Raw genomic sequence first — 57490 nt, 5'->3', positions numbered from 1 at the left:
CCTTTCCCCAGGCAGCAGCAGGTTAAACCACCTGGTGAAAATCAGAGTTCACAGTGTAGGTACTGAGGAACAGTGAAGCTACAAGAACAGAGCCCTGCAGTGGCAGGAAAACACTGACCCAGCCAGGAGCTCAGTGTTGGAGGGAAGTGCTGTGCCTGCAGCAGGCTCTGGCACATGGCCTTCTAAACCAGCTGTGAACTTTTGTTGGCTTTTTTTTCTTAGTGAATGTTAATGTTTGACTTTATCATCTGATGCTGATTGATGGATGACAGAATCCCAGTTCTTACGAGAATCAAACTGAAGTAGCATTATATAAGAAAAAAATGTAGTGGTTAACAACTTTTTTCAACTTCTCTTTCTCCTTTTTTTTTTTTTTTAAGAAACACTTTTTTGCACGGTTTCTTTGTATTTCCATGCACAAGCAGAAAAGTGACCCATAACGCAGGGGGAAAGAAGGTTTGATTTCCAAATTTTATTATTCATATCAGAGCATACTCTATAGACTTCTTACAAACAAAGATTTGTCTGTATGAATCCAATGCAGTAATAGCTGCCCTTTTAGAATTAACATCTCAACAATGAAATGTCAAATGAAGGGAAATACTTGTATAAAACAAGATTAATATTCACCCCAAATTTGAAACTGGCATTTAAGCAGGAGTTTCTGATAGAAAAGTCTCTGTGGTAGCTGTGGGGGGAGGGATATAGAGAAATGCTTTTGCTATTTCACTTAGCTTGGTCTCTAAAATAGAAAAAAAAAAGTGTCTTTTGTATTAGTACGAGTTCAGCTTCTGTTAATGCCACTTCCATGCATCCTTAATAAATGAAGGGATTTGATTACAGAACTTGTTTTTATTGTCTAATAATTGTGGTACAAAATGGCTGTTGCAAGAAATTATTTCCCCAGGTAAGAAAATGAGCAATCAACGATATATTGGTAATGATGAAGTAAGAAATTTGAGAATTACTTCTTCACCTAAAATTCATGGTTTATTTCATCGTTCCACTGATAAAATTTTTCATTTTCTTCAATGATCAGTCAACTCTCACCCCTCTGGTATGTATATATAGAAGTGTTATGTGCCAGCCTTGACAGGTACAACCACAAACCAAATGAGTGTTTTTACAGAAGACAGTTTGCTTTTATAGCAATCACGCACTGATGTCAACATAGACTAAAAATAACAAATGTTGTTTTAATAAGGATTTTTTACAGTAGGCATAGATATAAAAGTTTTTTTCAAATGATTTTCACAGGTATCACTGAACATTTCATAGCTGTCTGTTACAGAAGCACCACAAAGTGCTTTGAGTCTTTCATTTATTATACAGAGTTAAAATATATTACACTTCTGAAGGTATCTTAAATCACTGAAGTTTTGCTAGCATCTTAATGAGCCAAATGGGAGTAAAAGGCAGTCCACATTTATGATGTGAATATACAGTAAGGTGTTTGACACCCTATGAACTCACTGCTCATGTTCTCAAAATAACCATGGTGATGAGACCTGAAAGACAAGAATTAAGAACTAAACACTTCTATTTCACTCGAAATAAAACATTTAAAATAGTTTACCCTGTCACAGGCCAGAAAATATGGTAAAAGTGCATAAATACATGCAGAATACATTTATATACACACTTAAATATTAGAAGTATTGCTCCAAATTTTGATATAGTAAAAATCAACACCAATGTGTGGTGCATGCAATAACTGAACATCAAAGAAGATAGAAATACTCCAAACAATTACTGATCTCTCTACTGGAAAATCTTAACATTGAACTTTTGACATGGGTAAGTGTAACACTAGCACTCAAACCCCATTTCTCATGGGCAGTTATGGGCAGTGTCATTCAAATGCTGAATCATCAGTAAGGCAGATCTGTTGAAGGCTACAAGGCTTTTTTTTCTGCTCTGTGAATAATAATTGATCAAAAACCAGTTTTAGACATGTTAAGTTTCCTTGTCAGTCTGCAGAGGGAGCTTTCAACAGACTGTTGTGACCTTTAAAGAGGGAGGAAAAAAAGGACTCCTCTGATAGAGGTTAAAAACAATTAAAACCAGATGAAAAGAGGAAATAGGGGCTAACAAACCTACTCATGACACACTGAAAAGTTCATTTTAATTATGTGCTGATACAGGAAGAAGTACAAATCTGCAGTTCTTAGCCATGGGTTATATTGCACAAGGTAAGGGGGGTAGTTGGAAGAACATAGGGGCTCCCTGAATTCCAGCCTTATGTAACATCAAAATAACAATTTATCAGTTCTTGGGCAATCTCACTTTCTTGCAGGCTCAGATGATGTCACTGTAACAGCCTTTCACTGCAGAAAGCTCAGCTAAAGCCTACAGATCTCACTATGGATAAAGACATTTCTGAGACTATTTTATCTTCTGCCACTCCATACTGATGGAACTTGGCCACTTTATGAAGATAATGAAGGCAGAAGCACGACAGAACAGAGCTGCAACACTGCCTTCCATTAGATCAGCAATTTATCCCTTAAAGAGGAACTACAGCTCAGCTATTTATTAAGGTCTGTATTGGTTCAGACAATCAGTGCTCCCACAGCTGCTGGATCCTTAGCTTGGATCAATTCCATCATCGCAGAGGAACAGCAGAGGCTTCTGGAGAACAGCCTGCACCACTTGTACAGGAACTTCCAGACAATGAAGGGTTTAACTCATTTCTGTAAATCAAATACTTCTCAATTATCATACAGTCCTGTTGGTGTGGTATAACAACCCTTTCCATTAAATGCTCCACAATCCAGTTGTACTTCCTTATGGAACAAAGTGGTTTCAACTTCTCAAGAGCAATTGACTTTCTACATGAGTGAGAGTTGCACACAAAAGAATCTGTCCATGAATACTAAAAATGCTGCCAGAAAGGAGGCCAAAACCTGTCAAAACTTCATAGGGAATCTAGAAACAGGTTCAGTTGTTGCAAATGTATAAAGTTAAAAGACTTAGAACTCTAGCTGGCTCTCGGGTTTTATGGTTTTCTCTGCCCGAGATTTCAAGGCTGGTGGTTTGAGTGGGTTCAAGGGAGTGTTTTTCCCTCCTGACCTCTGAAGGTTTTGAGTCTGATTCTGTGTCTCTGTGTTCAGTGTTCGGCGCGAGAATGATGTGGAGTCTCAAGGTCTTGGTTTTCTTGGTTTCTCACGTTGTTTATTAGTTCTTATCTTACAATTCTCTGCGTCCGGCCAAGGTGTTCACAGCAGCTCGGACACGATGTGACTCCCCCCATGATGGGAGGTCACTCTGCTTTTATGCAGATAACTACGTGGTTATTATTTACCATTTCATACCAATGCCTATCACCTATGCTAACAGGGTCATTTCTACTCTGACCCAATCCACTGAAACTACTTTGTGCCCACGTCACTGCAGAAGATGGATGCCAAGGGAGAAGAAGAAGAACCCAGGGTACCACCCTAAAATTTCCATCTTGTCCCTTTGCACTTTCATTCTAAAAACCCAAAACTACAAAATCTTCTACATGGTGATAAACTACACTACTATCTGTTACACATTTGTGACTTGCAATTCTTCTCTGTGTTAGAAGTTTTTCACATGGACTAAAATCAAAGCCTGTGTCTTCCTGGGCTCTGTGCCAGGCAAACCCCCTGCACAAACCCCAGACTCTCTTCTTCGGGTCCCAGGCCTCTCTACCAAGGTCTGTGACTTTCCAGGGCGCCCAGAGGGATGCCCTGGACTCCAACAGCTGGCACCAGCAGAACCTAGAGTAATTTTCAAAAGCAGAATTAAACAAAGTGAGGATTACTGCAAGGTCCTGATCTGAGACTCCATCAGCATCAGCTTGGGCAAAGAGCCACAAGTGAGATTTCAAACCATTTCAGCAGATGGGACCTTTGTGAGTCAGTAGAGTGTGCACGAACCATCAAGAACTTGCACCTTTCCCCATCACTACCTCATCTCTAGCTATCAGTTTGGAGCTGCCTAGCTCTTTTCCTTTAAGTCCTCATTTCTGCCAGGTAGTGGGACAGGAGAATTGAATTTAGTGTGACTGTTCTTCAAATCTGAAATAGTTACAGAGAAATAGTCATAACAAATGAAATGTTGAACTCATCTATGCTAGCTACTGCAGGAGCAAGTTACAAATCAGGAAGAACTGTGGATGGTAGTGGTCTCAGACAGGGTTTACAACAACTTACTGCTACATGTATCAACTGCTTATTAAACAGGTACAGGGAATGAAGGGTTAGAAAACAGCTCATGGGGTTGGAGCGAGAAACACAAGAATACATTCTGCAATAGAGTAACTATTGCAATGCAAGAGTAAGAAACAGCACATTCCGTTCAGGTGTGTTGGCAGATGACTGTTGTTGGCCCATCATCAAATAAAGCTGAAATTAGCATGTAGGGGCCTGTGTGCAATAGGTATCAACTCAAATCTGGTCTAAAACACTTACAATAATTAATTTACCCTGCTATCACCATGGCTACAAATTAAGATCTAAGCTGAAATGCAAAACAAAATGTAACGTGATGCTTTGTCTCCATCCAGTTTCCTGAGGCTGCTGGCAAAGACAGGTGAAGTTTTCCAAACTCATAAATGTTGCAGGAAAATGTTTATAAAATCCAAATACTTACCTAAAACATAAGCAGCTACTAACTTTTGATTCACACTTAAGTGGAGGTAGAGAGGCACCAGGGATTCCATTTCCCCCAATGTAGGTAGCATTAGTGCTGTGACACACACCACCCCAAGGAAGACTGTGAGTAAACTAGGTCCTGACGAGGCAGTTCTGTTTTCTGAAAAAGCAAGACAGCACCAATTGTAAGGAAGATCTAAATAATATAAACATTAAATATTCTGCAAAAATTTCTGCAGTACATGGGAGCTGAAATATCCTCAGATTTTCTTTTTTGCTCTGGAGTTTACAGGGAGTGGAAGACAACTCTTAAACCCACCCTTCTAAACCTTCTGCATTCTACAGTGGAGGAGGCTGCTCCCTGTTCTGATGCTGGAACTTGTTTTCACATGACTTCCCAAAACCCTCCCTTCTGGAGGAACAGAGCCTGCCAGGCCCAGTTGCTATATGTACATACTCAGGACAGCTGAATGTCTCAGCAATGCTTGAAGTTTCCCTGTGCATCCTTACTCCATTCCTTGATGTTCCTTCAGTGATCAATAATCAATCAGTTAAGAGCACCCAAAAGACCTGCACAGGCAGGTAACTGATCACACCTCCTGAACAAAACCTGCCTGCAGCAGGAGCACAGGTTCTTGGGCCAGATGAACTCCCCTTCATTCTTTACAGGATTCAAGGGCTACACCTGAGCCAGTCAGTTTAGATGCCACAAATTAGTAAAATTTGAATCTTACTTTAAAAACTGTGAGAGTGAACCACTCTGACAGTCCAGTACTACCAGAATAAGAAAATGCAAACCACAGACAATAAAGAGTCCTTCATAGTCTTTATTGCCCTGCACTTTAACAGCTGGAACCTACTCAAAGACCCACTGTGTAATCTTTGAAAAGAGCTGTTAACGTTAGCTGAATACCTCTAGCCAAATCCTTAAGATCCATTGGAAAATAGCCAATGTTTTTATCAACTTCTGCTATCCTCAGTGACTAGCAATATGTGCTCTATTTTAATTCCATAAATCTCTTATTTCCAGGTTACAGGCAAAACTGCAGTTTCTTTGTTTACTGCTTTTCTGTAAGTAAGCAATATAACGTAGTCAACAAGGTTTTTAAGCAGAGAAACAGCATTTGGAATAAGACCAGTATCAGACTGTTCAGGATGTCTCAGACCCTCTGTCCTGGAGCAACTATCACAGGAACATTTTGTTCTGCGAGCCCAGAGACCTTTGTAGGTTTGCCTTAACTGTGTATTCTACTAATATCTATTATGAGAGGGTTTTTTAATAAAAAGTGTTTCACCAGCCAACAAACTCAGTATAAATAGCGAAACAGATTAATTTTAACAACATGAACACTCTCAAGGAGGTTAATCTATTTTCTGGAATTGATTTTTGTTGTCCTGAAAAATATAACAGTGGCAAGAACATTTCAGTATAAATCAGTAAAAGTAAGAAGAATGTTGACCATCAAGAATCAGTTTAGATTCATTTCAGGTACAACTTGACACTTTATATCCTACCCCTTCAATTTAACTGTCTGGCCTAGGTTTTCAAGACTGTTGATTCACTTCCTCACTGTGTGTATGAAACACACAGAGTTTTCAGCCACCAACTATGCTCTTCTGTTCTTGTGGGGCAGAGAAAGGACAGGGCACAGAACAAGGAGCACTTTAGAAGATGTTCTGGCAATATTTCCTGCTATCAGGAAATGGGAGATTAATGGTTTGGAACAAACTCAGAAGGGGCATACGTTTTGAAAGAGCACAAGGGAAAAAATAACTACCATCCTTTCACAGATAAATTCCCATTGTCTGTATGAGAACTCCTGGTCCAGAGGAACAGTGGATGCGCTCTCCAAGGTATGACATGCAAACACAGGGCAGCAAAGGGTCTTGTGTGGAGTCTCTTCAGCCACTCAATGTAATACTCAGGGTCTGGCCTTGGCAAGACAGACCCTAGCTACCCCTCCTGCCTGAGGGGATACTTCCAATGTGCTCTGTACACAATGGTTTGGTCAGTTCTGTCCCCTCCATGACCTTGGCCTTGTGGTTCCTTCCCCCTTGGTGTGTCTCCATTGGCTTCAGGTCAATGCCCTTACCTGCCCTTTGCCCTGCCCCCAGACCCTCTACTTAAGGGGAGACAGAGGTGGGGTTCCCTCTCTTTGCCTTGGCTCTCTTTGGCTCCTGCAATAAACCTGGCTGGAATTGACCCGAGGTCAGAGCCTTCTCTTCTCCTAGCTGAGCTAGCCACATGGTGCGTGTAGGTGTGGTAGCTGGTCCCCCTGCCTGAGAATTCCCAAGGGGCTTTTCCATGAGAGAGGCCTTTTGGGCTCAGCTTCAGCTCCACTTCCTTAAAGACACTCAGCTACAGTCTTGATTGATCAAGACAGCATAAACAGAATAGGTACGGTTTGGGTTCTTGTATACTATCATCCTCAAGTGATAAAGACAGCAGTCTTACAAGTTGGAGCATCTGTGGATGGCAAGGAGAAGGAACTCTGCAGACTTGAGATATTTTAGAAACATGTGGTTTTATTGCAAGGGTTGTGGGTAAAAAGGGCCTGCTTTCAGCCACCAGCCTCGGCTGAAGTGAAGCTTCAAAGAGAAAGGAGGAGAGAGAAAGAGTATGAGGTAAGGGAGATAGCAGGGGTAAGGGAAGTAAGGGAGATAAGAGAGCTAGAGCAGGTAAGAGGGCAGGGGTCAGAGCAGTGAGAGGGGTAAGAGAGGTAAGAGAGAAGTAAGAGAGAACAAAGACCTTATTACAATACATTATATTTCCTTTTGTGTTGAATATTTTAATTTACAGTGACCAACTGGCGCGAAATACAAAACTTACAAACTTTGCATGCAGCCTATGAGAACTACTATATTATTATATCATCTTATATTCTAAACTCTAAAGACTACTTTTCTTATCTACCTTTTTTTTGATACCTTGGCAAGGTAGAGAAAGGCTACATTCTTAGGTCCTTTTGTTTTCTATCCTTTAACCTATTTCCAGCTAATCACCATCTTCCTGCCTGCCATGATCACATCTTAAAGCTGGCCTTCATTTCTATTTCACTCACAGGTTTTACATCTCTAGTATTTCTTACTAGGCAATCATATTCGCAAGCCCTTCCTGTCCTATCTTTCCCAACATCAAGTAAAATTAATTATTTTAAAATTTATTTCTGTTTATATTTAAAAAATATTTTAAGTCTAGTCACTTGACCTATTCAAAACTGATTCAGAACATAGGAGGGGTAAAAGATTTCAACTACCTGGTTGACACAAAGTCTGCTCAAAAAAGACACTTTCAGCCAGATGTTCTTTTATTCGTTTTTCCTCCTCTTCCTTTTGTTGTTGTTGTTCCTTTGCAGATGGAAGCAGAGTAGCAATAATCTCCTTTTTCCCTAATGCTTTCCTTTGGCTCTGCTCAGACACTTGGAGACGGAATTTATCTATGACACCATAGTAAGAAGCCCGAACATCTCTGTGACGAATAACACTGCAGAGAAAAACAACATTTTCAAACAGATGAACTACTAAGAAGAATGACTGTTGTGGAATTGCATCCTATATCACAAAGTCTGTCCTCTGTCCCCCCTCCTCCAGATAAACTGGAATAATCCAGACCTCCATTACCTCCTCCATCACTCAATGTTCTTGAAGACTTGATCTTACCTCCTCTCTCCCCTTCTTATGTTTGCTTTAATTCCCAAATATAAATGCTCCTGGCCAAACAAGACAGTTAAGTCTTTATCTCAAGCTCATCTTTGCCTCACTCTGAGGCCCAACCGCCAATTGATGGAACATCAATTATCTGAAAGATCCCTCCTCCTCATGTATCAAAGTTGTTTGATGCTGGCCAATGATTTTAAAAGGTATTGAGGGGACTGGAGTGGACAGGGAAGAAAAGGAGTTGGACAGGTGTTTGGCAAGCAATAGTCCAGCTTCTTGAGGAAACCAGGCTCAAAGCTTTACAATTCTACTTTCTCAGAAGCAAAACTCATTCCCTCTATAGACAAGAGTCAGCTAGGGATTTTCAAAATCAGAAACCCACCATTGAGAGCATGTCTGGAACCTATAAAAAGCACAGCTTTTAAATAGCACAGATCAACAGCAAAACAGACCTCTGAGCAGTGCTGGGCTCAACTCTGCATTTGTGATTCATCATGAGAATACATATCTAGCATTGAAAAGCTACAATATTTAGGTTTTGAAGTGGTATCAGCTCTTAGGGTAAATAAGGATTTCAACTATTTTTCCCAGATGTTTTTTGTGAAAGGCTATTCTAAGTTTCCAAGATAACAGCAGCTAATCTGAAGAATATACAAACAAATAAGAAGGTTGCCATCTCATGAGGGGAAAAGAAATTACTGTACCCTTAGTAACACAGAATAGTAGTCTTAAAATTGCTTCAAGAAACCAATCTTTGTGATACTATATACATTAAAATGCTGCAAGAAATGGATTTTGTTTTTCAGTCTTCATTTAAAAGAACTATATCATATTGAGATATCTACAAGGATTAGCATGTAGCCAATGCTTGCAACTGGTATCTAGTTTGAATAGACTATTCAACACAGAAACAGAGACCAAGTCATCCGCTCAGCAAGAGGCTGCAGTGATGTTTTACATCACTTCAAAGGCAAAGGAGTGTGCCTATGACAGTCTTTCAGCAAGTGAAGTGTTGGCTGGGCAACTGCCTTCACTAAAACAAAAGGCTTTTTCCCTCCACAACCCTAATTCATACAGCTCTCAGCATATCAGCACAGAAGATCAACTCTGATTACTTCCTTTAACACTTTCTTTAAAATTGGTGTCCCTACTCCTAGTACCACGGTACCAACTACCAACCTAAACAGAATCTTTATATAACAGTGCTAGGAGAACATGTATCTGCTGCCAAGCAAGGAGAGATTTTCTGCAGACCCTTATAAACAGACACATTCTCCTGTTTCTTTTTAGAGATCGTTGCATAATTGGAAGCTCTGTAGAATATCTGTTTATCTGCCAAATGGCTACACTTGCATAGTACTGCTCATATCCTAGCAGTAAACACTGTCCTTAGACAGCAACCGCTGGAATGGGATGGGGGGTTTTGCTGCACAAAAAAAAATCCCCTTGGAACATGTGTATGTCTTATTTTCTTTTATTTAATAAAACCCATTTGTTTAACCAAATGTAATCATGCTTGTGTAAATGCCTGCTAAAGAATGGAATAGCTCACTGGTACACTGGTATATTCTGACCTGTTTAGTTCCATTTTTAGCATTGTTGCCCCTGCTTACTGAAACCTTCTAGTTCCATGTTCTAAACTTCCTTTCTATTTGGTGAGTCCTTGGAATTTTCAAATTGCACCTAAGGAAAAGAGTCTATAGGAATAAAGAGCCATTCCCCAAAACCAGTTATTATTTATCTGACAAAAGGTTTCTGTATATGGCCATTTGTTAGCCAGAGATTCCATGTGGTGTTTTACAGTTTGGAAAATGTCTATTCAAAAAGTTCAGTCTGCTCTTTTAGGTACTTCTGATTTTCTTCAGCTGTATCTGTACATTAGCACAGAAATAATGTGGCAAATAGAAGATAAAAAGAGTTGGTCTATTTTAGCCTATACACCTACTCTGCTTCAGCTTTCGGCAGCCTACAGACCCTGTACATTACTGTGGTCACTTAAGCAGCCTCCTCTTGTTCTGAGTTATTTGGTTGACACCTGACAGCAGAGACAAAGGGGAGACACAGAGATCTGAGAATTAGATGGGTGGTCAGGGTGAAAGGTAGGCAAAACTACCATTATTAACATGGGCCAGGAAAATGTGCTAAGTAGAACTGCATATATTTCCATTTTGTCAATCTGCAAACAAATATTTCTCACAAGTAAATCTCAACACTGGGGGTTTTGCTTTTCTTGTTATTTCTAACAAAAAGGTGCTCAGAGGCTCATATTACTCTCTCTTGGTTTACAAACTACATTACAAGATGCATTTACTGGCATTTTATTTATGCCCAAAGGCAAAATTAAAAAAGGATATATCTCCAATATTATAATACCTCTGCTCTAGAGGGAAAGAACAGCAAAAATCAGAGCCACAAGTATATAGGAGATTAGGAATACATATCTTTATCCAACTTGTATATTATAACATGCATACTGTCATTTACAACCTCTTAAATAATAAAAGAAATTAAGGTAATAAAATGTACATTAGGAAAAAACCCAACCCAACTTCTACTTACATATCAACACAGCACTGAGGCTTCACTGCACCAGTAGCATCCACCACCGCATATTTATTTGGAGTTGTACAAAAAACTGCAAGGAAAAGGACAGGAGTGGTAACAAATCATGACCTAATACATCACCAGCTTCATCAACAGATACATGTAGAGACATGAGTTTGGTTTTGTCATAGATACGATTTGTTACATGAATTATAATTGGACTGTTCAAGATCATCAACTAACTCTTAAATAGAACTTAACCTAAGAAACCCACCTTTGAATTTTAAGGCAAACTCATAGGGGTTATATAGAGTCAACACCTGCTTGTGTGTTGACTGGTCATCTGCATAAAATATAAGTTCTGTAGGAAAAACAAAAACAGGAAGATTTCCTTCCACTAACTCTGGCTGTCTTTTTTGTTGCTGCATTGGCACTGAATCCTCCTTGCTGCTTCTTATGTTCTTATGATTTTGTATCCTCAGAGTCTTCAGTTTTTGAATTGTTTAAGAATTCCAAAGCATTTTGGCAATTCTAAAGGAAAAAACAGGGGAAAAAAGAGAAAAGGCAAGAAGATTATTTCCATAAGTATATACTAAACTGAGGCAGTTAACAAAGGTGCAAAAATATAAAACGTGATGCTTGATTATGAATCTACCTCTACTTATGTTCCTTCAAAGATAGTGAAATAGAAAAAATATTTGCACTGGGTTTCCATCTATTTAACAAACTGCTACAAAATAAATGGATAAGCACCTCTCCAGTGTATTATGGCAGCATTTGTGGGCCCAGTCCATGACTAGGGCTGCTTATGCTGGGTCTTTGCAACACAAACCAAACAACAGCAAAAAGAAATCCCATCCTTGCCTCAGGATAGCAACACCTGAGAAACATGAGGGCAGAAATGAGGAAACACAACACTGAGGCAGCAGGAGTCACTGTTTAGGAAGGAACCTTTGTGGGAATGACCTCCCCAGATGAGATATAACAGGTTAGGAATCTCCTTACCTAGGCACCCAGGTATGTAAAATCCCAGGGATTCAGAACAAAGGAATGGGGAACACCTTCATGTCTTGTTTAAATCAAATTCCCTGTTCCAACTGTGTAGTTACAGGCAATGAATGGAAAAATGACTGGAATGAGTAGCAACAAACAGATTTGGGATTTACTATTTTATTGAAATGACAGTTTTTCTACCACTCCTACCTCTAACCAAAGTACAATCATCACAATTCTCCCTCTGCCACCCCCCACAGTTCTATTTTGAGTGACATTCCAGAACTAAAACCAGAACCCATGATCCAACCAAGAAACAATCCCAAATGTAATTCATAAATTAAATTAAGGCCAGACTCCTCAGCACACATACCATTGACTTAACACATGACAGAGAGAACAGTCTTCTCCTCCCTCCCAAGAACATCATATTTTACTGCAGCTTCTACAGATTATTAATCAAACTGAAGGTGTCCTTTGAGGTCTAACTTTATAGCAAAAAATATTAAAACAACAAAAAGTTCCTACTGACTCATTAGATGTCATTTCCACTTCCCATAAAGCTTTTTAAAATAAGGTACATTTTACCTGTTCTTCAGCTCAATACACTGGATAGTTGCACCTTAAAGAATTTAGCTTCTGAAATTTCTAGCAGCAAATAGCCCAAACATTATGAATAATCAAAACCAAATGCTTGTTTCTGCATTCTAAACATCATGATGATCACAGCTCCAAGCACCAGATACGCATTCCATACTTGAAACATGACACACGTTCATGTGTTTACTAAAGATTTAGAGGTTCTGATTCTTATTCACAAACTAAGCTTTTAATTTTATTTATTTAGTTATTAAAATAGCAAATTATACCTGTAGAATTCAAATTCATGGATCTCACTGGAATGTCTTTCCTCATGATCCAGTTCCTTTTCAGAGCACAGGTTTGTTTCCACTTCACTGAAATGCTACTAATAATATTCTGAAAACAAATCCCCAATGACAGTGTTCCAAGCTGATGTTCTGTTACCTTATTAAGAAGAGTCTAGAAAAAGAAATGGCTCTCTAAGTGGCAATTTGGGTTCTGAGTACTTCTTGGAATTATGGTGAATCCCTTTTGTTTCAGAAGAATCAACAAACTCTGGAATGACTTTGTACAGCAAGTGTAAGTATTAATTTTTGAACAAATTCATGCACTATTACAGTGAGTTTCATTGTTCCATTCAAACATATTAAGACTATATGAAAAGCTAATGTGGAAAAACTGCCAGCACGTATGAATACAAAATACCTTTTGATGTTTGTCATAGGCATAAGACTAAGAATTATTTATTTAAATTTCTTTTACCAAAGTTAGCTCAATGCAGTATGCAGTAAGAATATGTTGGAATCTTTGGTTCTCCTATCTATCTACACTCTGCACATCATGTGTAACAGAAATACAGGCAAATTTTGACATTAACAAAAGGGTTTTCTTTCAAATAAATGTTTTAAGCTACCATAAAACAACAGCAAGCTACTGCTACACAATTTGACTATGTTTAATAAAATTTTCAAGTATTATTTATTATAATCAGTATTATTTTGATACTTTCATTTTTAATTTAAATACTGCATGTTTCATTCCAATTCCTGGCTTCATCCCATCTCTCCAGTTTCTTCAGCTCAGTCCATGGCAAGTGTTCAGTGTCCAAAACCCCACAATTCTCAGTATCAGTGGAGGTATGGATCACTATGCCTATCAACAGGCTCATTTTTGTTACACATCTGTAGAAAAGAGTGTGCAAACCTCCCAGGATTCCACAGCCTGCATGCAGAAAGCCACCAATCTTTAAAAAAGTATATCCCATTATTGCTTCCTTTTCCTATTTAACTTGGCTGGATGAGGAGCAACTGCCCAAACTTGCAAAAGTAACGTCTGGCAAGCCTATAGTAGACACATTTGCTGACACAGCAGTGTCATTCAGGGTATAAATTTCTGGATTTCTAAGCAAGTAACCAGCATCCTTTCCGAGATAACAGTTTTAGCTTAGAAGTCACCTTGCTGGGACATCTCACCAAGTGACAGCAGTAAAAGCACTTTTTCCAAAGACTGATTGACAAACCACACACATGCTAGGGAGATGTGATGGTTTAGTATTGATACTCTTGATAACAGCACACCTCTCCCATCAATGAGAAACTGCCAACACTTTTACAGAGAAAGTTTGTATCACCACAACTTCTCTGCCCAGATTAGCCCCATAGCAGATCTAACGGTGAGAATAAGGTCACATACCTCAGACGGTTCATGAACAAAAACTCAGTTGCTGCTCTTCTGCACCTCCACTGCACCACAACCACTAAATTATGTGGTCAACAGTCACCACGATTGCTTGCAGCATGTAAAGGTAAGCACAAGCAAATCTGTCCCAACCCCGGATCTGGGGTCTCAGGCCTGTGATTCGCACTGCACAGATGGGCTTCTCCCAGCAGCGCCAACGAAATTCCCGCAGGAGTGGGGATCTGTCAGAGCTAACATTTGCCAGGGCCAGAGTGTAACACCTGAACAATGCCAGCTCACTTCCCAGTGCCCTTTGAAGTCCTGACAAACAATTGTCACTGGTATTTTTTCAACACAATAGGGATCTTTCCTCCGTGAAGTTACTAAATATATACTGCTGGTGTCACAATAGCACAGATATGCCAGTGTTTCCTTTGAAATCCCTTTCTTCATAAATTTAACTTGACAGAGAAAAACACGAAGTGAAACTTCTCTCCAGGGTCAGAAATAACATCCATTGTGATTTGTTTTTACTTAACAAGTATCTGCTGAATAAATAAATCAACTGACAAACTTTTTTAGTCTGATTTTAACTTCCAACAGCCTCATCACCATGGCTTCCCAGTGCATTTGTTTTTTCTTCATAACAACTGCAAATAACTACAGAATGTCATTGGGTAAACACTTCATTCAGAAGAAAACATCTTTACAGTCATGTCTCCCCACTACTGCTTTAAAAGTTGTCTAATTACAGTGTAATCTACTTTTGTTACATCTCATGATCTACCCCTAAATCTACACAACTCTTTCTACAGTATATACTCAGTAAAACTCATGCTTTTTGAGTGCATATTTACAAAATAAACCACAAAGTCTTCTTCAAAATTCCCTCCTATGCCAAGCTGAGCAATCACTTTAAGCTACATGAAAATGCAGCGTGGGATCTGAAGCACTCCATAAACATTTTGTTTCTCAAAAATGTTTTGAAGGCCTCAACGTGCACTTACGCAAATCAATGTTTAAACTACCTGCAATTATTTGGGAGTGTCACCCAATGATGAGAGAGCACAGAGCCAGCAGCCAGGATGGCTGGATTCCATTATTGCTAGCTCTGTCACTGACACTCCATGACCTTGAGCAAGTTGGTTAACCTCATCTCAATTTGCTGATCTATGAAGGCACACATTCTGCAAAGCATTTCAGTAGGTCCCCTTTGAACTAGCAGAACTGCTCTGATACTTTGCAAAACTGCTACTGTTTACCCCTTCACAGGATGATGAGAAATGTCATCAGTAAGTGTCTCCAGGATGCTGTAAAATGAAAGCGTCTGGGAGCATTAACTATTAGCATGGATGACCACACGTAAATCATGCTGATACTGACAGCAAAATTTATTAGGACCACATTATTTTTTTAAATGCTGAAAAGGTGACTAACAAAAGAAAATATTCAAATGCAACTAAGAGGCATGAAAAGCAGTGAAAAAATAAGTAACAGCTGTGCATTGCTTCTGATCCATTCTGCTACAGGCTCGCAAGGATCCTAGAGAAGACATTCAAGGGCACATGTGCTTTAGTCTCTATTTCCTCACTTTAAGTTTGTGTTTAATGCACTAAAGTAGCTGATTTTTAAACGTGTGTTGTGCTCATTAGCGCTGCGTAGCTCCAAACCGCCTCAGATTAACAGAGAGGAGCACTCTTCCCTGGGAGAGAGACGGGAGGAAAGGAGTTCCGAGCTGTGCCTACTGCTGGCAGAGCACGGCGGTAATTTTGCACACTCTTAATCGATCGTCTTTGTTCTCAACGAGAAGCAGCAGCGATACGGGCTAAGGCAGCTGCGCGATAACGGCGCCTCCCGCCCCCGGCCTGGCCCGGCCCCGCCACACCGCCCGGCCCGAGCCCCGGCCCCACGCCGCCGCCCCTCGGAGTGATCCCCAGCCCCACAGGGAAGCGGCGCCAGGCCGGGCCCACGGAGCGCGGCCGCCGCCCCGCTCCCCATCCCGGCCCCACCGCGCTCCCTCAGGGCCTGCGGAGGGCAGGGGCGGAAGGCCTGGCCCGCGCAGCCCGGGACGGGCCGCAGGTGTCACTTCGCTCGCTCGCTCGCTCGCTCCCCCCCGCCCCGACTCACCCGCCCAGGGCCGCTGGTGCGGGCTGGCGCGACGGCCCTTTATCCGCCCGTCACTGCAGGCAGCGCTGGGGCTGCTGGGACCGACCGGCTGCCGCGTCACCGCCCTGCCCACCGCCCGCCCCCGCCGCCATGTCGGGGCTGCCCCGGCACGCCGAGTTTCGGCAGTCTCGGCACAGCGGCGTTTGTCGCTGCTTCCTCCGCCCGGCAGCCCCGCGGTACTACCGGCTCCCAGGATAGCGGGGCTTGTGCGGCCGGCCCGGCGCCTCTGACCTGCTGTTTTTTTAACAATACTTCACCTCATCTCACGGTTCCCGAGGTCTGACCCCGTCCCGGAGGGCTTCCTGCCCCTCTCCCGGCCTCCGCTGCGCTCGGGGCCGCCGTGCGTTCTGCCTTGCGGGTCCCGGAGCAGCTCGGGTTCACCTCGATGCCGCCCATCGCTGGCAGTCCCCCGCTGGAAGGGTCGGCGAGTGTCAGCCCCGGGCTGACTCAGAATAGAAGTGTTAGCGAGCCAACATCCAGGCGTGACCGTCTGCCCATCCAGCAGCATGACTTAAATGGGACTCACTGTCCCTGTAAACACTTCTATGCTGTTACCTTTGTTCTTTATTCCTCTTATTTACTTAATGTGCTTCCATTCAATTAAACTGTTTGTGGACTTCAGCATGTGCTATGCATTATCCACTATATCATCTTCCCTTTTTCCCCCCAACTTCTCCTCTGTATAATACAAACAAGTCCATGTGTAACCACCACCCAGTATTATCCCAAACGTCAAGATCTTTAATGCAGCAAAATGTTTTTGTTGCAAGTCAGGTGGATAATTAAGGTTTATATTGAGCCACCCAGTACAGGATTGCAAAATCTTTTACCCATTACCAAGCTTTACCACTCAGTGAAATGAACACATCCGTGGTGAAATAAACACAGCAGCCATGAGTGTTTCACAACAACATCATGAAGCAATCCAGAACAGGAAGTAACATATTTAAAATCATGGAAGACATTAAATAAACTCTAAAAAGTATATTTTCCAACTTGGGGAAGGTGTGCGTATTAGCACTCACCTTTTTCTGCAGATCTAATGGTTGATTAAAAAGTTCAGTCTTACAGCCACAACTTACATAATATTGTTAAATTATTATATGGAGAAATTATAATTTTGTCAGAATTTCTGAAAATGTATGCAGTGAAAACTGGCAAAATATTTTCTTTCTTGATGAGTATAAATCAGTTCAGATTTTAATGTTTAAAAATAAACTGGAATTCTTGTTTTTAAAAAGATTATCAGACTTCAGCCTTTCAGGATACGTTCAGAAAATTATTATGATTTTACTGAGTATTAATCCAATGGAGGGTGTTTCTCATTTCGGAAACCTGTCTCAGAAGAAGCAACAGACATAAACATGCTTCAGAGATATTCAAATTAATAACAAACAGAATTATCAAATAAAAACATAATCTCAAATGACTAGACTTAAAAGCACATTAATTAGACAAATTGGTCTTTTCCAGTTCATTTACAAAGAAAGTTCAGACTCTCTAAAAGCAGGTGTTACGTGTGCCTCTGTAAGTTTCCTAGGATGCAACCTTTTTCTGTCACACATTTGATAAGGTTTGCATCCACCGGTTGAAAATCAGAAATCCAGCTGGTGTCCTTCCTCTCCCACCCATTGATCACTACAGCTAGTGATCCCACCATGAAGCCTGAAGGATTGAATTCCATTTCTGGACCGGCACATGAGCCACCTTTTTAATTTCTTGGGCTAGCCCTTTGATCGTTTCCCCGTAGTCATCGATCTCAATGCAACATTCCGATTCATTGAATCTGCCGCAGACCCCTCCTTCCTCTGCCAACAGGTAGTCTAGGGCAAGCCGATTTTGGTACACAAAAGCCCTCATCTGTGAATGCTGTTTTGCCAGGAGTTCCAAGGCATCTGAGGTGTGGTTTGAAACCACCTCTACCACTGCTTGCAGCCGAATCAACCTATTCAAGAGGTAAATGGGCGTTCGATATCCCCAACTACCATCGTTCACCCAGGTGGCCGGCCCATAATACTTAATGATTCTTTCCGCGGGCCACTCCTCCTCTCCCCATTTCTGGTTGCCTCCGGCTACGGGTAGCTCTCGCCTTATCTCCCTTCTTTGTCTGTTCAACGTTTCAAAGAGAGGTGCTCCTAGCAAATTGCTTTCGGCCCTGGGCAAGGTGAAGAAAAAGGGTCTTATCATGCCTAGGGTACAGGACCCCTTCCATTTCCGGGGGAGTTCACTGTAAGCTTTCTTCCCGCAAATCCAATATATCCCGTCTGGAGCTTTCCAGTCTACATTGGTTCTGCCTGGTTCGTCCCAGTACTCTCTCAGTCCCACTAATGCCTGAAACGGATTAGCCCCGGGACTTTTATGCCAACAAAGTCCCATGGTCTCAAGCCATTCACAATCCTTTTCTCGAATTTTACTCCAATATCCGGAGGGTGGTTCGGGTTGCCAGACCCTTGTCTTGTCATTCACCGTTAAGGTGTTTATGCAAGGAGTATAACCTACCCGATCGGTAAACTCCTTCCCTTCCCGGCTAATGCAGATAGTTACGACTATCCTTTTTTCCAAAATCCATCCCTCCGGTCTTTTTACGATTTTTGATATTTTTGAACTTTCCCATTTTAGGATTTGTTCCGGGGCTAATCCTTCTCCTTTCCAGGGCCACCTTTCGGCTGACTTTAATCCCCCACAGATCCAGCAATCCGTCAGTCCCAACTCAGTGGCTATCTCCTGCATTAGTTCTACAAAGAGGTTTTGGTTAGGAGCCGGAAATCCGCCGTCACCATATTATTTCTCCAATTGCTCATATTGTTCACTGAGCGATTTCAATCTTTCTTGCTCAATCCTCCTCTTTCTGGCCTCAGCTTCCTTTCTCCTTAGTTCCAACGTTACCTGTTTCATTTTACTTTCAGGGTCCATCCCTTCCTCGTTCCTTGAAAAACAAAAGGCCTGATCAAACTGTAAACACACACGATTATCACCCGGAGGCAATAAGTCAAAAATGATGGGTTCAGTATCAAAGGAACCTATTTCCTCGTGTTTGAGATTCTTCCCTTCCCAATACAATTTTCCACCCATGTTACATATTTTCAGTTTCGTTTTGTCGTAACACAGGGGATTCACCTTGTAGTAGGCAAGGAAAGTAGATTGCCTTTTTCCTTCCACCCATACAGTTTTGTTACATTGCTGACATGTTTGTACCGGGTAAGGAATTTCGAGTTCGCGCCTTTGTCTAATGAGTGAGAAGGATCCCTGAACAGCCCACCCTTAGGACTTGCCCCTGAGCGTTGGCACCGGACCCTTTCTTCCAATTCACAAAGGTGAAATCGAGTGCCATTAGCCCAACAATCACCCAACTGCCTTTCCAGAGGACAATCCATTATCTGCCCGGTTTCTGGGGCTGTTAAGCACCATTCACACTTCGCGGGAGGATTCTCCCCCAGGAGCGCCCCTGGAAGGGCCCCCTTGGTCCAGCACACAGCTAGACTCAGGACTGTCAGGATTTCCCACCGAAATACCCCTCTGCCTTGCCCTTCGCCCGTATGTGAACATACGGCGGGGTAAACCATCTTCTCGGCAGCAAGGGTGTGCTTCAGGGGCCCGTGTAGTCCTGATGGCAAACCTTTTCTTGTAGGTTGCCCACCGGGATAATTTGATTGTATCCCCTCGGCAAGGTACTTTGATGGTCCTCCGGCACTCAATTGCCAAAGCCTCTGCTTTAGCGTCCAATTTTCCCCTTACTCCATTTCTGTAAATTTGGTACCACTCAGGAGAGTCTAGTTCCAAAAGTCCGGCCCGAGTGGCAAGTATTAAGAAACGGCCTGTGTTCTCCTGCTTCTCATCTAGACAGTTAGTACACAAACCTCTAGGTCGATTCCCTCCACAACAATGGGTGACCCAAACCTGTTTACAGTATACACACTCAAAATGAATGAAAGGAAAACATTCACAATCTGGGGTATTGCAACTTATCTGACTGGTCATTTAGGTTGACGCCTGAGCTTGATTTTGAGTTCTCTGGGAGGAGTGGTGACCTTCCAGTCCGAGGCTTTTGGGTCCTCGATGTTTTCACCCTTGACGAATGAGTCCAACCCTTCTCAGCGGTTCGAACTGCAGTGTCAGTGGTGAGTAGCACCAGGAACGGTCCTTCCCACTGCGGGGCGAGAGGAATTTCTTTCCAAGTTCTGATCAACACTTTGTCTCCCGGCTGAATCTGATGGATTGCAAATCCGAGAGGGGCACTTTGGGGAATGAGTCCACACCTTTGAAGCTCCTGTAAATTTTTGTTTGTAGTGATGAGATAAGGTTGCAATTGCACATCCTCGACTCGGGGATGTCCCACCGGCATTCCGTGTTTGTATGGCATCCCATACAACATTTCAAAGGGGGACAGCCCCGTATCGGAGTGTGGCATGGTTCTCACATTCAACAAAGCAAGGGGAAGGCATTTCACCCAACACATTTTCGTTTCCAGCATGAGTTTTGCCAAATGTGATTTTAGGGTTTGATTCATTCTCTCCACTTGTCCCAAACTTTGAGGGTGCCAGGGGGTGTGATATTGCCGTCTGATTCCTAAAGCCTCGGTTAATTGTTTTATGATTTTTGAGGTGAAATGAGTCCCTTGGTCTGAATCTATGCAATCCACGATTCCATACCTGGGGACTATTTCTTCCAGTAACACTTTGGAAACTGTTTGAGCAGTGGCTTTTGCCCTTGGGTATGCCTCTACCCAATGCGTCAATTTGTCCACTATGACCAATAAATACCTATATCTTCCGACCTTTGGTAAATCAGTGAAATCCACCTGGATCCTTTCAAACGGCCTGTATGAAAGAGGACGACCTCCCCAGGCCGTTTGTCTGGATCTGGACCGGTTCACCTTCTGGCAGGTCACGCACCCCTGTACCTCTTGTTTTGCCAATTCAAAGACTCCCTTGCATCCGAAGAACTTCAGAAACTGGTCAGCCAATGCCCGTGTTCCCCAGTGGGTCTGTTCATGCAGATGTCTCAGGATCCCTCTGGCCGCACTTTTTGGGACCAATTCCCTCCCATCTGGCAATTTCCATTTTCCCATCTCCAATGCCCCTCCCATCTCCTTGAATCCTTCAATGTCCTTTTCTGAGGGACATATTTGGATTTCGGAGTCCTCCTCCCCGACCACCTCGGGGACGCTCACCGTGAGCAACGCTGCCCTTTTTGCCTCCTGATCAGCCAGGTTATTACCGCGGGTTTGAAATTGCAGTCCGGTCTGATGCCTTTTCACATGCACCACCGCAATCTCTCTTGGTTCTCTGATTGCCTCCAAGATTTGTCGAATCATTTCCCCATGGACCAAGCCTTTCCCCTTCGTGTTTATCAAACCTCTCTCTTCCCAAATTCTCCCGAAAGTGTGAACCACCCCAAACGCATATCGGGAATCAGTGAATATGGTCCCCCTTTTTCCCTTCAACCTTTTGAGAACCCTTAGGAGAGCATAAAGCTCACAAGCCTGGGCCGACCATTCGAGTCTCAGGGGGCCAGATTCCACTTTTCCCGATCTGCCGTCCACCACTGCGTACCCCGATTTTCTTTTCCCTTCCACTACTCTCGCCGACCCATCCACAAACCATTTTTCTCCCCCTTCCAATTCCTGGTCCTCCAAATCGGGTCTTACTTTTGTCTGGAGTTCCACGATCTCAGCACAATCATGCAGCAGTTCCTCGGAGGGGTCTCCAAACATGAACTGTGCAGGGTTCTGTGCCGAGGTGGTTTTTAACTCCAATCCCGGGGAGCTGATCAGAATGGCTTCATATTTCAGAAGCCTGGAGTTGGTCAACCACTTTTCTGCCTTTTGTTGTAGAATGTTTCTCACATTGTGAAGGGTGTAAACTATCAGAGAGGCTCCAAGGTGATTTTCCTCACCTCTTCCACCAGGAGTGCCACCGTGACTATGGCCTGCAAGCACGTAGGCCATCCCCGACTCACAGGATCCAGGATTTTGGATAAAAATCCTATGGGTTTCCTTTTGCTGGCCCATTCCTGAGTCAGGACTCCCTGTGCAGTTTGCTCACTGACATCTACAAACAATTGGAACTCTTTATTCACATCTGGAAGGGTCAGTACTGGGGCCGTCATGAGGACCTCTTTCAATTTTCGGAAATCCAATTCATCCTGCTCAGTCCATTTCACCCTGTCGGTGTTTAACCTTTCATACAGAAATTTCACCTTTTCGCTGAAACCTTCAATCCATTGTCTGCAGTATCCCAGGAGCCCTAACACTTGGCGTATTTGCCTTTTAGTTTTTGGAACGGGCAATGCTATGATTCCCGCGACCCTCTCAGGGTCCAATTTCTTTTTCCCTTGGGACAGCCAATGACCCAAGTATTTCACTTCGGGCTCCGTGAACTGCAGTTTGGATTTTGAAACTTTCAGACCCTTATCTCCAATAAAATTCAGCAATTCCACAGTACATTCCCTCACACCTTCCTCAGACGATCCAGCTATTAGCAGATCATCCACATACTGCAACAGTTTTGTCCCTGCCTTCGCGGTGAACTGAGTCAAGAGGTGCTCCAGAGCCTGCCCGAACAGATTAGGGGATTCCACAAATCCTTGGGGAAGCACTGTCCATCTCAACTGCTGTTTTCTGTTGGTATCGGGGTCCTCCCACTGAAAAGCAAAGTAATCTCTGCTTTTCTCATCCAAGGGGCATGTCCAGAATGCATCCTTCAGGTCAATCACACTATACCACACATCCTCGGGCGTGAGCCGATTCAATAAAGTATATGGATTGGCCACTACCGGAAATCTAGTCCTGGTTCGAGCGTTCACTGCCCTCAAATCCTGAACTAGCCGATAACTTCCATCTGCCTTTTTCACAGCCAGTATAGGGGTGTTATGGGGGGACATGCATGGCTCTATTGTTCCTCCCTTCAAAAGGTCATCGATTACCCGTTTCAATCCCTTTCTTCCTTCCAGGGGAATGGGATACTGTTTGACCCGTATAGGGTCCTCAGGGTTCTCGATTATGATGTGAATGGGGTCTATTTCTAGCTTCCCCACCTCCCCTTTAGAGTGCCATACCTCTGGATTGATGTCTGCCTCGTCCTTCTCGGTGAACTTAAACATTTTCACCACTAGATCGGAACTTTTTACAACTATGCTATTTCCAAGGGCGATAATCATATCTCTTCCTAGCAAGTTGTAATCGGCTTCCTCCACCAACAACAAATTCCCCAAGCAGACTTTGTTTTCTGATTCAATTTCCACATTTTCTATCACTGGCACTCTAAAAGGATCCCCTTTTGCACCCACCACCATAACTCTATCCTCACTGGCCGTGCACCCCTTTGGTAGATGCTGTAAAGTGCTCCTTTCTGCCCCGGTATCCACCAGAAAAACGGTCTCTTGACGCTGGGGACCTACTTTCAGTTTTACCAGGGGCTCGTTAGATGTCCTGGTCCCCAAGGTGAAGAGCCCCTGACACCCCTAATCCTCCTGAAAAATCTTTTCATCTTTCATCCTTTTCTTGCAATCTCTCCGAAGGTGTCCTGCCTTCTTGCAATAGTAGCACTCATGCAGTTCCCTTCTCATGTCTGGGGTCGCCTTGCGGGGGCCTTGAGGCTTTCGGGGTAAGGTTTTATACTTACCCGAAGCCTGCTCCTGTCTCTGGACCTCCTTCACTGCTGCTACCAAAACCTTAGCCTGAACTTTCTGTTTTTCATCCTCCCTCCTCATGTACACTTTCTGGGCTTCCCTCAGCAATTCTTGCAAGCTCTTATCTTGCCAGCCATCTATCTTTTCCAACTTTCTCCGAATGTCCTCCCAAGATTTCGCTACAAACTGTGTTTTGAGCAGCACTTCCCCCACAGGGGAATTAGGGTCCGTCCCAGAATATATCTGCAGACTTTGCCTCAATCGCTCAATCCATTCAGTGGGGGACTCCTCTTTCCCTTGACATTCATTGAAGGCTTTACTGATATTCTGACCCCTTGGGACGGCTTCCCGAATGCCCTGGATTATGATATTTCTCAGGTCTATCATGCTCCTTCTTCTGTCCTCTGTCTGTGCATTCCAACTCATGCTAGAGCTGGGCCACTTTTGATCCCCGGGTGTCCCTTGTGGGTTTCTCCTGTCCCAGTCTCTGATACCCGCCTGCTTTATCATTTCTCTTTCCTCATTGTTGAACAGAGACCTCAGGATTGCCATCAGGTCTTCATAGGTATAAATGCTGCTCCCTAAGAACTCATCCAACCTATCTGCCACACCAAAAGGATCATTCAACAATCGCCCCATTTCCTTTTTGAACGCTCTTACATCCCCTGTGTTGACAGGTACATTCACAAACCCAATGACCCCGGGGGCCGTTGGTACCTCCCTCAGTGGAAGTAAATTGCGTCCCTCATTCTCACTCTCTCCTCATTCATCACCCATCATCCTTGCTTTCAAGCGGGTTCTGCTAGCAGGGGGAGAACTGGTAGCTGTGGGTTGTCTCCCTTTCCCGGACTGCGGGGGCGGAATTGCCGCCTGTGCGGCAGAGGGGAGTCTCTCCTCCGCTCGGACCAACCCTGGTTGCGGCGGAAAGAGTAAACGGGAGTGCTCCCATGCTTGCGCAGACGGGATCTCAGAGGGGGCTCCCGCGGTCATGGCATCTATCGACGGGGGCGCCGCAGAGGGACCCAGGCCGGACGGAAGAGGCAAGAGAGAGGGTGGCAGCAAGGGAACTGCCAGTGGGGACAATGGATGGGAGGCATGGCTCCCCACCTGGGATGCCTGTGCCCCCAAAAGCTGGTTTGGAGGGTCCAAAGGAGCCATGGGCACCACTTGCTCTGGAGAGGGTGGGGAATTCAACCCATTGTAGGGAGGTGGGAGGTGGTCCAGGGGGTCCCAGGGCTCGGTCCCAGTTCCGGGCCGCCCTTTCTGTTTCATCGGGAACAAACCCGCTCGGGTGTTCAGCCAGAGCCGAGCGTATTCCCTCTCCTTGGGGTCCGAGGGGCTCTTGTTTTCCACATAGCGATTCAACTCACTACATGTCCAACTTTCAAATGATCCCATTACTGGCCACGTAAGGTGGTTCCTCAATTCTTCACCACCCCACACATCCATGCAATAGTAAATCATTTTTTTTTCTTGGATTTCTCTTTTCTCTGTGGGCAATCTCCCTAATGTTCCAACATCCACCCCAAAGGACTGTTTCGAGGGATTTTCATGGCTCCCTTTCCCTTACCAGAGGGGGGTTTTTCTGAGGTCTTTTTCTGGGGCTTACTCTTTCTCTGTCCCATGTTTCGCGAATTTCCTTACCAAATCTTCAAAATTCCCTGCAAGTCGACTTTTCTGCCTGTGCGTTGTGTCTCTGGTTCTTTCTCAGGGGATGGGGGCTTTTCCAATCACTCACCCCTCCAGCGAGCTGTGCCGGGGGTTCCTGATCGGTTCTCAATCCTTTTCGAATTCTCTTTGGACCCTTACCTTGGTCCGCTGGCAAAAAGGGTTTACCAATTCCCGAGCTCAACAGGACGTACCCTTCCCCTTTTTGCCCACTCCGTGATCGGTCCCCGAGACTTCCCTAGTCCCAGTTTTGACGAGCGATATGAGAGAGTTTCACACGAAATCGCTTCCTTCGCGGCCGACCGTTCCCCTCGCGGGAAAGACGGAAATGCGACCTTGAAGTCCACACTCGCTTCGTGATCAGATCACGTCTCACACACTCGCCCGATCACCCGCTCAACCAGCAGTACTTACAGCTCCTTTTCCTGCGTGGATGTCTTCGTGCACTTAGACGTTTTACGAGCAATTGCAAGCCGCGGCTTTTCCGAAGGCCCTTTCCCTTCCCGAGCTCTCTTTGCCCCCGGATCCATTCTCTCCCATGTCCTAATTTGTGGTTTTCTCATTTCTTAATTTGGTTCGGAGGTTCGGGTGGAGCCGCGGGGTCTCCTCACTCACCAGGCCGCTGAAATCGGCAGGGGTACCCTCCTGGATCGCAGGTCCCCGCAGCTTCCTCCGAATCCGAGTCACGGCACCAAATCTGTTTTAAATGCAACGGCAAATATCGGATTAATAAAAGACAATTTATTAATAACACAATATCGAACACCAGAAAAATGAGAAAACCACATAGTAGGAGAATATCAGCGCCGCGCTGGGTGGACAGGGGTCAGCACACCAAGGTGCTAGACGCACAAATCCACACCGGTGCAGCTTTCAGTCCACCCTTTTATAGGATTTTTCTGCCCTTAGGCAGTCCAGGTGTCCAGGGCGGGCTGAATAGTCCGAATTTCTTTTCAATGGTCTTCCCGGATCTTGTCAAGTCCTGTTGTTCCATTCCGGGAAGTTTCTTTTCTTATGTCAATTTCACAGGTCAGTCTTATGTTGATTTCAGTTTGCATGTCGCGCCAGGGAGTTGATGAAATCTGCATCGTCGTCAAGAAGGAATTTCTCCTTGCATTGGCGAGGAAGTGATTCTTATCAAGGTTGGCCAGAGTCTTTGTCTAGTCTGATGATTCTTGTCCTGTCTTCGCAAATGAAACTGGCAGGCTGGGGGGGGGGAAACGATTTGCCTCCTACTGGATTTTACATTTTATTAACATTGTTCTTATTACACATCGGATTATTATTTCATACACGAATTTTTACCCTAAATTTATCACACTAATCAATATTCATAATGTGATTTGTTTTTCTTGACAGTTCCCTTCTCCATGGTGCTGTGAAAAATGAGTTTCACTCTATTTTAAAATTTTATAAGTTTAATAAAAAAATAAATATAGTCAATAAGGCGACAGAACAAGCAGAAGTTTCTCGGCTGCGGGTGCCTGGCATAAAGTCAGCCAGCAGCACATTTCACTCTTTCGGATTTTTATCTTTAAGGATCCCTGTGTCGAATATTCAATAGATGTTAAAACATTCTTTTCAGTTTCAAGTATCCCCAATCATCTTATTCGATAGATTTATTTGTGAGTGGCTCCACTCTGTCTGCTAACATGGGTCTTGGCTGTTTTTATTTTGATTAAAAATCCCAGAAATCTAGCAGCCTTCCTGCAGGGCTATAAGGTGATGATCTCTCCCCCATAATTCTTGGCTTTGGTCAGTCTAGACGTCACAAAGAAAAATCCCTGTCCTCTTACCATTTACATTATGTCACAATCAGAAAATATACTCATCGCTTTTCTAAATTCCATTGACAAAACATAATACAGTACAATTATACATATAGTATTCATTCTAATATTTGCAAAAAAGCCAACTATATAATATGCATTTATAACAGTGCAATGTGGCAGATCCTCTTTGGCTTTAAAGTAATTCAGGAAAGGGAGTGACGTATCTGCCTTTCCATTTGGACTCGTTGTCTTTCTGTAGAAAATGATTGGAGTTTTCTTCCCAATTAATACCAATTTATTAAAACGTCTCCATAACAAATATTTTTTTCACTTTTAAAGACTAGCAGAAGAAACAATACTGCATTTAAACTACCACCTTAAAGCAGCATACATGTTCTGACTTACAACAGAAGCAAGAATTGTTTAACCTAAATTGTCCAAGCTGTTCTTGTAACTTTATGTCCTGGGTTGCAGTGTAGGATGTACACAAAGTATTTATTCTATCACCATCTTCATGAACTGTTGAAACCAGGTGGGCTAGTGTTTTCCCAAGCCCCCTGCCTTTTCTGCTAATGGCCCATTAACGCCTTTGGGATGTTTTCTGCTAATGACTTTTGGGGTGTCTTCTGCTAATCACCCATGAGTCACAGGTAACTCCCTCCAGGGGTTATCTCTGTTAATGGGCCATCAAGGACCCATTTCACACTTCTCATGCTATTGTGAGATGCTCTGCCCAGGGGGAGGAGCCAAGCATTCTCACCTGGATATAAGCTGGGATTTAGGACAGTGCAAGTAGCACTTATCCACTGGATTCCCAGAGGACCAGAGCTCCCAGACCTTTCTACAGGATCACTGCTTCAGGTAGAGCACCTCACCTGGACTGCTTCCACCATCCTGCTCAGGTTGTATTCTGACTCTGTCAGTGATCCTTTGTGTTATTGTATTTATTTTATTTTACCTTTACCTTTTTACCTTTCTTCTTATTAAATTATATCTCTGACTTGGAGCCTCTCATTCATTTTGCTTTCAAACCACAACACTTTAATTCACCAGCAAATGTGTTTGGTTTTTTGGGTTTTTTTACTTGCTTATGTGGCAGGTTTTCAAATTTCCCCCCTCCAGTGGCAGCAAGCTGTATTCCCATTCCCTGTCACTGGGGACTTACATGAATTTATGTGTATTTTTTGTGTCAGAGGTTAGACTGTTTTTATGACTAATGATGTGGACCTTGGGAGCCACATATCTCAGCACCGTTGAGGAAATATCTAGACATCTGTTAAAGTGTAATCCCTTTCAGGACATGCCTGTACAAGAGAGTTAAAGACAGCTCAAAGCTCTCTCTGCCAATGCATGCTCCCCACTGGCTGGAGCCAAGCCAGTCCCATCTTAGGAATCTTTTAGCTAAGCTCTCTGCCTGTGCTGCTGGGTCCCTGGTGTGTGCCTATGGACACATGGTGATCACAGCATGCCAGAGAGCCACATTTGCTGAAGAACAGATAAAATTATTTGAGGAAAATACATCCTAAAGTGTCACTGTCTTTAAAATACTAAATGTAAACAAGGGCAGGTTTCATGCATGCTCAGTGAATAAGGCTAAGTATAAGATCTAAGGGATCAAGTCCCTTTCAGGTCTTGTACTGAGTGAATTTTGCCCAAAATGTGTTTGCATTACACTTCAGACAGGTGTCAGGGCTCACTTCCTTGTACTTGGTGTCTTATGGTTCTTCGTGTGGGAGCTCCTGACATGCTGTGCTCCTAAGCTGTATGAAAGAAGCCATTATTGAATCTTAGACACTGTGGTATTTATAATCATTTTGAAACCTCAGAGAGAACAAACATTAAGAGGTTTATAGACAGCTGTCATATTTATGAAGTGTAGGATCTATTTCTGCATTGTCTGCAGGACCCTGCTGAGAATCTCCATGTCCTGCTCATTGGAAAGCTGCAAACCCAGCACGACCTCTACTTTTTTCCAAGGATGTGCGCATACATCTCTTATAAATAAGCAGTTATGGTTGTTTCAGTAGACCTCTAATAACATCTCTATTTTATTTTCCTTTCAAAGATGTTTATTCAGTGTTGACACATATTTATAATATCATCTCAACAGTAAGTGTCTATCCTGTCAGATTTACAGCTATTATAAAATATGATGCTATCTGCATACAAATGGATGGTAGGAGCCCTACAGACACTTCCCCTATTATTACTGCCTAAGGAAGCAATAAAAATTTAACATTTACCACCGGGAAACACCTGCAGAGATTAAATTAAAACTAGATTATATGCTTATCAGTTATATGTTACAAAAGCCAACTCTTTAGAGATTAACATAAAAATAATTGTTATCAAAATCTTATTAAAAGCTTCAGTTAATGCGCTCCATTTTGCACCTCCACTGCTCAAGCATTCTCTGTGTGTGACTTAATGAGTCGTTGTGCAGCTGTAGGGAGGGGAGGCAGGGCAGCCTCACTGAGAGCTCTGCTATCACCTCAGCAAACGCCTGCCCTGATATTTGGATTTGTTAAAAGCTGACCACAGGTACCATTTGTCCTTCCCTCTCTGATCCCAGCCGCTCTCTGAAGGGCCCTCCGCACTGCATGCTCTGTTTCTTGAGCATGGCGCCAAGGCAGGCTCCAGGCTTCCTCGTGGAGTTCTACTGGGAATTACTCTGGAGAGCACTTGTCCTACCTGCTGAACTCGTTCTTTAGTATGGCCAGCAGGACCAAGACAAGGGATTTTCAAAGGCTAGAAGTTGAGGACAAGGAGCGGCTGTTGCTGCTAAGTAGATGGTCTTGTGTTTGGTTTATGCAGCTTTTGACACATTCCAAACATGCTGCAGAAAAGAGAGACTGGGAGGCAACTGGGCTGGAGTTGATCTCTGACCTGGAGATTCAAAATGCTTCTGGATTTGGGATTTGCTGCCACCAACGATTGAGAAGCTTAGAGTGCAGATAATCTACCTGCTCTGGCTCAAAGAAGACATGCAGATCCTACCTGTGCCTGATTTGCACACACAGTGGTTAGGGTTTATTTCTCCATCTGGTATTACAGTGACCCCTTTGCCTCCAGGTATTAGAAGCAACCTGCCTTGGGCATATTCAAAACTGTGTATGGGAGGGTATCACTCATGAACAGCCTGAATTGCTTAGGTGAAGGCCCAGGCCAAAACCCCCTTTGACTGTGGAGATTCTGCCAAGTATGGTAGATCTGGAGGAGGTCACACTAAGAAGAGGTTAAGAACATTGTTTCTGTGATTTTAAAATAACCAGAGTAATGTAGTTTACCAAAGGCCAAACCCAGAAGAGCATTAGGGAGTGTCAGAGCATGGTTTCCTCAAGACATTTATTCTGAAGACAAATATGACGTAGGGAACCTTCTGGTGATTTTTTTTCCAACCCCTCACCATCTCTTCTTATGTGTTGGCACAGATCGTGACATTTAGTTAAGTGAATGAGGAGTGTTGGGAGAATCCAACTTAAAAAAACCCCCAACAACAACTTAGGTTTATAGAAATAGACAAAATAGTGCATATACCTGTGGGGTGTGGAATGCAGAGCCAAAGCAGACCCAAAGAAAGGGAGCAAAAATGGCTGGAGCTTGCTTTGCAGGGAAGAAAAAATGTCTGTGCAACCATGGTCTAACATTTTAAGTAATAAGGATTTGCTGGCCCAGCTGATTTTCTCTGAAATAGGTTAAGGAGTGTTCAAACAAGTATATCCAGATCAGAGGGGTGGTAAGCTCTTGCTGGGCAATGATCACCAGCCTCTGGAAAGACTGGAGGAGGACTGTGCTGTCAACAGAGCTGGATTTGGGAGGACACATGTCCACAGCCTGACTCGCAGCACTGTTGCAGCCTAACCCAGGACTGCTGTGTGCCTCCCTCTTGGAAGAGCTGGGGTGTGCACTTTGCCTTCCTTCATGCCTGCAGGGACAGGCTGTACATTAGCATTTTTATAGCAAGTTCTCCTTTGAGGGGAGGTAATGGCCAGACCTGGCCACTTCAGCACCAGCCACAGGTGCACCCCAATTCTGCATGGAAGTCTGAGTTCTGTCATTTTACTTGGACAAATTACCGTATTTAACTTGGAAAGGCCTGCTCATCCTCTCTTGCTCTGCTTTCAGGCTCTGAACAGTGTGAATTATTGACAGGGGGATTTAAGGTTTCATTTTTCAAAAATGATGCACATTTTTGTATGTTCATACCTATATCCCAGATGTAGAAGCTCCTTAACTGTAGTCTGAATTTTCCATCATCATGCTAAATAATTCACTTCTACTGCCACTAGAGGTATAATATTCACTTGAACAAATACCAAAAGAAACATTTAGTTGGAAACCTTGACCATATTAATATTTCATTTTTCAAATAATGTTTTTGATCTGGGTCCTTTTGGAGTCCTCAGCCTACTTTGCCTATTCCTGTTAGGCACCCTTTCTTTTATTGAACTACAGCTGTCTACTCCTGAGATGAAATGCCACTTTGTGATGAAAGGGTACAGAATTGAGTGCTCATTTAAACTGCATAAAAAGCTAAATTATAGTATCAGTCATTGCATCAATCATCTGTGACTACCTCATGTGCAGCCTTGAACCAACACATTTGTAAGTCTCATTCCACATCAATTCTGGTGCAAATTTACACTTATTCTGAAATGAAAACATAACAAAATTTATTTTAAATTACTTTGCTTTTTTTTCCCTATGTAATAACCAGCTCTCATATATAATCTTCCTCTTGAAAGTAATAAAAATGTCAGTGGGGACAAGGGTAGCAATGAAGTTCCCAGATTTCCTTTGGCACTGGTAGGAGAATTGCTGCATAATCTGCAACACCTACGTGGTCTGAGCGCAGCCCAAGGGACCTAAATTACACCTGGCTACAACCTGGTGAGAATTTAATCTTTGTCTGTTTGAAGTTTGTAACCTTTCTTTCAAAATGTTCTGCCACACTCAGAGCCAGGCTCTGCTCAGCAGGTGCTGGGAGCCTCAGGGAGGTTTCTGTGGGCATTGCCTGCTGTGCCACCACCACCAGCTCTCCTGCTGCCTTCCACATAGCCCGTTTCACCTTCCCACTGCAGTTTCACGTGCTGCTTCCCACCTCCCTCTCAGCTGTGCCCAAGCAGCCAAGGCAGATGCCAGCACCAGCTCGGGAAGGAGCGTGAGGACAGAGAGTGACACCAGCTGGAGCTACAAACCTGCGTGGAGAGCAAGCCCTAAAACAGCCTTCCTGCCACGTTCTCTATCACCGTTCCCAGAGAGCCTTCAGGCTTGCTGGGCTCTGTCGTGATATCGTGAAGTTTTAGGCAGGTCTGGACCCTGGGCAGAAGCGTTCTTATTTCAGAGAAGGAGCAACTTACAATCAGTGGTAAAAAGGTGTTTATTCAGGACAGAAGCCCAGGTGGTCGAGGCTTGAGTGTGTGTCCAAAAGTGAGGGGCCAGAGAGAGCTTTTTGGGTCTCTCTTGCCCTTATCAACAGGGGTGTTACAGATGGAAATGAAGGGGGAGTGATTTAGGTACAGGGGGACTGGACTTTACCAAACAGGGGAAAAAGGGGTTTGGATGATACCCGAGGCCTCTCTGGCCATCTGGCCTTGGTAGAGCCATCAAGATGCTTGGGTGTACACCCAGATAAGATATAATAGATTCTTAACGACTGAAGCCAAGGCTATCAGAGACATACAATGGGCTGGCTCGGGCCTATTATGTGACTTAACGACTGTAATCAAGAGGAGTGGGGATGTGGGGGGTAGGAAAAAATCTTACAGAAACTTATTAACAAAAAGTATAAAAAAATTTAAAAACTTAATTCCACACCACTACAGTTCTCCTTGCAGGGCTGCACCCACCTCGCCCCAGGGAGAAGTGGAAGAAAGCAGGAAACAGCATCATGAATGCTGGAGGGAGGGATCTCTTTCACCTGTTTTGTGAAGTTTAATTTGTTAGTTTGGGTAAAATTGCAGCATTCAGAAGATAATGGTGTGATGGTTAGACTGAAGCATGGGCTTTATTTTAAAATTCCCCGCACTGCAGCATGGTGTGCCTCCTCTTTATAGGCACTGTGCTACTTGTCACAGGAAAGGAGAGAAAATAGTGAAACAAGACACAAGATGATCTCAGAAGTTTTCCTCTAAAATGAAATTTTGAGAAAATTATTCTTTGCTTGAAGCATTTCATTACAGTAAAAGTAGGCTTTAGCTGGGAAAGGTGTTCCCATCATAAGTGAAGCACAGATCCTCATAAAACTCCTGGAACAGTGCAGTTTTTCCCCAGTATAACACTAATAGCACAGTTCAGTATAGAGCACATACATATTGTAGTTGATATATTCTTATTTTTAGTTTCTTTGTATTTTTGGTAGTAATACTGATAAATTCACCAAAGTCTTATAAGAAATATTTTACTAAGAGAAACAATAAACAGTTGGGATACCTTGGATTATATTAGGATAAAACTCGATAAAGTAATACTACTGAAATTATAGCAATGGGAGATAAAAATTAGATCCATGGAATTTAGTGAAAACAACAGCACTGCTGTCTGACCTTATTTCTGCCCACTACACAGTCATTAGCAAGACCATGCCACTTATTTACAGCTTCCTCCTATTGCAGGCCCAATCTTAGGCAGTAAATTCAATTGCAGAAGTATTTTCACTGAAGCAGTTGCATTTAGAATAAAGTTACCAACATACATTCTCCCAAAAGTCAAGAAAATATGTGGCAACCTTGTATGCTCTGTCCGCAATTTTGGTAACTCATCCTGCTGCCCGATCCCCAGAGAAAACACAAACCAACAGAGTGTCAGTTTATGCGGTGCTTTATTTAGGGGCCCCGAGGACCTGAGGACTCGCGTCTCAAAGTCAGGGTCCCAACTTGGTTACAAAAGATGCTCATCTTTTATACCTTTGTTACAAGTCTTACTTCATCAGCCTACGTGCAATCTCCTACGTATTTTACTTTAAACATTCACATTCATCTTACAGGTAACCTTTCTAAAGGCTATAAATTTTGCACGCTTGCTCTAGCTAAAATAAAGGTTAATTCTCTAAGCTTAACTCCCACCATAGAAACATTTTATTGGTAACCATGTAATCATATTTCACAAGTAATTTGTATACCTATGTACTACATGCTCTACTAAGTCCTTTAAACGTTGTTCCTTGCATCAGCAGATTCTCAGGCCTCATTTCTCAGGTTTCATTCTCATGGGCCTGCACAGGAACCAACTCCTTAGCCTAACTACTGCTAACGGAGGCCTTATGGCAACAACTCCCCCCTTTTGAGCATTCTTCAACCAGTTGCAAGGATGCTCAATTCTCTTCTTCATGCAGCAGTCTCTATATAAGATGATGGTGGAGTAATTGTCATAACTTCATTTCGGGTCATGGCCTTCATGACTCTTCTCGTATGCATCCTTTCCCTAAAGATCATTCCTAAGAAACAACGATATGCTACAAAAATAATCACAACCAAGATTATAATCATTATTACATATTGAATGACAGAGGATATCCAACCAGAAACCTGGATCCCTAAAGAGCTAAATATTGCTCTAATCCAATTGTGTTCAGCATCTTCTTTGGTTTCCTGTATCTTAGACTCTATATTATCCAATTGACTTATGTCTTTTTCTACTTTCTTTGTAACGTTTGGGATATGGATACAGCAATGATCTGTTCTATCATGTAGGTACCCGCAGACACCATGTTCCTTTAATAACAACATATCCAATGCCATTCGATTCTGTATAGCCATCCTACTAGTTGCTTGTAGCTGCAAATTCAAATCCTTAAACCCCTTTTTAGTGGCTGATGCTAATCTCTCAGTTTGTCCCAAAAGCCGGTAGAGCATTTCCCTATTTCTATAGGTCGATATGGGAGCAAATAATGATTCTAACATCCAACCCAATTTGACCCCTCCTGATGGTTCATGCCACTCATCTTCTGGATCTATTCCCTCTATGACCTCTCTTTTATTCCTCCTTCCTATGTCCAAATCTGTCAATCTTGATTGTTTCCAGAATGGGCATAATGTGGGCACTCCCAATGTTATTTGGGTTACCAATCCATCTATAGGTATATGTGTGGTCCACATTCCATGTCCCATGACCCATACTAAATTCCCTGGACTCCTTATAGTAGTAGTTTTGCAATTCACCTGCTTTTGTCCTTTTAATTCTCCTTTTATAGAGTGGTTGTATCCTCTACATTCACATCCCCATTTCAGCAAAATCTTCACTGGTACCAGCCCTACCTGCTCTCCTGGTGTATCACACGTAATTACCCTTGTGCAATTCCATGACTCTACTTTCTCTGTCATTTTCCTATGACTTGTTTCTGCTGTCAGGATATGGGCATGTGTCTGGTTCTTTCTACCAGTCCATTGTATACACCATCCAATTTTCCCCAGATAACTATATGTTTCTAGCAAGCTTGGCCCCCAGATTGCTTGCCATGTAGTCCACTCTTCCTTGCCATCCTGGCAAACCACTTCATAGTAATATTTTGTAATGGGCATTTTATGTGATTGTACTTCATCATATTCACACCATCCTACATTTTTGAATCGTCTAATCGTGATGAATTTGGAATTGGGTAAGGCTTCACAATCCCCTCTACTTCCAGGTGATGACCACTGTTTGCGGAGAGTTGTTGTTTTAACTGTCCACTCAGTACGGTTATGCAACTCTTTCCTACATTTCTTTGTCCCATTTCTGGTGATCGGAGGCATTTCAGTGATAGGAATAATTCCCCAGGGTATGGGATCCCCTGCTGCATGGGGTAAAGGTAGACAAGCAGTTATGGATGACACATTCTGGGTTTTTCCAAAGTCTCGTATCAGTCCTACTACCAGATTTTCCTGTTTAGAGTTTCTTGGTAACCCTACCTCATTATCTACCTGCCGAGTCACTCTCATCTCATCTAGGTACATCATCGTTCTTGCATGTGCCCACCAAGAATCCTGTGCTATCCAACACCAGTAAATGCCTTCATCTTTTCCTGGCTGCACATTCCTTACTATCAGGATAATTGATTCTCCTAATCTCCTTTCTATCTGATACTTCCTTCCAGATGTTAAAATTTTTCCCAAACCACCATCTATACTCGGAAAAATGCTGGCTTTCTTTACCTTCACAAGTAAAAATCACATCCTTCCCTTTGGTCACTTGATATTCTCCATGTTGGGCCTTAATTTCAGAGCCTAAGTGGGCCCTTGCCTCCACCTTTCGTAACCCAAAATTCCCTTTCCCTCCACAAGACACTATGCACAGATATATACCTTCTGTCTCTCCTATCTTTGGATCAGTATAATTCAGCCACCCCTTCCCATAAGTTCCCAGAGTCCACCAACTTATATTCCCCAGCTGTCTTTCCCATTGCTGATGTTTATTCTGTTTCCACCACTTGACTTGGATATCCTGATAACATTCCTTTTCCAATTTGAAGGTACAATTTATTCTCAAAGGAGGTCCGTCCCACATATCCACCTGAGTTGAGACTGGAGTTACATTTACAGCTACAGTTTCTTCACTTATTTTCCCAGTATCCCATGGTAAAACTTTCAATTTGAAACTCCCATAATCAAAACTCTCTCTTATCCAGACTACGCAACGATAAACGTCGCTGTCAGTTATTGTGACATTGGATAGTTGCAGGGTGGTATTTCCTTTTTGCTCATCCTCATCCCAAACCATAGTTATACCTGTATGAATTTGTTCTGCCCCTTGTCTCCTCCACTTTATATTGATTTTGTCGGATCCAACTTTCTGGTTGTCCGTGAACAGACAGGTCATAGACACATTCATTCCTTCCATCATCACTATTTTGGGTTCAAGTTCTGTAATAACTAAAAATTCATTGGTTAAAGGTAATAAACAGATCAGCAAGAACCTGTCATCAGACAGAATCTGTCCTTGGGCCGGAACACCATTCGAGTGGGGGTTAACGGTTGAACTTCCCAACGGGTCGGCACCTTCTTGACTCGGGTGTAATGTATCCAGTTGTCGATCCCCTCGACTTTTACTGCGGTGAAGGTAGTCATGATCACTTGTCGTGGACCTTCCCATGTTTCTTTCAAGGGGTCTGTGTTCCAATTCTTCACATAGACCTGGTCTCCCGGCTGGATGTCATGGACAGGATTTTCCAGGGGCAGGGGTCTGTTCCATTGCAGGGCTCCTTTTAGGGCAGTAAGTACCTTATTCAGAGACAATACATAATTAAAAAGCACATCATTCCCTACTACATGAGGGTCTCCCTTTAATACTGTAGCATGATATGGTCTGCCATACAGTATCTCGTATGGACTTACTCCTATCCTCTCCCGGGGTTTAATCCTAATTCTTAACAAGGCTAATGGTAGGGCCTGAGGCCACTGGATTTTGGCCTCCTGACAGATTTTCTTAATCTGTCCTTTCAGGGTTTGATTCATCCTCTCTACTTGCCCGCTGGATTGAGGCCGCCATGGGGTATGCAAATTCCAGGTAACATCTAACAGTCGGGCGACTGTCTGTACCACTCCTGCCACAAAATGAGGTCCCCTGTCAGAAGAGATCCCTAATGGAACCCCAAATCTCGGAATGATTTCTCTCATTAATGTTTTCACTACTTCTTTGGCCTGATTAGTTCTGCAAGGGAATGCCTCTGGCCATCCCGAAAACGTGCAGACATACACCAGCAGATACTTGTATCCTTGTGATCGGGGCAATTCGGAAAAATCTATCTGCCAATAATCTCCTGGCTCTGCTCCTACCTGTAATTTCCCTAGTTGTATCTGCTTCCTCACTACTGGATTATTTTTAAGGCACACTGGGTGTTGCTTCGCGTATCTGTCTCTCAGGTCAGCTCAGCGTCAGCTGGGCCACCCTGCTAGCTGTGATACGCCCAACAGTACCTTTGCATGGGTCTTGGCTCCGCAGCACCTTTGCCTTAGCTGTCTCAGCCGTGGTTTGAAAGAGGGGACACTCCAGGCTCAGGGAGAAAAGGTTTTATTCGGGTAACTCAGGGGGCAGCCCCTGGTTCCAGGCCTGTGCCTCTGGGGAGTGACCCCTGGCCTCGGTTACAGGGGGTTTTTGTTCCCCCAAAATCTCAGGGGTGGATACAAGTTACAAGACCAATCACACAAAGCCAGGTGGGTAAGGTCAAAATGCAATACACAACATTAACAAATCAGGTGAATTTGGGATGTGGTCCTGTGAGACCCACCAATCCCTGTCAGACACCTCTCCTGAAGGTTCTGGGGCCTGGGGGATGGTGGACATGTGGGGGAGAAACACAATGGGATGGGGGAAAATACAATAGGATGATCGAAACCCAGGGCAGAGGATTAGAGTTGTCTTGGCAACTCTTATCAACCTCTGATAAGCACAATCCAAGACAGGAACTTTACCAGGCTAGGGTTAAAGTCCAAATCACATCAAACCTACAACTAAGAAACTTATGATACCATTCCAGCACCCCCACACCTCCCCCTTTTTCTTTTATTTGTGTCACTGGTCTGGAGTGTAGATATCTGAGTCACACTCGCTGCTGGAGTCAGAGTCTGGTGGGAATTCGATGGCAGGTGTCACTGAATGCACTGAGGGGGCAGTAGTGGGGAAAATTGCATTCATGATCAGGCTTTTGACCAAACCAGAAGCAATGGCTACAATTAAGATGATGAACAGAAACAACAGTCCGGTTTTGATCCACGAGCTGGCGATGTTAGAGAGTCCAACACCTTTGAAGAGGTTGTCAAACCAGTCCCCTGTTTCTTGCTTGATGGACTCGACCATTCCTCGCAGCTGCTGGATTGATTTTTTGATGTTCTCAGCCTTAGATGACAGATTGAAGCAACACAGTCCTTCAAACTCCTCACATGAATGTTGGTTCAGTAGAAGTAGATAATCAATCGCGGCGCGGTTCTGAAGGGTTGCCTGCCTGGTAATCTGTTCGTCTGATAGGAGGTCACTTATAGCTTGAGTTGTTAAATTTGCCTGTTTGGCCACCCAACATTTTAAACGGCCTAATTCTCCCATGGATTTTGCTATCGAGACCCAGGGTAAAAAAACTGTCAGGGCTGTGGCCTTTGCCCTGGACCAGTGGATGATTTCCGAATTACAATCTGGGTCGAGACTTGTTAGGTCTCTTTTCTGGATTGGTACATGGAGAGAGGAATTTTTTCTGTGCCAATTGAGGATTTGAGTCATGTTTGGAGTAAACAGGCTCAGCTTGCCTAAAGTGCATGGGCCTCTGATCAGCCGAGCAGGAATGCCTGTAAAAGCTCTGTCACCACAAATAAGGGAAAAACCTTTGGGTAGGGAACGGGGAATGTTGATGGCCTGATCTGAGGCTGCTTTCCAATCACCTTCACCTAACAGGTGGTTTAGGGTAATAGGATTGCCTGCATTATCAGTTGCTGTGGTTGGGTCCTCCAGCAAACCTGGCAATGCAGCTTTCAGCAGTTTTCTCCAAGTGACCTCCCATAGCTCAAATTCCATTTTGCTTGAGAGGCACTTGAAAATCTGCTTCAAATCAAAAGGTACAACTGTGATTCCACCAAAGGAAGTAAACGACAAGCCTTCGAAGTAAGGGCTATCTCGCCCATACTCCTTTAATGCCTTCATGAGGTCTTTAACAAGCGTCTGTGACAACGCTTTCCAGGTGGCTACCGTGGTTCCCTGCCCCCTGCTTCTTCGGTATGTCACCGGAGTAACTGTGGGTACCCCGTCTGTGTTTGCACCCCCGGGCTCTTGCTTTGCTCCCTCTCGGACCCCAGCCGCTGCCTCAGGTTCCCAGTTGTAAGCTGGGGGTGGCTCCCAGCCTGCCTGTGGCACGGGCGGCTGTGGCCTTTGGCAGCTTGGAAAAGCATTCCCCAAAGGAGGTGCAGTCGGGGACACCGTGTTCCCGAGTGGGGGGTAGGGCAGGGGCGGTGCCGGTGGGGCTCCCCCTGTGGGAGGGGGCTGCGGGGTCCATGCCTCCATCGGCATCGGCAGCGTCTGGTGGGGGGGTGGTACCGGGGTAGGGGCCACGCCGCACGGCAGTGAGAGGGGGAGAGAAGCTCCGTCCACGTCACGCGGGGGCTGCGGGGGGGCGGGCTGGGGCAGGGGCGCCCCGGCCGCCGGTGGGTGCCACGAGGGGGGAGGGGGAGGGGGGGCCACGGGGTCCGGTCCGCTCAGCCACTGTCCCGGTAACCCGGCAAAAGCGGCGGCAGCGCCGGCATTCGGTGGGGGGAGGGGAGCGGGCGGCTGCGGCTTCGGGGGTTGGAAGGCAGCAGCCCAGGCAGTGGGCGGTCCCAGCTCCGGGAAGGGCGCCGGCAGCCCCGGCGGGGGAGGGGCAGCCGGCAGCCCCGGCGGGGGAGGGGGGGCCGGCACCCCCGGGGGCAGCGGCGAGCCCCACGCTGTGGGGGTTGTGCCCTGATCCCCTCCCGGTCCCAGGGTGGGCAGGGGAGGTGCGGGGTGCGGGGCTTCCCCGGGCCCACGTGGCTCGGGAATGCTCGGACCCGGGAAACATGGCTGGGGAAAAAGGGGGTGGGGAGGGTAAGGAGTTTCCCCGGAGGAAGGAACCGCCCACTTCGGGGGCGGGGCGGGCAGGGGGAAGGTTCTGGGCAGAGTCGGGGCGGTGCCCTCACAGTAGGAGTTGGGTAAACCCCACCCCTGGCTCTGCGGGGGCGTGGGAAGGGGCGGGGGAAGGGGCGTGGGAAGGGGCGGGGGAAGGGGCGTGGGAAGGGGCGGGGGAAGGGGCGGGGGCAAGCCTTGTGAGGAAAAAGGGGGCGGGTACAGGGAAGGGCTAGTAGGAGGGGGCTGAAAGGGATTCTGGGAACAAAAAGAAGGGGGAAGGGCACAAAGAGGCTGCACCTCGTGGCTGCCGCCATTATGGGGGCCTTTTCCTTTGTTCTCTGGGGAGGGGGGGGTCTCCGTGTCTCCCTTCGGGGGTTTCTCACAGCCGTTTTCGCTGCCGGACCCACCTGGGCGGGTTGGGGACTGGTGGTCTTCCTCGGCGAATGAGAAACGGACTCTGGGTTTGTTGGCTGGGGAAATCGGGGGGGTCGTGGGGGAGGTTTGGGCGTTCTGGCCAGCCAGACTGCCCCGGGAGCCCCGAACAGCCTGGCTGTGGCTGCGGGGGGCGGGGGACCCAGGAATTCTCAAAATGCTTGGCGAGGGGGAACCGTGGGACGCCGGAGCATTTTTTAAAATACCTGGGGGGGTTTTGGGGGTTTTAGGGGACTTAGGGGGCTTGGGTTCTCTGGGGGAGGGGAAAAGGGGAGACCTGGGGGGGTTGGGAGATTTCGGGGAGGCCGGGGAATGGGACCGGGGGGGCTGGGGGGACTCGGGAGAGGCAGGGGGAGGGGTATGGGGGGAAGGGACTGAGGGACGGCAGTGAGAGAATGCAACTTTGTTATCTTGCATTCCTGTGATCTCTTTTAAGGCAGCTTTTATTTGCCACGGCCAGAATGCAAATTTTGCAGCCAGGACATCTCCTGACTTCCCTAATTTTTCCAACTTTTTAGAAGCATTTTCCCAGAACCAAATGCTGTTCACTTGGTCCGAATTAACATTCAGAAAATGCAAAAACAAATACCTAATAAACTTTTTCAGTTCCTTTTTTGAGTATTTAACTTTGGCAACAATTAAAACTCCAATTAAACTTTCAAAAACCTCTTTCTGGGTGGTGTTTAGTCCGTTTCCCATTCTGACTAGCTGTTACCTTTACCACCACCCCTTCCCAGCAAAACCACCCCCCAAATCCCTGTGGGCGTCCTTTCCTAGGGGTAAGGGCTTCCTTCGGGTGGACCCCCGGTCCCCCTCTGTCCCGTCCCTCCTAGGGTTCCCTGAGGCTTCCCAAGCCTCTGTGGTGGGTATTCTCCCCTCCCTTAGAGGAACAATACTCACCAAGCCCTCGGGACACTGGAGACGTTGCTGGGGCAACCACAAGCCGGAAGGGGACTCCTGGGCAGGAGCTGTTCCCTTCTTCCACCAGGGGTGCTTTTTAGCAACCCCAGTGGCTCCGTGAGATGCTGAAGGCCTCGGGACACGACAAGGCGACGTCCTCTCAGAAGGTCTCTGGGTCACAGGGTCCGAGTCTTCCTCGGGCCTCCGTGTCAGCCCCCACGGCACAGCGGGTCAAAAGGCGTCTGCAGGCCCCACGAATGGGCGCCAATCTGTTGCTTCGCGTATCTGTCTCTCAGGTCAGCTCAGCGTCAGCTGGGCCACCCTGCTAGCTGTGATACGCCCAACAGTACCTTTGCGTGGGTCTTGGCTCCGCAGCACCTTTGCCTTAGCTGTCTCGGCCGTGGTTTGAAAGAGGGGACACTCCAGGCTCAGGGAGAAAAGGTTTTATTCGGGTAACTCAGGGGGCAGCCCCTGGTTCCAGGCCTGTGCCTCTGGGGAGTGACCCCTGGCCTCGGTTACAGGGGGTTTTTGTTCCCCCAAAATCTCAGGGGTGGATACAAGTTACAAGACCAATCACACAAAGCCAGGTGGGTAAGGTCAAAATGCAATACACAACATTAACAAATCAGGTGAATTTGGGATGTGGTCCTGTGAGACCCACCAATCCCTGTCAGACACCTCTCCTGAAGGTTCTGGGGCCTGGGGGATGGTGGACATGTGGGGGAGAAACACAATGGGATGGGGGAAAATACAATAGGATGATCGAAACCCAGGGCAGAGGATTAGAGTTGTCTTGGCAACTCTTATCAACCTCTGATAAGCACAATCCAAGACAGGAACTTTACCAGGCTAGGGTTAAAGTCCAAATCACATCAAACCTACAACTAAGAAACTTATGATACCATTCCAGCACCCCCACAACTGGGCACATGGCATTCACTCGTTTAGCCATTGTTAACATCTGGTTAGAGATAATTTCCCTCTTCAGAAATTTTACCAATACCTCTGCTCCCCAGTGGCATTTATTATGCTCAGTTTCTAAAATCACCTTCATCAATTTGGTAGGGACCACTACTTGGCCAGTCCCAGTCACATACCATCCCATTGCATTCTTCTGGGCCTGGACCAGCTGTGCCAATTTCTCATCCTCAGCGGAATAACTGGGTTTTTGTCCCATATAAGGTTGTACTGGTCCTACCTTCGTTGGAATCAGCGCCATTTCAGTCCAGACCTTTCTAGCAGCTTTTCGTGCGATTAAATCAGCCAGCCGATTCCCTCGAAAAATCTTTTCCTCATCTTTCTGGTGTCCTTTCACATGCATCACAGCCACTTCCACTGGCTTATACACAGCTTCCAGTAGCAGCAGGATCTCATTTCGATGTCGAATGGATGTCCCCTGTGAACTTAACAGTCCTCTCTCTTTCCATAAAGCCCCATGTACGTGCAGAACTCCAAATGCATATTTTGAATCTGTCCATATATTTACCTTTGTCCCACTGCTCAGGACCAGGGCTCTGGTTAATGCTATAATTTCAGCCTTCTGTGCAGATGTTCCTGAGGTGAGGGCCTTAGCTTCCACCACCTGCGTGAGGGTCACCACCGCATACCCGGCATACCTGGTTCCATTCTCTACGAAGCTGGATCCATCGGTGTACAGTTCCCAGTCTGGCACCTCCAGGGGCACATCTCTCAGGTCCGGTCGGCTAGCGTATACCTGTTCGATGGTTTCCATACAGTCATGTGTTAATTCGCCCTCACTCTGCTCACTGCGGAGGAACTCTGCTGGATTGATGCAATTAGTCACTTTGAGCTCAACATCATCCTGTTCTCTGAGCAATGCATGGTATTGTAACAATCTGCTAGAGGACATCCAATGCCCCCCTTTTTGTTCCAAAACTGCCAGTACCATATGGGGCACAAACACCTCCATCTTTCTCCCCAGAGTCAATTTTCGGGCCTCCTGGATCAGTATCACTGTGGCTGACACTGCCCGCAAGCATGCCGGCCATCCTGCGCTCACAGTGTCCAGTTGTTTAGAGAAATACCCAACAGGCCTCTTCCACGATCCGAGGGTTTGGGTTAGTACGCCCAGGGCTAGTAGCTGCCTCTCATTGACGTATAGCTGAAAGTCTTTATTTAAATCTGGTAGGCCGAGTGCAGGTGCCTCTTTCAAGGCCTGTTTCAGATCTAGGAAGGCCTTCTCCTGTGGTTTGTTCCACTGCAGTTGAGACTCCTTTAAAGCTTCATAAAGGGGTTTAGCCATTAGCCCAAAGTTTGGTATCCAGAGTCTACACCAACCCACCATTCCTAAAAAGGATCTTAGTTCTTGGTGGTTTCGGGGTGTGAGTATTGCACAGATAGCTTCAACTCTATTGATTCCCAATTTCCTTACCCCCTTTGAGATTTCACAGCCTAGGTATATCACACTCTTTTGGACTAATTGGGCCTTTTCCTTTGAAACCCGATATCCTCCTTGTCCCAGCATATTCAACAGTTCTATGGTTAGGGTTAAACAGACCTCCCGTTGTTCTGTAGCCAGAAAGATGTCGTCCACATACTGGAGGAGAACGTAAGAGAAGGGTGATTCTCTTACCTGAGTCGTCTTCCATTCCTCCAGCTCTTTGGCTAATTGATTTCCAAAAATTGTAGGAGAATTCTTAAATCCTTGGGGAAGTCGTGTCCAAGTGAGCTGCCTTTTTCGTCCGGTATCCGGATTTTTCCCATTCGAAGGCAAAATATTTCCTACTTTCTAATGCCAGTGGGATGCAGAAGAAGGCATCTTTTAAATCGATAACTGTAAACCATTGGAATTTCTCTGACACAGATGTTAACAAAGTATATGGGTTGGCCACCACCGGGTGAATGTCTTTGACAATGTTATTTATTGCCCTTAAATCCTGCACTAGTCTATACTTACCATTTATATATTTCTTTCACTGATGCTAGCAATGTATAAGGATTAGCAACTACTAAATAAATGTCTTTTTAGTTATCTCATTTATGCCCTTTAAATCTTTCCTGGTTTAGACTCGGGTATCCTCATTACAAGTTCACCATTCTCAAAAGTAATCACTTCCTCTAGAGCTGCCAGAAAATCACATCCTAAAAGCAGAGCTGAACACCCAGGCATATATAAAAATTTATGTGTTAAAGTTTTATTTCCAAAGCTCAGATCTAGGGGTTGCAGGAATGGCCAGATCTCCTCCTTCCTTGTGGCTCCAATAATTACAGTCAATTTTTTTTTATTTTTTATTTTTTTTTCCAAATCTACCCTTCTACATAATTTAATATGAAATATTTACAAGAAAAGTGATATCTTTTCCTTCTAAGCACAGAGTGACCATCTGTTCCTTTGATCCTGGCTTCCCCTCACAGATCCATGACTCTGGCTATGCTATTCGACTGAGGCTGAACATACTGACTAAACCAGTTTGGGCACTCTCGCTTTCAATGTCCTTCTAATTTATTTATTCTTAATACTCCACAGCTTCTGCCAAAACCACCTCTATTACTGTCCCGACCGGTTCTGCCACCACGTCCTCGCCACCTCTAAAAGCTTGTCCAAACTTCTTAACTTTCCGCTTTCCAGTTCCTGTAACTTTTCCTAATGTCCTCCTGTGACTGGTCTAGAAAAATAAAGGCGAGCTGAATCCCCGCTCGCCCACCATCCACCTGAAGACCAGTATATTTCCTGGCTGCATCCAAGCCATCCCCTCCACCACCACTGCTCTCCGCCCTGTCCCTTCTGCATCTCCCTTCCTTTCATCCTCGCCCCACAGTCAAATCCCGATCGCTGCCAGGGATAGAAGCAATGGGCAACTCCGGCAGAGGAGCACTGGAGATAGGGGACAGGAGCCGATGACATAGGTGTAGGTGGGAGAGGAGGGTCGGTAGAGGGATAAATCTTTGAGCAAGTGTCAGCAGAGAAGGGGGATAGCCAGGAGAAGCATTTTGGATAGGCGCAACCAGGGGAGAGGAAACAGAATCAGGTGGGGTGAGAGTAAGTGGAGTAAAATTTAATGCTGAGGGAACGTTGGTAGGGGCAGTGGGTCTTACAAATAAATCAGCTTCCAAATCATCTCCTCCCCTTTTTTTTTTTTTCAAAACCAGGTGTTCTACACAACACTTATCTTGGACACAAGCCAAACAATGATTATTTTCTAAGACCAGTGCTTGTATTCCACATTCCACTAACCATGCCGGTTTCTCTTTAAAATAAAAAAAAAGAGCTATGTATGGCAATTCATCAAGTTTCGATTCTCGTTTACAATGTGGCATCAGTTGTGATATAAGTTCTGATTGTAAAGACCCATTTTCTGGCCATCTCTGGTTTGTTTTTGAGAGCATAAAACAAATCAAGATAAGGTATTTCATCCCATTTCTCATTATTCTATAAAAAGCACATCAAAAGGGTTATAACATCAGGGTTAACAGATCCATTCAAAGGCCACTCTGGGCCACCAGTTTCATATAGTGTCCACCGATGATTACAATAATCAATCTTTTTACTTTTTTACTTTTATGTAACTCTTGGTGGAATCCTTCCTTTTTCCACCTTCCCAGTAAACATCCCAAGGGGGAATTCCCTGGGACCTTATCATTAGATTGTACCAAAGCCTTAAAGGTTTTAAACGGCATCATCTCTCTTTTTTTTTTTTTTTTTTTTCTCTTTTTCTTTTTTTTTCTTTTTTTTTTACACCTTAAGTTGCTCACACTCACACACACACACACCAATACTAATACTAATACTAATACCAATACCAATACCAGTACCAATACCAATACCAATACCAAACTTGCCACTTCTCGTCGCCGCGAGGGGCAAGAGCCGAGCCTGCGAGGCTTGCGCCTCGTCTGACGGTCGGCGCCTAGGCTTCCCAGACCATAGACGTCTTTAGCCCAACCCTGCGGGAATCGCCGTCCCGTCTTATTAGGCAGGCACCCAAACCTTAAAAAAAATAAAATAAAGCACCTTTTGGGCTTACCTTCTCACAGTCGTCCGTCAGGCGCGGGGTCGGGCGCGGGTCGATGACTCCCCAGAAATCATCTGGTGCCGGCGTGGAGTTGATCGGCTCGCGAACCGCCCCAGCCACCTCCGGAGGTCCTGCCGCGGTCGCCAGAAAACTGCTGCCCGATCCCCAGAGAAAACACAAACCAACAGAGTGTCAGTTTATGCGGTGTTTTATTTAGGGGCCCCGAGGACCTGAGGACTCGCGTCTCAAAGTCAGGGTCCCAAGTTGGTTACAAAAGATGCTCATCTTTTATACCTTTGTTACAAGTCTTACTTCATCAGCCTACGTGCAATCTCCTACGTATTTTACTTTAAACATTCACATTCATCTTACAGGTAACCTTTCTAAAGGCTATAAATTTTGCACGCTTGCTCTAGCTAAAATAAAGGTTAATTCTCTAAGCTTAACTCCCACCATAGAAACATTTTATTGGTAACCATGTAATCATATTTCACAAGTAATTTGTATACCTATGTACTACATGCTCTACTAAGTCCTTTAAACGTTGTTCCTTGCATCAGCAGATTCTCAGGCCTCATTTCTCAGGTTTCATTCTCATGGGCCTACACAGGGACCAACTCCTTAGCCTAACTACTGCTAACAGAGGCCTTATGGCAACAATCCCAGTGAGACAGTTTAGAATCAAGTTGACCTTTATGGGTTTCACAGCTAAGGCAACAGATCATAAAAAGGATGAATGAGCAACAACAAAAGAGGAAGGCTGGTGTGATAAATTTGGGGTAAAAATTAGTGTATGAAATAATCATCCGATGTATAATAAGAGCAATGTTAATAAAGTGTAAAGCAAACCGTTCCCCCCCTCAGCCTGCACGGCTTCAGTTGTGAAACAGGATAAGAATCATCAGACTAGACAAAGACTCTGGCCAACCTTGATAAGAATCACTTCCTCGCCAATGCAAGGAGAAATTCCTTCTTGACGACGATGCAGATTTCATCAACTCCCTGGCGCGACATGCAAACTGAAATCAACATAAGACTGACCTGTGAAATTGACATAAGAAAAGAAACTTCCCGGAATGGAACAACAGGACTTGACAAGATCCGGGAAGACCATTGAAAAGAAATTCGGACTATTCAGCCCGCCCTGGACACCTGGACTGCCTAAGGGCAGAAAAATCCTATAAAAGGGTGGACTGAAAGCTGCACCGGTGTGGATTTGTGCGTCTAGCACCTTGGTGTGCTGACCCCTGTCCACCCAGCGCGGCGCTGATATTCTCCTACTATGTGGTTTTCTCATTTTTCTGGTGTTCGATATTGTGTTATTAATAAATTGTCTTTTATTAATCCGATATTTGCCGTTGCATTTAAAACAGATTTGGTGCCGTGACTCGGATTCGGAGGAAGCTGCGGGGACCTGCGATCCAGGAGGGTACCCCTGCCGATTTCAGCGGCCTGGTGAGTGAGGAGACCCCGCGGCTCCACCCGAACCTCCGAACCAAATTAAGAAATGAGAAAACCACAAATTAGGACATGGGAGAGAATGGATCCGGGGGCAAAGAGAGCTCGGGAAGGGAAAGGGCCTTCGGAAAAGCCGCGGCTTGCAATTGCTCGTAAAACGTCTAAGTGCACGAAGACATCCACGCAGGAAAAGGAGCTGTAAGTACTGCTGGTTGAGCGGGTGATCGGGCGAGTGTGTGAGACGTGATCTGATCACGAAGCGAGTGTGGACTTCAAGGTCGCATTTCCGTCTTTCCCGCGAGGGGAACGGTCGGCCGCGAAGGAAGCGATTTCGTGTGAAACTCTCTCATATCGCTCGTCAAAACTGGGACTAGGGAAGTCTCGGGGACCGATCACGGAGTGGGCAAAAAGGGGAAGGGTACGTCCTGTTGAGCTCGGGAATTGGTAAACCCTTTTTGCCAGCGGACCAAGGTAAGGGTCCAAAGAGAATCCGAAAGGATTGAGAACTGATCAGGAACCCCCGGCACAGCTCGCTGGAGGGGTGAGTGATTGAAAAAGCCTCCATCCCCTGAGAAAGAACCAGAGACACAACGCACAGGCAGAAAAGTCGACTTGCAGGGAATTTTGAAGATTTGGTAAGGAAATTCGCGAAACATGGGACAGAGAAAGAGTAAGCCCCAGAAAAAGACCTCAGAAAAATCCCCCTCTGGTAAGGGAAAGGGAGCCATGAAAATCCCTCGAAACAGTCCTTTGGGGTGGATGTTGGAACATTAGGGAGATTGCCCACAGAGAAAAGAGAAATCCAAGAAAAAAAAATGATTTACTATTGCATGGATGTGTGGGGTGGTGAAGAATTGAGGAACCACCTTACGTGGCCAGTAATGGGATCATTTGAAAGTTGGACATGTAGTGAGTTGAATCGCTATGTGGAAAACAAGAGCCCCTCGGACCCCGAGGAGAGGGAATACGCCCGGCTTTGGCTGAACACCCGAGCGGGTTTGTTCCTGATGAAACAGAAAGGGCGGCCCGGAACTGGGACCGAGCCCTGGGATCCTCTTGATCACCTCCCACCTCCCTACAATGGGTTGAATTCCCCACCCTCTCCAGAGCAAGTAGTGCCCACGGATCCTTTGCACCCTCCAAACCAGCTTTTGGGGGCACAGGCATCCCAGGTGGGGAGCCATGCCTCCCATCCATTGTCCCCACTGGCAGTTCCCTTGCTGCCACCCCCTCTCTTGCCTCTTCCGTCCGGCCTGGATCCGTCTGCGGCGCCCCCGTCGATAGATGCCATGACCACGAGAGCCCCCTCTGAGATCCCGTCTGCGCAAGCATGGGAGCACTCCCATTCACTCTTTCCGCCGCAACCAGGGTTGGTCCGAGCGGAGGAGAGACTCCCCTCTGCCGCACAGGCGGCAATTCCGCCCCCGCAGTCCGGGAAAGGGAGACAACCCACAGCTACCAGTTCTCCCCCTGCTAGCAGAACCCGCTTGAAAGCAAGGATGATGGGTGATGAATGGGGAGAGAGTGAGAATGAGGGACACAGTTTACTCCCACTGAGGGAGGTACCAACGGCCCCCGGGGTCATTGGGTTTGTGAATGTACCTCTCAACACAGGGGATGTAAGAGCGTTCAAAAGGAAATGGGGCGATTGTTGAATGATCCTTTTGGTGTGGCAGATAGGTTGGATGAGTTCCTAGGGAGCAGCATTTATACATATGAAGACCTGATGGCAATCCTGAGGTCTCTGTTCAACAATGAGGAAAGAGAGATAATAAAACAGCCAGGTATCAGAGACTGGGACAGGAGAAACCCACAAGGGACACCCGGGGATCAAAAGTGGCCCAGCTCTAGCATGAGTTGGAATGCACAGACAGAGGACGGAAGAAGGAGCATGATAGACCTGAGAAATATCATAATCCAGGGCATTCGGGAAGCCGTCCCAAGGGGTCAGAAAATTAGTAAAGCCTTCAATGAATGTCAGGGGAAAGAGGAGTCCCCCACTGAATGGATTGAGCGATTGAGGCGAAGTCTACAGATATATTCTGGGACGGACCCTAATTCCCCCGTGGGGGAAGTGCTGCTCAAAACACAGTTTGTAGCGAAATCTTGGGAGGACATTCGGAGAAAGTTGGAAAAGATAGATGGCTGGCAAGACAAAAGCTTGCAAGAATTGCTGAGGGAAGCCCAGAAAGTTTACATGAGGAGGGAGGACGAAAAACAGAAAGTGCAAGCTAAGGTTTTGGTAGCAGCAGTGAAGGAGGTCCAGAGACAGGAACAGGCTTCGGATAAGTATAAAACCTTACCCCGAAAGCATCAAGGCCCCCGCAAGGCAACCCCAGACACAAGAAGGGAACTGCCTGAGTGCTACTATTGCAAGAAGGCAGGACACCTTCGGAGAGATTGCAAGAAAAGGATGAAAGATGAAAAGATTTTTCAGGAGGATTAGGGGTGTCAGGGGCTCTTCACCTTGGGGACCAGGACATCTAACGAGCCCCTGGTAAAATTGAAAGTAGGTCCCCAGCGTCAAGAGACCATTTTTCTGGTGGATACCGGGGCAGAAAGGAGTACTTTACAGCATTTACGAAAGGGGTGCACGGCCAGTGAGGAGAAAGTTGTGGTGGTGAGTGCAAAAGGGGATCCTTTTAGAGTGCCAGTGATAGAAAACGTGGAAATTGAATCAGAAAACAAAGTCTGCTTGGGGAATTTGTTGTTGGTGGAGGAAGCCGATTACAACTTGCTAGGGAGAGATATGATTTTCGCTCTTGGAAATAGCATAGTTGTAAAAAGTTCCGATCTAGTGGTGAAAATGTTTAAGCTCACCGAGAAGGACGAGGCAGACATCAATCCGGAGGTATGGCCCTCTAAAGGAGAGGTGGGGAAGCTAGAAATAGACCCCATTCACATCATAATCGAGAACCCTGAGGACCCGATACGAGTCAAACAGTATCCCATTCCCCTGGAAGGGAGAAAGGGATTGAAACGGGTAATCGATGACCTTTTGAAGGGAGAAACAATAGAGCCATGCATGTCCCCCCATAACACCCCTATACTGGCTGTGAAAAAAGCAGATGGAAGTTATCGGCTAGTTCAGGATTTGAGGGCAGTGAACGCTCGAACCAGGACTAGATTTCCGGTAGTGGCCAATCCATATACTTTATTGAATCGGCTCACGCCCGAGGATGTGTGGTATAGTGTGATTGACCTGAAGGATGCATTCTGGACATGCCCCTTGGATGAGAAAAGCAGGGATTAATTTGCTTTTCAGTGGGAGGACCCCGATACCAACAGAAAACTGCAGTTGAGATGGACAGTGCTTCCCCAAGGATTTGTGGAATCCCCTAATCTGTTCGGGCAGGCTCTGGAGCACCTCTTGACTCAATTCACCCCGAAGGCAGGGACAAAACTGTTGCAGTATGTGGATGATCTGCTAATAGCTGGATCGTCTGAGGAAGGTGTGAGGGAATGTACTGTGGAATTGCTGAATTTTATTGGAGATAAGGGTCTGAAAGTTTCAAAATCCAAACTGCAGTTCACGGAGCCCGAAGTGAAATACTTGGGTCATTGGCTGTCCCAAGGGAAAAAGAAATTGGACCCTGAGAGGGTCGCGGGAATCATAGCATTGCCCGCTCCAAAAACTAAAAGGCAAATACGCCAAGTGTTAGGGCTCCTGGGATACTGCAGACAATGGATTGAAGGTTTCAGCGAAAAGGTGAAATTTCTGTATGAAAGGTTAAACACCGACAGGGTGAAATGGACTGAGCAGGATGAATTGGATTTCCAAAAATTGAAAGAGGTCCTCATGACGGCCCCAGTACTGACCCTTCCAGATCTGAGTAAAGAGTTCCAATTGTTTGTAGATGTCAGTGGGCAAACTGCACAGGGAGTCCTGACTCAGGAATGGGCCAGCAAAAGGAAACCCATAGGATTTTTATCCAAAATCCTGGATCCTGTGAGTCGGGGATGGCCTACGTGCTTGCAGGCCATAGTCACGGTGGCACTCCTGGTGGAAGAGGTGAGGAAAATCACCTTGGAGCCTCTCTGATAGTTTACACCCTTCACAATGTGAGAAACATTCTACAACAAAAGGCAGAAAAGTGGTTGACCGACTCCAGGCTTCTGAAATATGAAGCCATTCTGATCAGCTCCCCGGGATTGGAGTTAAAAACCACCTCGGCACAGAACCCTGCACAGTTCATGTTTGGAGACCCCTCCGAGGAACTGCTGCATGATTGTGCTGAGATCGTGGAACTCCAGACAAAAGTAAGACCCGATTTGGAGGACCAGGAATTGGAAGGGGGAGAAAAATGGTTTGTGGATGGGTCGGCGAGAGTAGTGGAAGGGAAAAGAAAATCAGGGTACGCAGTGGTGGACGGCAGATCGGGAAAAGTGGTGGAATCGGGCCCCCTGAGACCCGAATGGTCGGCCCAGGCTTATGAGCTTTATGATCTCCTAAGGGTTCTCAAAAGGTTGAAGGGAAAAAGGGGGACCGTATTCACTGATTCTCGGTATGCGTTTGGGGTGGTTCACACTTTCGGGAGAATTTGGGAAGAGAGAGGTTTGATAAACACGAAGGGGAAAGGCTTGGTCCATGGGGAAATGATTCGACAAATCTTGGAGGCAATCAGAGAACCAAGAGAGATTGCGGTGGTGCATGTGAAAAGGCATCAGACCGGACTGCAATTTCAAACCCGTGGTAATAACCTGGCTGATCAGGAGGCAAAAAGGGCAGCGTTGCTCATGGTGAGCGTCCCCGAGGTGGTCGGGGAGGAGGACTCCGAAATCCAAATATGTCCCTCAGAAAAGGACATTGAAGGATTCAAGGAGATGGGAGGGGCATTGGAGATGGGAAAATGGAAATTGCCAGATGGGAGGGAATTGGTCCCGAAAAGTGCGGCCAGAGGGATCCTGAGACATCTGCATGAACAGACCCACTGGGGAACACGGGCATTGGCTGACCAGTTTCTGAAGTTCTTCGGATGCAAGGGAGTCTTTGAATTGGCAAAACAAGAGGTACAGGGGTGTGTGACCTGCCAGAAGGTGAACCGGTCCAGATCCAGACAAACGGCCTGGGGAGGTCGTCCTCTTTCATACAGGCCGTTTGAAAGGATCCAGGTGGATTTCACTGATTTACCAAAGGTCGGAAGATATAGGTATTTATTGGTCATAGTGGACAAATTGACGCATTGGGTAGAGGCATACCCAAGGGCAAAAGCCACTGCTCAAACAGTTTCCAAAGTGTTACTGGAAGAAATAGTCCCCAGGTATGGAATCGTGGATTGCATAGATTCAGACCAAGGGACTCATTTCACCTCAAAAATCATAAAACAATTAACCGAGGCTTTGGGAATCAGATAGCAATATCACACCCCCTGGCACCCTCAAAGTTTGGGACAAGTGGAGAGAATGAATCAAACCCTAAAATCACATTTGGCAAAACTCATGCTGGAAACGAAAATGTGTTGGGTGAAATGCCTTCCCCTTGCTTTGTTGAATGTGAGAACCATGCCACACTCCGATACGGGGCTGTCCCCCTTTGAAATGTTGTATGGGATGCCATACAAACACGGAATGCCGGTGGGACATCCCCGAGTCGAGGATGTGCAATTGCAACCTTATCTCATCACTACAAACAAAAATTTACAGGAGCTTCAAAGGCGTGGACTCATTCCCCAAAGTGCCCCTCTTGGATATGCAATCCATCAGATTCAGCCGGGAGACAAAGTGTTGAGCAGGACTTGGAAAGAAACACCTCTCGCTCCACAGTGGGAGGGACCGTTCCTAGTGCTGCTCACCACTGACACTGCAGTTCGAACCGCTGAGAAGGGTTGGACTCATTCATCAAGGGTGAAAAAGATCGAGGACCCAAAAGCCTCGGACTGGAAGGTCACCACTCCTCCCGGAGAACTCAAAATCAAACTCAGACGTCAACCTAGATGAACGATCAGATAAGTTGCAATACCCCAGATTGTGAATGTTTTCCTTTCATTCATTTTGAGTGTGTATACTGTAAACAGGTTTGGGTCACCCATTGTTGTGGAGGGAATCGACCTAGGGGTCTGTGTACTAACTGTCTAGTTGAGGAGCAGGATAACACAGACTGTCTCTTAATACTTGCCACTCGGGCCGGACTTTTGGAATTAGACCCTCCTGAGTGGTACCAAATTTTCAAAAAGGGAATAAAGGGAAAATTGGACGCTAAAGCAGAGCCTTTAGCAGTTGCGTGCCGGAGGACCATCAAAGTACCTTGCCGAGGGGATACAATCAAATTATCCCGGTGGGCAACCTACAAGAAAAGGTTTGCCATCAGGACTACACGGGCCCCTGAAGCACACCCTTGCTGCCGAGAAGATGGTTTACCCCGCCGTATGTTCACATACGGGCGAAGGGCAAGGCAGAGGGGTATTTCTGTGGGGAATCCTGACAGTCCTGAGTCTAGCCGTGTGCTGGACCAAGGGGGCCCTTCCAGGGGTGCTCCTGGGGGAGAATCCTCCCGCGAAGTGTGAATGGTGCTTAACAGCTCCAGAAACCGGGCAGATAATGGATTGTCCTCTGGAAAGGCAGTTGGGTGATTGTTGGGCTAATGGCACTCGATTTCACCTTTGTGAATTGGAAGAAAGGGTCCGGTGCCAACGCTCAGGGGCAAGTCCTAAGGGTGGGCTGTTCAGGGATCCTGCTCACTCATTAGACAAAGGCGCGAACTCGAAATTCCTTACCCAGTGCAAACATGTCAGCAATGTAACAAAACTGTATGGGTGGAAGGAAAAAGGCAATCTACTTTCCTTGCCTACTACAAAGTGAATCCCCTGTGCTACGACAAAACGAAACTGAAAATATGTAACATGGGTGGAAAATTGTATTGGGAAGGGAAGAATCTCAAACACGAGGAAATAGGTTCCTTTGATACTGAACCCATCGTTTTTGACTTATTGCCTCCGGGTGATAATCGTGTGTGTTTGCAGTTTGATCAGACCTTTTGTTTTTCAAGGAACGAGGAAGGGATGGACCCTGAGAGTAAAATGAACCAGGTGATGAATCTTCTCAGGAGGACTGGGAAGAGTGTGATCTCAATTGGAATTGAGGTCAAAGTAAATAAAAGAAACGAATTTTTAATTTGATGAATTATTAGGCGGGGGACTGTGATAAATTTGGGGTAAAAATTAGTGTATGAAATAATCATCCGATGTATAATAAGAGCAATGTTAATAAAGTGTAAAGCAAACCGTTCCCCCCCTCAGCCTGCACGGCTTCAGTTGTGAAACAGGATAAGAATCATCAGACTAGACAAAGACTCTGGCCAACCTTGATAAGAATCACTTCCTCGCCAATGCAAGGAGAAATTCCTTCTTGACGACGATGCAGATTTCATCAACTCCCTGGTGCGACATGCAAACTGAAATCAACATAAGACTGACCTGTGAAATTGACATAAGAAAAGAAACTTCCCGGAATGGAACAACAGGACTTGACAAGATCCGGGAAGACCATTGAAAAGAAATTCGGACTATTCAGCCCGCCCTGGACACCTGGACTGCCTAAGGGCAGAAAAATCCTATAAAAGGGTGGACTGAAAGCTGCACCAGCGTGGATTTGGGCGTCTTGCACCCTGGTGTGCGGACCCCTGTCCACCCAGCGCGGCGCTGATATTCTCCTACTTTGTGGTTTTCTCATTTTTCTGGTGTTCGATATTCTGTTATTAATAAACTGTCTTTTATTAATCCGATATTTGCCGTTGCATTTATAACAGCTGGGATCATATAATCTGAACACCAGAACTGCCTGCAGTTATACTTTACTATTTCAGTGAGTGAGGCAGCACTGGAGAGTGGTAAAGCTCATAACTTTAGGTAAGGAAATGGAAGTTCTGCTTTAATTTCTGCCTTTTATTCCCTGTATTGGCCTAAGTCATTTAAGACCGGACTGCAAATGTTACCTGATTTAGATTAAAAAGGCTGAAAGTGTACAATTAAAAAGAACAAAAACCAAACCAAACCTGTAACCAATAGTGAAAATTCTGCTGGGTGGTGAAGAAAAGGAGGCATGCAGCAGTCAAGGTGATTTTCAATGACAAAAGTGCCTTTGGCTCCTACCAATTAGACACTGATTTCTTCTTCAGTGAATGAGAATAAAACACTGACACTATGTGAAACATGTTGGATGTGAATCGGTTTATATGACTGTTAACAGCTGGGACTAATATCTGTCACTAAACTAAAATATTGGCAACTACACCAGTAACAGGAGAGTGTCTCTGATGCTCAGTCTTGCTGGTTGGTTATGCTCTCTGCTTTAGTTTTTGCTAGGATACAAAGGGCTCCATTTTCAAACAAACAAATAATTTAATTATTACAAGAGATATATGATATGCCCATAACCATGGCTGGCAGAAGTGTTTCCATTTGTTATGATCCTAGACCAGATCTGGGCTCATCTGGAGAGCTTCTTCCAGCATGGTGATACTTGGTTTTTATGAGACTTTACTTTCTCTGCAGGATTCTGGGGCACACATCTGGGATGGCTTAAGGAACTGGATAAAGTTTGGGTCCCCTCGGGGGAGCACCAAAGAGCTCCTAGCCTTTGTGGCCAGAAATTCATACTTTCTTCAGTGAGTTTGCAAAAATTGACCTGTTTGTCCCTCTCTCCCAAGATTCAAAAAGTAAGGGACTCTTTTGGAGAAGCAGCAGATTGCCCTCAATGCCACTCAAGCCAACAGTTTTTGTTCAGTTGCTGTATTTGAGGCCTGCCTACTTCTGATTTTACCTGTTCTTAAAATATTTCTGCACTAACAATACATCTGCCTGGCTTGCTGAAACAGTTTGCTTATAGTTTCATTGACCTTGACAGCAATAAATAATAGTGTTTCCAGAGGGAGAACTGTTTTTCT

General features: G+C 45.2%; 1 protein-coding gene across 4 annotated transcripts; it reads right to left on the bottom strand.

The window, feature by feature from the left end:
- Window positions 1-252: 252 nt before the first annotated feature.
- Window positions 253-16296, bottom strand: LOC310922182 (motile sperm domain-containing protein 1-like). 4 transcript variants are annotated; one of them, XM_083882598.1, is made up of 8 exons: window positions 16203-16273; window positions 12686-12857; window positions 11829-11953; window positions 11098-11354; window positions 10839-10914; window positions 7877-8106; window positions 4621-4782; window positions 253-1508 (listed from the first exon to the last, which is right to left on the bottom strand). In XM_083882598.1, exons 4-8 carry the CDS (start codon window positions 11249-11251, stop codon window positions 1477-1479), a joined length of 654 nt encoding a protein of 217 aa, XP_083738724.1. In that variant the 5' UTR covers window positions 11252-11354; window positions 11829-11953; window positions 12686-12857; window positions 16203-16273; the 3' UTR covers window positions 253-1476. The 4 variants fall into 4 exon arrangements, with proteins under 4 accessions (XP_083738724.1, XP_083738725.1, XP_083738723.1 ...); XM_083882599.1 differs by lacking the exon at window positions 12686-12857 and having other exon boundaries at window positions 16203-16274; XM_083882597.1 differs by lacking the exons at window positions 11829-11953; window positions 12686-12857 and having other exon boundaries at window positions 254-1508; window positions 16203-16296.
- Window positions 16297-57490: the final 41194 nt, after the last annotated feature.

This window comes from Zosterops lateralis (genome assembly GCF_965231275.1).
Source record: "Zosterops lateralis genome assembly, chromosome: W".
NCBI classification, from domain to species: Eukaryota; Metazoa; Chordata; class Aves; order Passeriformes; family Zosteropidae; genus Zosterops; species Zosterops lateralis.
This window is presented reverse-complemented; position numbering and strand designations above follow the sequence as displayed.

Bases quoted from the DNA above. Each gene is read 5' to 3' on its own strand.
- LOC310922182 (XM_083882597.1), bottom strand. From the start codon at position 11,251: ATGCAGCAACAAAAAAGACAGCCAGAGTTAGTGGAAGGAAATCTTCCT. The intron at 10,915-11,097 runs GTGGGTTTCTTA...TTTTCCTTGCAG, and splicing joins GTTTGCCTTAAAATTCAAAG to TTTTTTGTACAACTCCAAAT. The intron at 1,509-4,620 runs GTAAGTATTTGG...CTTGTCTTTCAG, and splicing joins AGTAGCTGCTTATGTTTTAG to GTCTCATCACCATGGTTATT.